This window comes from Salminus brasiliensis, chromosome 7, assembly GCF_030463535.1.
Source record: "Salminus brasiliensis chromosome 7, fSalBra1.hap2, whole genome shotgun sequence".
NCBI lineage: Eukaryota > Metazoa > Chordata > Actinopteri > Characiformes > Bryconidae > Salminus > Salminus brasiliensis.
In genome coordinates this window covers 34,211,021-34,281,552 of record NC_132884.1, presented here as the reverse complement: position 1 = coordinate 34,281,552, position 70,532 = coordinate 34,211,021, and the positions used below count along the sequence as shown (strand labels likewise).

General features: G+C 39.2%; 5 protein-coding genes across 7 annotated transcripts; 1 reads left to right on the top strand and 4 right to left on the bottom strand.

Annotated features, from left to right (window-relative positions):
* The first annotated feature begins 4,469 nt into the window (after positions 1-4,469).
* Positions 4,470-19,665, top strand: tespa1 (thymocyte expressed, positive selection associated 1). Of its 2 annotated transcripts, none has more exons than XM_072684708.1 (12): positions 4,470-4,657; positions 5,006-5,181; positions 9,048-9,090; positions 9,883-9,923; positions 11,107-11,163; positions 13,657-13,696; positions 13,808-13,861; positions 13,982-14,077; positions 15,154-15,362; positions 16,029-17,185; positions 18,300-18,387; positions 18,847-19,665. In XM_072684708.1, exons 2-12 carry the CDS (start codon positions 5,028-5,030, stop codon positions 18,948-18,950), a joined length of 2,043 nt encoding a protein of 680 aa, XP_072540809.1. In that variant the 5' UTR covers positions 4,470-4,657; positions 5,006-5,027; the 3' UTR covers positions 18,951-19,665. The 2 variants fall into 2 exon arrangements, with proteins under 2 accessions (XP_072540809.1, XP_072540808.1); XM_072684707.1 differs by having other exon boundaries at positions 13,979-14,077.
* Positions 19,666-20,315: 650 nt separating this feature from the next.
* Positions 20,316-25,355, bottom strand: tarbp2 (TAR (HIV) RNA binding protein 2). Of its 2 annotated transcripts, none has more exons than XM_072684709.1 (7): positions 25,133-25,355; positions 23,372-23,689; positions 23,127-23,196; positions 22,900-23,017; positions 22,157-22,284; positions 21,809-22,001; positions 20,316-21,236 (listed from the first exon to the last, which is right to left on the bottom strand). In XM_072684709.1, the coding sequence occupies exons 1-7, from the start codon at positions 25,183-25,185 to the stop codon at positions 21,079-21,081; spliced, it is 1,038 nt and encodes a 345-aa protein (XP_072540810.1). In that variant the 5' UTR covers positions 25,186-25,355; the 3' UTR covers positions 20,316-21,078. The 2 variants fall into 2 exon arrangements, with proteins under 2 accessions (XP_072540810.1, XP_072540811.1); XM_072684710.1 differs by having other exon boundaries at positions 22,160-22,284.
* Positions 25,356-28,596: 3,241 nt separating this feature from the next.
* On the bottom strand, positions 28,597-33,327 carry LOC140559600 (uncharacterized). Its single transcript, XM_072683145.1, has 4 exons — positions 33,034-33,327; positions 30,100-30,578; positions 29,846-29,993; positions 28,597-29,729 (listed from the first exon to the last, which is right to left on the bottom strand). The coding sequence occupies exons 1-4, from the start codon at positions 33,295-33,297 to the stop codon at positions 28,812-28,814; spliced, it is 1,809 nt and encodes a 602-aa protein (XP_072539246.1). The 5' UTR covers positions 33,298-33,327; the 3' UTR covers positions 28,597-28,811.
* A 2,396-nt stretch (positions 33,328-35,723) lies between these two features.
* Positions 35,724-48,811, bottom strand: LOC140559747 (immunoglobulin-like and fibronectin type III domain-containing protein 1). The gene is made up of 22 exons (XM_072683352.1): positions 48,679-48,811; positions 47,994-48,133; positions 46,371-46,470; positions 46,264-46,287; positions 45,855-45,906; positions 45,564-45,753; positions 45,288-45,401; positions 44,150-44,318; positions 43,784-44,056; positions 43,031-43,678; positions 42,797-42,921; positions 42,488-42,629; positions 42,000-42,293; positions 41,124-41,420; positions 40,644-40,823; positions 40,376-40,504; positions 38,761-39,069; positions 38,571-38,656; positions 38,028-38,220; positions 36,673-36,969; positions 36,078-36,404; positions 35,724-35,737 (listed from the first exon to the last, which is right to left on the bottom strand). Exons 1-22 carry the CDS (start codon positions 48,809-48,811, stop codon positions 35,724-35,726), a joined length of 4,236 nt encoding a protein of 1,411 aa, XP_072539453.1.
* A 6,395-nt stretch (positions 48,812-55,206) lies between these two features.
* On the bottom strand, positions 55,207-66,362 carry LOC140559746 (immunoglobulin-like and fibronectin type III domain-containing protein 1). The gene is made up of 22 exons (XM_072683351.1): positions 66,326-66,362; positions 65,072-65,194; positions 64,150-64,289; positions 63,954-64,053; positions 63,524-63,544; positions 63,366-63,417; positions 62,816-63,005; positions 62,272-62,385; positions 62,006-62,174; positions 60,929-61,201; positions 60,685-60,834; positions 60,071-60,192; positions 59,807-59,948; positions 59,401-59,694; positions 58,997-59,296; positions 58,702-58,881; positions 58,273-58,401; positions 56,881-56,960; positions 56,461-56,653; positions 56,051-56,344; positions 55,603-55,923; positions 55,207-55,211 (listed from the first exon to the last, which is right to left on the bottom strand). Exons 1-22 carry the CDS (start codon positions 66,360-66,362, stop codon positions 55,207-55,209), a joined length of 3,429 nt encoding a protein of 1,142 aa, XP_072539452.1.
* Between the last annotated feature and the right edge of the window lie 4,170 nt (positions 66,363-70,532).

Below are 70,532 nucleotides of genomic sequence, written 5' to 3'. Positions count from 1 at the left end.
ACAAAGGATTTTAAGAGTGCAGCTGATTTGGATATCAGTACTGGATTCCATTTTAAATATTTATAAATATTTATACTAGCACTAGAAGGAGGAGGAGTGATGTGTCAATGTTCAGTTGCTCAGGTTTCACTCCATAATATGACAAAGTTCTTTCTTCTTTTACTAAGAGAAAGATCTGAGCTGCTGCTGATGACTATCAGCTATTAAGAATCTAACCCGGCCTGTAACTTTCAAATGGTTTTGTGCTGACATCTAGTGTTGGGTTAGAACATCACATATATGTATAAATGAGTCATAACTAGATAGAGACCACAGCTTGATTACTCTAACTGTATAAAACTCACGCTAGCCCATATCTGATCTCAGGTCTGAATATGGGTCATTACTACAAGGAACCCAAAATCACTTGAAACCACTTCTTGAAGGCAAGAACATTTGTGTACGTCAGTGTAACAGGATTTTGTTCCAAGTCATTTTGAAGTATTTCTATTGGTCACTTAATTGTAAAATATAAAGGGCAGCTTTAGTGATCAAAGGATAGTAAAAATGTATATCTGGTTCATAATGCAGCTTATGTATGGTAACCTTTATCAAACGGATGCTCTATTATTTAAAACTCTATAAATTCTCAATTCAGAATGTATGACTTAATTATGAATATATATTCCATGATTACAATATAATATAATTATTTATACATATCCAAAACAAGGCCAAACTGTGATGGCCATCATTAGCCATCTCCAGAACAGCAGTTAGTTTTTTCTGATCTGCGGTGGTCAGTACCTACTAGGGGTGTAACAGTATAGTACAGTGTAATGCATATATTAGCATATTTGGTGCATTTCCACACACACACACACACACACACACACACACACACACACACACACCTTAAAAACACCAACACACCATCCTCTAAAAATAAATTTCCATATATATATACATATCAGGAACATGAGGACTGTCCTTCTCCCCGGAGAAGGCAAGAAAATGAATGTAAGTTAATATAACAGGATTTAATTCCAAGTAATTCTGAAGCATTTCTACTGGTCAATTCATTGTAAAATGGACACACTGTAAAAGGCAGCTTTAGTGATTAAAGGATGCAGTAAAATGTAGTAAAATGTGTGGTTTTGAACTATATGACTTTATACCACTGATGTAATGCTGTGTTCTGTTGTGTAGGCTTGCATTGCGTGTGAGGCACTGGTAAGGTTGGCTGGATGGTCTCTCGTGTTGGCTGTGCATCAGAAGTTATATCACAGATCCCCTATTTAGTAAGTTGAAGTACCTCAGCCACGAACTGACAGACAGACAAAACAAGGTTCAGACAAAACAATGAAATAATCTCTAGGGAATAGATGAATAAAGTGAGGTAATGAGAAGCTGGGTTGCTTTTTGTCCTTAGAGAGGAGTTAGGTTTCCTTTTGTTTTGAGAGCAGCTGCAATCCCTTCTGGAATGCAGGCAAGTAAGGCCTGAATGTCATGTTGCACAGTTGGGAGCGAGCAATGTGTGTTGGCTTTCTCAAAAAACAAAAACAAACAAAAAAAAAAAAAAAAAAAAATCACATTTGGTTGTTTCTTAGACGTACCTGAAATTTTGACACACCACGTTTCTCCCTTCATCACAGATCTGACTATCCAGACTAAAGTGAATGGTAGTTTTGCTCCTGTAATATATCATGGAGGCAGTATTTGGACCCATACACTGACATCAGCCATAACATTAAAACCACGGACAGGTTGATTGCATTGATTATCTGGTTCCATTAAAATCTGTCCAGGGGTGAGGTAAGTATAAGTATTAGGCAGATATGATGTGTTGGACAAGTGCACTGTCCAAGTACACTGGACAAGTGTAATAGGGATCTAAGCGAAGGCCAAACTGTGATGGCCATCATCAGCCATCTCTAAAACAGCAGACAGGTCTTGTGGGTTTTTCTGTAGTCTGCAGTGGACAGTACCTGCGGCAGTACTGAAAGTTACTTATATATTAACCTCGCACATATATTAACCTCAGCATCTTCATGGACCCAAGCTTCAAATCCAACCACCATCCACAGTCGTGTCATTACTTCTACCATTTACGAACCGTGGAGTCAAACGTCACCATGTTCTGACTATGGAGCTTATGCGTCTAGCCTAGTGGTCACTTTACATAATCTGTCACCACACACAGAGGGTATCTGCATATTATACCTCTGGAGCACAGAAAAAAGGATTTACATCGTTATCAGGGATGTAAATGTCAACAGATCAGAGCTGCAAACGCAGTACTGTTCAAACACAGCACGCCTTTCCTTTCCCACACAGCAGCCGGCGAGAGTGCATTATCAGCTAGGTTTTCAAATGCATGCTGGTAAAATCTCTTCATCGCATGTACCTGTTAAATGATGCATACAACACACACCACACACTGCACCATCTGCTGCATTTCTGTGTATTTGGTTGTCAAGGTAATATTGATTAAACTGTCATCTCTCTCTGACTCACATCATTACGCTTCTCACTGTGACTGGAATAATTTGATGAGACAACAGATTGGCAGAGATACTTACAGGTAGCACCGGGCTATCGATAACAGGGTTGTGGGTTCGATTCCCGGGCTTGGCAAGTTGCCACTGTTGGGCCCTTGAGCAACTTTATCCTAGGTGGCTCTGCGGTTAGAGCACCGGGATATCGATAACAGGGTTGTTGGTTCGATTCCCGGGCTCGGCAAGCTGTCAAGCTGCCACTGTTGGGCCCTTGAGCAAGGCCCTTTACCCTCTCCCAACTCCCCGGGTGCTGGAGTTGGCTGGGTGTGTGTGTGTGTACTCATTGCCCCTAGTTCACTAGTGTGTGTGTGTTCACTACCACAGATGGGTCTATCTTAACAACAATGGTCAAGTTCAAAGTGGTACCCTCTGTAGGGGAAGCTTTGCTGGGCTCAGCTGCGTTGAGGGGTTGATTGTATTTGGGATTTTCAGCACAACAGTCTCTAGACTTTCCTAATATGGTCAGGGAATGGACAACACGGCAAACTGAAGACCACCCCGGGTTCCGCTTCTTTCAGCCAAGAACAGAAGGCTGGGGCTGCAGTGGACACACTCAGAACTATGTAGAACAAGAAACTACATATCAGTTACCAGTTAAAATAGCAATCATTGCCCGAATCTCAAAGCCTATTTGAGTTTCGTAGCTGACCATGTTCATGGCCACAATTTCCTCTTCGTCCAGCTACTTCCAGTATGACAATGCATCATGTCACGAAGCAAAAGTCAGCGTTCAGGAGCAGCTCCTGGACAATCTGCAGGATTTGTGTGACAGCTGACACCCAGAGTGACTTATAAGGTTACTCCTATTACAGAGGCGGGCCATTGTAGTGTAAGGGCTCTTATTGGTCATTGGTCACCCAGACAGGAATCAAAGTTTGGTGTAAGAGCCATTGCACCACACCAACAATGCAATCATGCAAACATGGACCAAAATCTCAAAGGAACATTTTTAAACATCTAGTGGAATCCTTTAAGCCTCAGAAGGGCATGACTTCACCAACCACAGGGTTAGACTAGCCTAAACTGTGTGAAACAACCCTTACGTTTATCTGTTAAATCATTTCCAATGATAGATACATTACATGGACAAAAGTATTGGGACACCTACTCATTCATAGTTTTTTTTTTTTTTTCTGAAATAAAGAATAAAGATTATTAAATAAAAGTTTGTCCTGTTTTGGTTGAAGTACCTGCCTCTACTGTCCAGGGAAGAAGGCTTTCTACTAGATTCTGGAGCATTGCTGTAAGGATCTGATTGCATTCATCGACAAGAACGTCAGTAAAGTCAGGAAGTTGGACAATCACCACTCCACCTCCCCAGTCCCCAACTCCCCAGCTCCTCACAAAAGTATTGGACGGAGAAGCAACATCACTCCAGAGAACACAGTTCTTCCACTGCTCCACAGCTCAATGTTGGGGGGCTTTATACCCCTCTAGCCCATGCCTGACATTAGGCATGGTCAATGGTCAAAGGCATCTGCTCCAGAGTGATCTACTGGTAATACGTCTTTACAGGGACGAGACAAGCTGTGTGTGTGTGCATTTCAGAAGAGGGGGTCCACAAACATTTCCAGAAAGGAAATGAATTAGGCCTAGTTCTAGACCGAATTTTATTTTCAATGGAGAATCACCACTCAGAATGCTCTGTAGCCCAAGACTAGGGTTAATCCCCGTGTGGGAAACTGGCCCATGGTGTATATAGATAGGCTTAGATCCAATACAGCTGCTAAACATCAGTGCACCTGAGCAGCTCTGGCTGAACTGACCTCACCCACACTGAAACTGCCGGGGTTCCCTTTAGTTTCAAGAGAAGCTGCTCTTACTCTCTCTCTCTCTCTCTCTCTCTCTCTCTCACACACACACACACACACCGCAGCACTTCTTCCTCTGGCAGCTTCCGTCGTTTATCGCGTCACGAGGCTAAACTGTCAGCAAGAGCAGCGCGAAAGTTTGCGCAGGCGGAGCGGCGATGCTTCAGGATGGCTGTGTTTGAGTTCCCCTCGTCGGTGGCGCTGGCAGGGGGCTGGACCGAGCCGCCGCGTTCTGAGTGTGCGACCCCCGGAGCGATGGAGTGCGATGTCGCTGAGTAACTCGCGTTAGGAGCTCGCTGCTAGGGAAAGGTGAGTCCACCTGGCATGAGGAAATCTCCACAGCTGGCGCACTAAAGCTCGCGCTCCGTAACTGCAAGCGGAGTTGCGGGAAGGGAAGTTGAGGAGGAGGCGGAGGGGGGAGGGGGGGTTGCAGGTGGTCGCTCTAATGCAGCGGATGGCACACCTTGATAGTCGTCGTTGACGAATTCTCGAATTCTGCCGTTTACTTCACTTCTACTTAGACAAGGGGGCAAACTTGTCCCTATGATCCCTCACCTCTCAGAGGGGAGGACACAGTGTTCCTCTGTGCCAGACTGAGGGGCAAACATGGGCCGGTGCGTTTAAACCAAGCTGTATTTGACCTCGTCTTCTCTTTAGGCGTCTTTTTCGGATCACGGCAATGGAGAGCCCGTCTTCTGTTGGCAGGCGGCAGGCGTGGGTGCACAGCAGCCGTCGCTGGCTCCCCCTGGCGGACACAGAGCCACAGAGCACCAAGTCCTCATGTACCCCTCAGCCCCAGCATCTCTCCCTGCAAGACGAGGTCTTCATTGAGGGTAGGTAGAGGGCAAGCTGTTAGGACTGATAAAGATGGGCCTGTCCCAAATGCAGTCTTTCTTTAAGTATACACTTGATGATGTCAATGATGTCACCTTAAGGGCGCTACCTTTACAGTGCGCTTTTGGGATGTACTTGGGTGAGGTGCGCACAATACATGGTGGAGCAATGTTACTGAATGCACTCCTTGCTTGTTTGAAATGAGCTAATTTGCATATCGACAGTGGCTCAGTGTGCGCTTCTCTGGTTCTCTGGTTGGTCAGTCAGCTGTAAACAATAAGTAAACTCATCCACCACTACGCTGTCTCTTAGCCTGAAATGCTTTTTAAGTTACACCCATTGCTGACACAGATGTGCAAAATGCACACACACAGCTTGTCTAGTCCTGGTAGAGAAGTACTGCCAATAGAATGAGACTCTCTGGAGCAGATGAGATAAGATAAGTCAGACGTGGGCCACAGGGGTGTAACTGTAACTAATTGAGCCGTAGAGTAGTGGAACTGTGCTCTCTGGTGCTCAATCCAATACTTTTGGGATGAGTTGGTTAGTTGGGGATAAAATGGTGTGCTGATCATCCAGCAGCCTGAACTTACTAATGCTCTTGTCACTAAATGCAATAAAATCACATCACAGCAGTGCTCCAGAATCTAGTGGAAAGCCTTCCCTGGGCAGTAGAGACAGTTAAACTGATAAACCCTTTTGAATACCATTGATTCTGGAAGAAATTAATAAGTATAATTAATAAGTGTCCCAATACTTTTGCCCAAGTAGTGTATATGGACTGTTCCTGAGAAAATACTAGGAAAGTGCCATTATTGCCATGAAACATATACTCTTGTACAGTACAATGGAGATCCCAGCCTGAAAAGGTGTAGTCAAAGCGCAGGGTCAGACTGCCAACAGTGCAGCTTAGCGAACCCAGGTCTCAAACCCACAGTGCTGTTCTCTTAAGAACCCAACAGCCTTCAAATTAACCAGAAAATGAACCTTTATGGTTAAAACACTGTTTTTCATGCTTGCTGGAGAACCCCTTTAAACACCCTACATCCTATGAGGAACATGCAGCTGAGGCCCAGAACATCACAAATGCACCAGTTGTGAAAAGGTTGATGTAAAAAAAAAACAGCTGATCCAACTAATTAAGCTAATTAACAAGCCCTTCATATTGTTATAAGGTATTGTATGCACTGTATGTGTTAATGTCGTTATACACAACAGAGATTCCTTAAGTCCAAGTATTAGGAAAAATACCTGCACACAGCACAAACAGACGGAAACACACCGTACATTACTCGTCAACATCACAATATCCAGCAGTTTTATTGCACATCACATTCTTGTAGGTCTAGCAGAGCAGGGAACACTTGAGATGGCACAATACCAGCTATTCTTTTCAGTCTCCATTACCAATGTTAAAACTTGGGAGTATCGGCTGATACCAATCCAAAAGGTACTAAGCTTTAAAGCATTATGTGAGAATTGGTATGTCTTGCTCCTGGGCTCCCCCTAGTCTGAAAGTGTAATTCGAGCTTTGAGCCACCACCACATGCTTTTCACATGCATTTCTGGACAAGCTGAGAGATACAGAATTATCACTGAAAGTGAAGGAAGCAAGTGGGCTGAGGTGGTAGAGTAATATTACAGGGTTTTACACAAATATGACTCGGACTACACATCGGTATGCAGTTTTCGTGAGCACTGTCCCACCCAAAGTAGATATGATAAATCTAAAAGTGCATCTAAAAGAGGGCTGTCAAAATAAAAATACTGTATTATGATATTTTATGAGATTAAGACTTATACACAATATACACAATATTTATCATGATACAAATAATCACAGACTAAAAACATCAGTAGCAACAGATTCTTAAAAACTACTATTTAGATCCTTTCCCGTACTGAGTACAGTGATTTATACTCAACGTCTGCTGCTCTTCATCTAATTAAACCAGACTAATTACACTGTTAGTAATGAAACATGCAGCTGGTTTTAAGCACTAACAGTATCCTCTATATGCTTATAAAAGCAGATTGTTATCACAATAACAAAATACACGATACAATAAAATATCGTTATCATATTGCCCAGTTCTAGCTGTCATACTCAAACCAATCGAATGCTCCACTACCTTAACGGAAATAACAAACAAAAAAACACACTGCCAACCTCTGCCAACCTCACCACATCACTCACAGTGTGAGTGTGTGCTGTTTCAACCTAGACTTCCTACAGGATCAGCTAAAATGTATTACTCCCTGCTAATACTGATAATAATCTCCTGGGCAAATGCAAAAATGTGCAGGTCAGGGGTATTAAACAGGAAAGTAAACAAACATGGTATTTGTGCCGTCCAAAAAAAAGCTCCTTAAGGCAGTCATTGAGATGCACTGAGAGCGTGTTGAGTTTGTTGTATGTCTCCCAGCATTTATTGTAGGCAGCAGAATTAGCTGGAGTCGCTTTACCTGACATTAGCTGTCCTCTTGTGGAGTGTGAGGATTTTTCAAATGCAGGTCAGACTGCTTTCCTTGGACACCTGAATGCAAATAGGGCGGCCTACCTGTGGATGCAAATGATGAAAAACATTACATGCAATATTCATCTCCTAATAGTGAAGTTCACTTTGCCTCTCTGATTCTGAAATGTACGTCACATGCCGCTGACTGGAGTGTCTGAGATAAGCTACGGAATGGTGCTAAGCTAGATGTGTGGTGTTGATGTTGTCAATCCACATTGTTTACTGCATAACCTTACTGCATAAGTGGTACTCAGATTTCCAAATAGCAGAATTTAAGCTGAGTTGAATGAGGCTACATGCCATCCTGCATACTGAAGCTATCGAAATACACCATATGTATCACCATTTTGGAGATACATGTGTTTCATTTGATAGTTATTATATCTTATTTGGGATAAGATATAAAAAAGTAAGATCTATAAGTGAAACGCTATAAATATATTATAGCCATCTATTGAGTAAGTCAGAATGAGTATCTGTATCGGTACTCAGTATCGGCAGATACTTGGAAATCTGGCATCGGTATCGGAAAGGAAAGGAAAATGTGGTATCGGTGCATTCCTATTAACTTCCATTCAGAGTACATTTTTGGTCACTTGTAAAGTCACCATTTTGGAGATACATGTATTTCATTGGACAGCGACCTTATGCTCTTTGTAATTAATCGTGCAGTTGCTCACGTTTCTTAGTGCAATAACAATATTTATGATATTTTATGATATACTCAGATTTAGCATACTGTGTATTACTATATATACTATATACTATACAACTGATCGTAAGACAATAAAATATTGCCATATTGCATCTCTAGAATGTCCAGGACTTAACACCAGCTAATAATTGCTTGTTCTTGTTGGATGCGCTGTGTGTTTTTCAAAGTGATGTGTTAACTCATTTGGAGCTCTGTTTATATCAGTAAATGCTTATTATCATTTATTTTCGACCTATATTCCTATTCATATGTTTTTTTGTTCAAAATGATGTCTGGTGGATGACTGATGCTGTTTCTTGGAAAACTTTGGTATTTAAACTATGCAGCTGCATAATGTTCCACAGTTAATAGACTGTATATTCTTCACGATCTCCACTGTTAGATGTCTACAGTGCACATTGTCACATTTCTGCATCGTGATTCCATAATGTTTCAGTGCATTGTTACAACCCTAGTTTTTAAGTAATACAGAGTAACTGAGCTGAAATCTATTTTATTTATTTTACTATGTTTATAACTCTGTAGAAATCATGAACATCTCTCTGGTGTTTTGCACATAAACACACACATATACATACTTGCACAAGCACACATTTACAGAGTTGCTAACACTTGAATATATTTTCCACAGGATGCACTACAGGAAAGATTGAAACCTGGCTCCAAGGCTGTGGGTAAGTGTGTGTTTGTGTTTGTGTGTGTGTGTATGTGTGTGTGTGTGAGAAAGCTTGTAAGGGAGAGCAGATAGTTATCTACGTCACTAGCAGAGCAAGTAGCACACTGTGGTTGAACATTGTGTTTGTCAGTTGCAAGGCAATAAAAACAAATGGATGGAAACTGCCACCGGTTAAAGGTTACGGTCAAAACTATAAACACAGCACTTCTGAAAGGGATGAGGAGCAGATTCTGTGATGGTATCACAATGATTAGAGTATAAACTTTAATATGAAGGCAAATAGTTTAGTTCTATATTTAGAAAAGTTCTATTTCCAGACTTCCTTCTGTTTTTGTTGTGCAGGACTCAGGGTGAAGGAAGAGGCAGAAAAAGTGTAGCTGGCTTTAGTGGAGCTGTTTGATCTGGCTGTTTTGTCTTGGCCGGTTCCTGTGGGTGTTATGACGGGTCGGAATGGTGGCAGGGTTCTCAGCTGCTTTTTATGATTGTGAGAAAGCGAGTTTCTTCGAGATGCTCACGCCCTCCATCATCTCGCTCTGTCAGTCGAACACATGCAATGAAACACCCTGACAGTTGTTTTTTAGGTGTTACCACTTCCATGAAATCTGTATCGTGATTCATCTGCAGTCCAGAGGGGTTTGAGCGTGAGTGTGTATGTTTTTCATGCGAGCACCGCGCTGCATGCCTGCGATTCGCCCACAGAGCACGCTGATTCAGATGAGATAGAAAGCGACTGCTGTGTTTTTCACTCTGGCTGTGTTCTTCTCTCTCGTATGTTTTTGTGCATTTGCAGAAACGAAGGCAGCCCTGAGAGCAACAGTCAGCTCACTGTGGGTAAGTGAAGGGAAGCGCTTATCGGGTTACGGTATTGTCTAGTCCAGGGCTGTGTGATATGCATTAAATAGTTCTGGTGATTATATTGCTACATACACTGAAATGCTACATGTCCAAATGTTTGTGGACATGTTTGTGGACATGTGGGGGGTGGGGGAGAGATAGGGGGGTTATCATCTACTATCCTGATATCACTAATGCTCTTGTTGCTGAATGCAATCAAATCCTCACAATGCTCGCAGTGCTCCAAAATCTAGTAAAAAGCCTTCCCTGGACAGTAGCAACAGTTACTCCAACAAAAGCCTGATAAACTCTTTTTAATACCCTTAATGTCAGAAGAAACAATAATTGAGCAGATGTCCCAATACTTTTGTCCACATAGTGTAAAGGTGAAGGTGAATGTATTTGTCACTGTACTATATACAGGGAAATGTGTCATTTGACCCATCTGTGGTAGTGAACACATACACACTAGTGAACTAGGGGCAGTGAGCGCACACACACAGAGTGGTGGGCAGCCAACTCCAGCGCCCAGGGAGCAGAGAGGGCGAAGGGCCTTGCTCAAGGGCCCAACAGTGGCAACTGGCCGAGCCCGGGTATCAAACCCACAAACCTGTCATTAATAGCCCGGAGCCACCACTGCCCTAGTGTATGTACTGCAATGGCAGAAGACCTTGCCTAAATAGTGGCTAGACGCTGACCACATCTAAGTTGGGGGACAAATGAGGCAAAATATTATTAAATATTTCATGAATTCATTATATTTTGCCAGATTTTTTCCCAACTTAGGTGTGGTCAGCTTTTACCCACTACTTAGGTAATTTACTGGCTATTCTGTTGAATCAGCTAACAAACGCTGTGCTAGCAGTTATCACTCTGAGCAGTAGGAGAAGAGGGTGGCCAGAAGAGAGCAAGGCTAAGTCATATGTCCGTCAAATGTCCTAACTCAAATGTCCTGGGGTCGCAAGTTCGAATTTCGAGCCTTGTCGCTTTGCTATCAGCAGCCGGAGTCTGAGAGAGCACAATTGGCTGCTCAATTGGAATACACATAGTGTTACACTCCTAGTGAGCCAATTTGTGGAAACTTGATATTCATAATCAGGTCATTGTAATAAAATCTCTGCATAATAATAAATCATCAAGGAAGTGCACTTCTCCTATTCAGTTTATCTCTTCTTTTCAGAATCCTTTCTGAAGACTGCCAGCAGTTTTGAGGATGACTTGACCCTTGGGGCTGAAGGTAGGTAAAAATAGTTCAGTACTATAGCATCTGTTGAGGATTTGCATTAGCCGGTTAGATGGACGCCGACCCATTCGGTATCTTCACAAACAGGAAGACAGTGTCTCAGGCGATACAGTTAATGTATGTAAATGTTACATGCCAGACCAGGCCAGACCTTTTCTTCCTCCTAGCCAGTCCCTCAAATTCCATAGGATAACACCTGCGCTGCAGCCCTTTTCTCAACAAGTCCCAACTCGTTGGCTGCTCGCTGTGGCAGATCAGGTTGTTTTGTCAGCGATGCGTCACGGAATGCGTTTGAAACAATAGCCTCATTGTGACCTCAAAAGCAAAACCTCTTCCTTGAGTGACATCCGTGTACTTGTCGTTGAGTCTTCATGCATGAAAGCAAATGAAAGCAGATTATACACAAAGACCTGTGACTGGACAGGGGTCATCTCTCATTCAGGACTTGGCAACACACCCAGCCTGGACATGAACTAGACAATCAAATTAGATATCCAAATAAGCACACTGCCTTCAGAAGTTTGAGGACACGTTCCGTCCATGTTTGAACCGTATAGCACAAAACTCATGGCTATTTCTATTATAATAGATGCATTAATTATGACATCTGATGAATATGCATTGTTTGAATATGAAAGTTTACAAAAAGCCAGCACCAGTCAGCCCACTCCAGCTTAGTGATGTCATACACCATACCTGATGCCAATGGTCAAAACCAGATCTGCACCAAGAGCCCTTCAAGCTTAAAGTACACGTTGGCTTGATCCACCAACCCTCAAGGTGTACAGAAGACAAGCATCTAGACTGGTTTTGTCTTGCCACCAAGGTGGTGGAAGAAATTCTCTGGGGTGTCATTTGGGTGTCACTTGCTGTCTTTAAAAGCAGACTGAAGACCATCTCTTTTAAGAGCACTAAAATCAGCACTAATCTTAGATTTATTAAAGGCTGTGATTGCACTGCATGTCGTACAGTGTAATGTAGGTATGTGGCCGTTGAGTATTGGGCCTCTTTGGGTTTCTAGGTATCCATGCTGACTTTTGTATTTGGCAGTTGAGTTTTCTTTGGACTAATAAATCATGGGCTGAGAATTATGTCCGCCATCTACTACGGTCGTCATGATACTGGAAGTTCCACTTTCAATACAGTATTTAAAAATGTAAAAATGTCATCATTGGGTATGAGGTGATTATTGTGATACTTTGACATACAGACAATATGCACCAATACCAGAGTCTAAGCTACTTTCCTACTAACAGTGTTCAATATTCACTAAAAAGGAAAGCATACTATAAATCACAATAATAAAATTGACCACAATACAACACAATATCTTGCTATTGCCCACCCACCTTGTATTGGGTACCATTTGTGATACCCAAGGGAAGGGAGCATTTGCAGTAATTGCTCATTGGAGTATCTGTCTCTACTATCCAGGGAAGAAGGCTTTCTACTAGATTTTGGAGAATTGCTGTGAGGATTTGATTTCATTCAGTGCCAAGAGTGTTAGTGAGGTCAGGATGTTGGGTGATCTCCACTCCACCTCATCATCCCCAACTCCCCAACTCATCCCAAAAACATTGGAAGGAGAACTATCATTCCAGAGAACACAGCGCTAGCCCAAATCTGGCATTAGGCATGGTGCCAATAAGGTCTTGTTTATATGCTCCAGAGAGTCCTATTTTTTGGCAGTGCTTCTCTACAAGGACTAGACAAGCTGTGTGTGTGTGTGCATTTGCACATCTGTGTCAGCAATGGGCGCAACTTAAAGTGGCTGAATGCATTCATTAGAAGGGGTGTCCACAAATATTTGGACATATAGTGTATGTGAAACAACAGCCAACAGTAGATGTAAAAATAACAGGGCTTCAGAGCTCAGTGTTATATATGTCATATATGTTATATAGCAATGAGTAACACAGATACGTCTGATATGGATGGTGTAGATGGTGCAGTGGTCAGTGGTGGCTCAGCGGTTAGAGCGCCGGGATATCGATAACAGGGTTGTGGGTTTGATTCCCAGGCTCGGCAAGCTGCCACTGTTGGGCCCTTGAGCAAGGCCCTTTATAACATTATAACCTTTACCCTCTCTGCTCCCCGGGCGCTGGAGTTGGCTGCCCACCGCTCTGGGTGTGTGTGTGTACTCACTGCCCCTAACACATGTGTGTGTGTGAGTGTGTGTTCACTACCAGATGGGTTAAATGCGGAGGACACATTTCGCTGTACAGTGACAAATACGTGCACCTTTACCTTTAGATGCTGCCTAATTTCAAAAGATCAGTTAAGAAATATTGAAATATTTCTGACAACACTAACACTTACGACTTACAAACTACTACCCAAATATTCAAATGATGCTCAAAATATAGGAAATGTAGGTGTCTACAAACTTTTTAACAAGCCATATACATTATATGCAGACACAATCTTAGTGTCTATTGTCAGAATAAAAGTTGCCAAATTCTAATACACCCTGTCACTGTTTTACAGCCACTGCACTAGATGTTGAATCACATACAGAAGAATTTGGGTAAGAAGTTTGCTTTCTGACATATAGCTTATTATGTTGAAATCCTTTCCTTCAGGGCCAAACGACCCGTTTACAGAGATATCCATAACGTTTTTCCTCATGTCCCTGCAGGCACTGCCCATTGCTCCTGCCTCCTCCTAAATCACGGAAAGACTTCCACACAAGGTTTACAAGCCACTTCCCCATACCTTCTGCTCAGTTCTCCGCTCGATTTGTTACACTTGTTGCTTTTAGTTCTATTCCCTTATTTCACTCTTTTTATGCCATGTGTTTGTTTATTAGCAGCACTCCTCAGCAGAGGCTTAGCTTGCCACTGTGTAACATGGGACACAGTATGGCGTCCAGTGCCTTCTCTTCTGGCACTAGTAAGACGGCTTCCAGGTAGGATGTCTCTACAAAAATAAATATTGCTTTTACAATGTCAAAAGAATAAGATTCTAGAGGAACTGTTGGAGGTTCTTCAGTTTGAAACTGTAGAGGAACCTTTTAAAGTGCTTTAAGGGAACCTTCAAGAACCTCCTTATACAATTAACAGTGTATAAAACATCTTAAATCTTTAAGTTAAATATTTAGGAGGTAAGTTTTCATTAGCTAAGAAATGCACTTATTTAGTTATAGTGTAAGAGTTCTTATATTGCTTGTTTTTGCATTTATTAAGGGTTCTTTAGAAGGATTGTGGTGCTAACACTTAAGTATTTAAGTATTTCATTGCAGGATCCAAAATTTTTCAGACTTTTTTGATGTTGTTTGCAAAACGTTTTTAAATATTACAATAAATTATGTGCAGTTCAGCCAAGCCTAGTTATAATATATATATATATATATATATATATATATATATATATATATATATATATATATTGCAGTCAATACATCAGGAATAAAGGCACAGTATCGCAAATGACATAAATTTTAAGGTGAAAAGAGAAAAATTGAATTGTAAAAATGGTACACACACCTACATCTAAAGATCAATTTTAAAGCAGCATTATGGAGATTTGGTATTTCTATTGACCCCTAACACATTACACACGCATTTCTGGACATGCCAAGAATCATGTGGACTGAAGCGGTAAAGTTAGATTATAGGATTTCACACAAATATGACCGTGATATGAGTGTTCCAGCTGTCCTGCCTGCTTCTCCAAGTGCAGAAACCAGCATTCCACACTCAAAGTAGCAGCGATAGAGATGCAATAGTAATGCTACATAACGTTGCTTTAAATTACTTTATGCATCTTACTTAAGGTAAAATGATTCATATAAAAATATAAAATTAGCCAAAAGGCCAAACTAATTTTTAGCAAGCTGCTACTGAGCCTAATTACGCTTCATACAAACAAGAGGCATCGTTGCTTGTTCTTCATCCTGTATCTATTTTGTTCTTAGTTACAAAGCTATTTCAGGCTCTCTCACACATTCTCTATCCACCTCCCTTTCCGTCACGCACACACCAGTGTGTCTGACGTGCTGCAGATGTGTGCAGAGGATGCTGAGGAGACTCTGTATCAGTTGGGGTTTGGTTGTGAGGAGCCGCAGGTCACCGCTCGCATCCCAGCCAGATTCTTCACTTTCCCCTCCCAGCTCAGAGGCATAAACTTCCGCCTGTTCCTCGAATCCCAACTCCGCCGCATCCGTGAGGAGGACCCCAGCCTTTCGCTTGCTAGTAAGGAACAACACTGATGCGACAGTAGGACTTGCATGTAAACTTGCATGTAAAACAGAAACACTAAAACCATTTCCTCATATTTGGCAGAAAACGGGCTTTCATTTGAGAAATGCAGTTTATATTACTCTGCTCGTTGCTGTGATGCAAGGTTTTTGCATGACAGCAGCGTTATGATTCTTCATCCGTTTTCATTTTCACAGAAGTTCTTGGAAATTAACGCACATAGCTGGCCACCCTATGGATCCCTATTTATGTTTTAGGGCAAATTGTAAAGTGGAATTTGAGCATGATTTTAAGGACACTACAATCTCCCATGATGCACTCTCAATTTCTTTGTTAATAAGCAACAGACACTGGGCCAAAATAGAGCTGATGACATTTGCTCATATAAGCAAGTTATATTTATAAGCTGCTGGATGCCATGAATTTCAGATATCTTCTCATGTCCTTCATTAACAGTAGGCTTAGCTTAGGCTAAGCTCTAAGCAGTCAAACAACAGCTTAATTTGCCCCTCAAGCATATTAGGAATGTTATTTGTGCATGTGGGAAAATACATTTGCATTTAAGTTGAAAAATAATGTACAATCTATTAAATACTGTAATTGTGTAAAACCCCAGATATGTCCTGTATTTTTCCTTTAAATCCTTCCCTCTGTGTACAGGTCGTTTCCGACAGGTGGAGGTGTTGACAGCTATGGCCAATGCTTTCTACTCTCTCTACTCCCACGTGTCACGGACACCACTTCAGAAGTTGGCCCCACCTGAATTCAGCTTCTCCTCGCCCACTGTGGAGCGCAACATTGGCCAGCGCTTCTTCGGCAGCGTTCGCAGTGAGCCGCGATCTCCTGTGGAGCGCCTTAAAGACACAGTCTCGAAGATGTGCTTATACACAGGCTCTCGTGGTTCAGACTCCGCCTCTCCAAACAGTTCTCCTCGCAAAAGGAACAGCCTGCCGGATGTGGTTGGAATGGTCCTGGAGACTGCAAAAAATGATGGAGGCCTTGACCAGGGCAGAGGAGCATGGCTCCAGGAAGTGGCCAGAAACATGGCAGAGAAGACGGAGGGCAGAAAGGCAGTACAGATTGCAGAAGTGAATACTGTCGAGAAAGTGACCAATCCACACAAGGAAAGAATCCAGCGGTGGTCACAGTCAGGGCAGCGGGACAGTCCTAGGGCAAAGGCCTGCTTGTTTAAACCTGAGCATGAATCTACACATACTCAAGACTCAAGAAATGCTACAGTGGTGGATAAAGGTTCCACATGTTCCACTTCACGTTCTGCCACTTTGAACAAACCTGTCGCAACCAAGCCAACAGTTGCCATTATTACCTATGATGCCATTTGCCCTCAAGTAGTGGAGTGTGTGCATCAAGCACCATATCGTAGTCCACAAATAGACAATACAGCAGCCGTGGGCGCATCACCTGTTGTTCAGATTTACAGTGAATCTTCATCTTCTGGAATACTTGAACCAAAAGACAAGCCAACCATCACGGATACACAACCGCAGGTTTGCTCGTCAGCAGAGGAGAGCGATGGGCATCTAATGGAAGCATCTTCAGTTGCTTCTCAAGAAGACCCTGCATCCCCTCACTCTAGGATCTCACAAAATTCACCGTGCAGGATCATGGTCACTGGATTGGATGGTGACACCACGTCTATCCCCAAAAGAGACTCATGTGAGGACCTTACATCTTCCAGGTGCTCTGGGAGCACCCCCCAGTCGTATTTATTCTCAATACACAACCGGAGGTACCTGAGCCCCATCAAGCCTCCAGCCAGCCAGATCAAGCAGGCCAACTCTTTTGAGCTTGAGGAGGTTTGTACACACTTAAAAAGGGGTTCTTTAGCAGTAGTGTTAGTAAAGTTATATGCTAAAGTTCTAGGATCATGACAACTCAAAGAACCATTTGAATACATGAATTGTTCAGATCATTGTATCTTGTAAACTTTGTATCTCCAAACCGGCAACTTTACAGGCTGAGAACTTTACAGAACCTCTGAACTTTCAATGAAATTCAGTGTTATAAGATTTCTTCATTTCATTTTGAAGCATTTCTGTTGGTTCATTTGTCATTACGTTTTATTGCAATGTGAAGAACAACTGCCAAATTCAGATTATGTCAAAAAGTGAAAAAAGACAACAGTGGAGATACAAAGTTTTGCATGACAGCAACAATATGCTGCTATATGTTGTTAAATATACATCCAGGATTTTACATATATGTACTGGTATGTGAGATATTTCCATACTAGAGTATCTCAATGTCATAAATCAAGATAAAATATTAGATAATTGCCATAGTAATTTTATCACCACTTTGGCAACAACTACAATTCAACAAAAGTAAACAATATTTTGTTTGCCTGCATTTGTCAGAATGCAGGCCAATCTTTATCGTTTGTGTCATATTGTTAACACACCGCAATACAAGTATTATGTAAGCACTATGTAAGAAAACTGTCAAAATATAAAAATATGCATAATAACCATATGCATAGAAATACTTTTTATCCAATCAAAAGAGTCTCAAGGGATCTCGAGACAAAGTACAACACTGCTATCTAGTGGTCGGGGTTTAAACACAACACAAAATGCCTGCAGATTCACTGTCTGCCACCAGTCTTTCCATGTACACTAATTATCAAAATGGAAAATTGATGTCTTTGAGAATCGATACAGAATTATAAAAAATAATATCACAATACTTTTGATTATAGCAGTATTTTCATACACTTCTATCTAGTTAGATATAGAGATGCAGAATCAGTGTAGTTTTTTGATGCAGCTACAGCCAGTATTAGTCAAACTGCAGCTGTTCTGATGTGCATTGTGTCAGGTGTTCATGTGACAGTGCTTCTGATATGCCAGCTGGTTTGCTGGTTGGGTCTGAGCGTTGAATAACCATTAGTAACATGTTGCTTCCATATAGGTGCAGAGTGCGGGGGAGGAAGAGAACATATCAGCAGAGCAATGTGGTGCGCACACACTATCTGTTGTGGCAGCAACTCCACAGAAATGTGAGTCATATCGGTTACTTTTTCGAGCGCCCACACGCTAGAGACTTTGCAAAGTTCCGAATCAAGATTGTTCTTGAAATGCAAATGTAATGAACCCAGATAAGCAAAACAGAACACTCTGCATATTCAGTAAAGAAGTACCCCCCTTCACAGGATTTACAGTAATCAGCTAAGCAGAAATAAACTGTTAAGTGGCCAAAAACAGAGGTGTTAGTCAGAACTGTTAGAGGTTAACTCCTTAACAAGAGCACACCCTCTACTGTGAGCGTTCACACTCTGCCATTCACTCTCAAAGAACTTCATATTACAGGAAATGTTGAGGAAAACCCTAAAGCTACCATGACCCCTTCTCAGAAAACCTCACAGCCTAACAGGAGAACAGAATGAGCATGCAGTGAACCAAATAATGCAGCGAGACTAAACTCCACTCGTTTCCGTGTATTAATTTCCATGTTTCAGGTTCACCCTTGAGAGGGGACAGTTTCCAGTCAGACAGCAGTGGCTATGCTGAAGAGGACATGCAGCAGCATTCTCTCGCTATCCAAAACAGAGAGATCAGCTGAGAAACACACACGCTGTCACACCTCTGTGAGCATCCCTGCCTATCTGCTCATCTGAGGTTTAGCTTCTCTGAAGAGAGCCAGCTTTCTCACATGTGACAGAAAGGAAGGTCATCACAGCAGCTGTGCCCTTGAAAGTTACTTTGACTCAAGGTCTTTCGTGTTTCGCAAGGCCCTAATCAACATAATCAGGGACTGAAAGTTGGTCAGGGCAATGCACTGCGTAACCTGATTCCTATAACTGTTGTTGGAGTATGTGTGTGATCGAGCATCATTAGCCTAGCTCCTGGTTCTGAGCTACTATTCGAATGTATTGTAAAAACTCAGTACTGAATGACTGCCTTTAGCCTTATGCTAAGTGCTCTGCCTTCGTTTTTTTTTTTTTTTTGCATGTTCGCTCTCCTGCAGATGTTTCAAATATTTATTATTGGTTCATTCAATTATTTATTTGTATATCAGCTCTAAAATCAGCTTCTAGCACTTCGTGTTTTGGATGCCAGCATAGCAGAACATCGATAATGTCATTGTCAACCCTGAACAGCATTGTTGTTGGTGTTCTATATTAAAACACATGAGCAAAAATGTTGCTGTACACAAAATTAAACGTGCCAAAGAAAGCATTTTGAGTATTTTAAGCTGCCTAATGTGTAAATCGTATGTGACTTTGGTTGTGGTGAAATCAAATGCTCAAACGTGGTTTTACAACCCTGTTTACAACCCTGTTATTTTGTCTCTCAATAAAACACATGCTGTTTTTCTCTTTATGGTGGGCTAGCATTCGTTTTTAGTCTCTTTTTTCCCCCGAACCGCTGGCTTTCACAAGCAGGGCACTGAAATGCTTCGCCGGCTTCCCTGTACGAATACCTTAGTTAAGCTTCCCCTCCAGTTAGCCATTCTTCGCTCTTCAGACTACCTACTGTTAGCTTTAGCCCTTCATCTTCCATGTTCGCCTGAAGTCTATTTTTTCACAAGTTCCCAACTCTGTTATTCTGCCTAAAAATGAAACATACCATTTTCCTTTTATACGGACTAGTGTTCGTTTTCAGCCCCAGAGGCGCTTCCTTTGGTCGACGGTTTTATTCTCCAGACTGCCTGCTGTTAGCTTAGCATCTTAGCTTCTGTATTCTCAAGTAGCCACTGGGTTTAGCCTCGAAAGGCTTTCACTAGGGTGTACATTAGGTACATGTATGTACATTTTAATAGTGTAAATTAAGTTTTCCAAGACAACGGGGATCTTAAATTCGCCTGTTTTTAGATAAGCAACTGTTTTTGTCATGCTGAGACAGCAGTGTTAAAGTCAACTGTACGAGATTCTTTAGAAAAGAATCACAATCTGCGGAAACATATTTAATCACGAGTAGACAAAACTGTATTCACAACGTACCAACTTTATTTTACTGAATCCAACTCAAAATAAAAACGTTGGCATTTTAATAACATTTCACATGATATGAAAACACTTTAAGTAGTTTAGACCTGCATGGCACAATTAGTGTTACACGTTTGAATAAGAGGGCAAGAGGGCAATTTCCCCACGGTACTGCACTGGACCCAATAAACAGGAATAAATATCAGAAAAAATTCTCTTTTAAAAAAGATTAAAGTTGAGGACTCGACCGTGAATAGGGATATATCTGTGAATCTAAATTGATGTTCAACTGGATGTTGGGAAGAGCATTTTTAATTAATTCAGTTAAAAATATAAAACATGAACACAGAACCATGTAGGTCACTTTGAAATTAAGTCAAGGGGGGGGTAGAAAATTGTAAGGATAACATTAAAAATTAAGCAAAGAAAAAAATTAGTTAAAAGGTAAAGAGAATAATCTCAACATTTCAGGATAATTCAACAATGCAATAAAATTCCTCACATGGAACTAACTAGCAAAAAGCAACAGACCCAGATTAAAATCACCTTCATTCTCAGCCATTTTCGAAGTACAGGTGGGGGGAATTTGGGTCCTTTTCAGGGAGACAAATGCTTTGTCAGTTCATCTTTAGAGGTCACTAGGAAAGTCCAATATCTTTGGGCATCTTATGAAAAGGGACAGGGGCAGGGCGACAAGGTGGTGCCCCCAGGAGATAAAACTGCAGGCTAAAGAGGTAAGTTTCCTAATTCCATTCCACAGCCTTACTTTCCCCCGGCCATAATTTTGAGGTACTGGAGAGCGTTGTGTGCGGCACTGGCTCTTGCTGCATCCTGGCTGGGGGCAAAACCATGACACACAGTGATGGGCTGGGTGGACAACTCCACTAGACACTGGTACAGGCCGCTGAGACTGCGCTCCTCTGGGAAAGACATGCAAAACACACATTTTATTTTGAACAGTACAGTATTTCAGACATTTCTGTACCAACACTGCCTACTCTATTAATACACCTGTGCCCTTCTCCCAGATCAAGGGTGTCTCAGGCTGCCTTCATTGAACTTACAGCACAGAAGCAGCCCTCGGATACCCAGTGCCACAACAACTCAGCAGGGCGCAATGCAGCCTTTGCCAGCCAAGGCTGTCTATCACTTTATTCCTTAGTGCAACCTCACCTTTTTACAATATAGCAGAATAATGCACCAATATGAACACAGGGAAAACTAATTAGACGAATTAGACACTGGTGATAAAAAGCCAGCTTAGAGGATGCACTGAGGAAGCAGTGATAACATGTATAAAACTATATTTAGCATATAGCTCAAACCTGTACAGTAGATACTACCATTAGGTACTATATGGTACAATCTGTATATTTGAGTGTAGTACTCAAAGGAAAATTCATTGGTACCACTGTATGGATCCAGTATGTCTGTGTATGAACATGGGAAGCAACACAGGTCTGAAGTCATCCATCTGTAGTTACAAAGTTACCTATGTCAAGGTAGCTGACATCAAAGCGCTGCTCTTCAGAGAGGTCGTGGAGCAAAGAGCAGAAGTTGGAGTTGGGAAGGCCTAACGGATGACTCCGTAGCTGCAGAATCTTCTCTCCGGCTGAATTCCGCAAAGAATCCCACGTACATCCAAAACCCTTGCACTTCCCTCCCTCTAACCTGCCACCCATGTGCTGAGAGAGAAAGAGAGAAAGAGAGAAAGAGAGAAAGAGAGAGAGAGAGAGAGAGAGAGAGAGAGAGAGAGAGAGAGAGAGAGAGAGAGAGATGAGGTGGGTTATAATGTGCCATCACATGGTGATACTGAAAGTAGCGTATGTGCTTCTCTCACTACATTGAAGGTGTCATCTTCTGCCTCAACTTCATGAGTGCTGCGCATGTCTACGGGGACATCATGGATCCGGGAGAGCATCTTGGCTGCTGCGTTCCGCTTTGCAAGCTTCTTCGATGTACCGCTGCCTGTAAAATTCAGAAATGCAAAGAATTTAGAAAGCAGATAGTTTCAGTTATAGTGTTCACATTAGTTCTGAACAGAGCTGCACAAAGTGTTTTTTTTTGTTTGTTTTTTTTAACAAAAATTTGTCTATAAAAATAATAAGTACAATATTTTAAGATCACAAACAATTAAGATCCCAGTAACCGTTTGAATTTTGCCCGTATACTGCTTAATAATTGATTTTATATTGACAACTCTAGATCTAAAATGCTCAATATACAAACATATGACCCTGTGCAGCATGGATTGGATTCTTACTATCATGTTGTTGGTGGACTAATCTCTGTTTATTATGTTGCTTGGCAGCCACTGTACATTATAATCAAACAGTATTGCCAATTACAAGTATAAATAAAATAATCACTAATTATTTAGCAATATTATTCCATGTCCTACATACAGATTATTAACTGGACATTATTAAATCGCACATTTAGGGTGAATATCAGCAGATACAGATACATAGCTGAACAATATTTCTCTCATTCATCATTGGTGTTATAGGTTCTGATGACTTGTAATCCTTTAAAACATTTCAAATGTGTATGTCCTATTAAATTGAAGACTATATGATATACCAATTTCGACAAATCTCTCCACTCTGCAGGTCATGGTGAACTCTTTGCGATGTGCAGGGCCAGACTCCTGTGTGACTGTGTACTCAGGTAAACGCCAGCCTTTCTGCACCACCAGCTCCTATAAGAGGTAGTGAAGCTTCATGAATACCCACATTTAGTATTAAAGCACCTACACCTCATCTACACAAAGAATTTTGCCACTCTCCAAAAAGCCATCATTCTCTCACCTGCAGAGCTCCAACTGGATTACACTCAGCTTGCTGGCTGGAACTGGAAGACTTTATCTCTGACTGGGAACTGTGGAAACCAGTCAATACAGTAAATAAAGAGCACGAGACATGAATTAAGACCCTCTTAAATCTTAAAGCTGCCTTAAAGCTCATCTAAATTTTCTCTGCCAAAAACGACAATAAGCAGGCTGAAGCTGAATATGATGAAGCTGTGTATCAAGTAGCTTAGCCAAAGTTCTTACCCGTCTCCCTCCAAGCCAATGTCTATGCCAACAAACCCGTCTCCCTCCAAGCCATTTTCCCCTAATCCTCCCAGCATCCCTCCTTTCAGCATCTTCAGAGCGGCTTCTGCAGCCTTGTGTTTGGCGGCCTTCTTGCTGGGGCCCTGGCCCGTGCAGCTGATGTCTCCCACAGACACGCGGAAGGTGAAGTTGGGCTGGTGGGCTTGGCCCTCGGCCTTCAGCAGGTCGTACACTGGGGTCTTGCCTATCCGCGTTCCATATTCCTGCAGCAGACTGATGGGTGTCTTTCCGGGGTTCACAGCCAGCATTTGCTCAATACTGAGAGCAGAGAGAGAGGAAAGAGGCGGTATAATCATGCTCCTTTCAGTCTATTCTCATTGTAGAAAGTAAAGTATCTCTAAAGCATCAACAAAGAACAATTATATTTAGAGAGTTTAGTTTCCCTAAAATTTTAATTCAGTTATAAATTGATTTAATAAGTCAATAAATTCAGAAATTCATTCCTGTAACTCCCGCAAAATTTCCCCCTCAATTTAATAACACACTCCATTAATGTAATCTTTTCTCTTTATTTAATAAATCGTTCCCTCAACTTACCAATCGATTCCCTTAATTTAATAAATCGTTCCTTCAACTTAGCAATAATTCCCTCAATTTAATAAATCTATTCGACTAATAAATCGTTCCCTCAACTTAACATTTATCCTCCTTAATTAAATACATAAACCTTTCGATCTAATAAATAAGTCCATCAAGTCAAACCATCTGTCCCTCAATTTAATAAATCATTCCCTCAACTTAGCAATTCGTTCCCCCAACTTAATTTTCCCTCTATTAATTTAATACATTGTTCCCTCAACTTAGCAATTCATGTCCTCAATTTAATAATTTATTCCCTCAACTTAAATTTTTCCCCTTTAATTTAATAAATCGTTCCCTCAACCTTTTTCCCCTCCTTGATTAAATAACTGTCCTCTCGATTTAATAAATAAGTACATCCATTCAAACCATCTGTCCCTCAATTTAATAAATCACTTAATTTTCCCCCTTAATTTAATAGATTGTTCCCTCAACTTAGCAATTAATTTCCTCAATTTAATTTTCCCTCTATTAATTTAATATATTGTTCCCTCAACTTGGCAATTCATTCCCTCATTTTAATAAATCGTTCCCTCAACCTTTTTCCCTTCAATGATTAAATAAATTATTCTCTCAATTTAATAAATAAGTCCATCAATTCATTATTAAATCCAGGGACAGGTTCACGTCTAGTATTTTTCAACCTTGATCATTTATAAGGGCTCTGAATGGACACGACACATGCAAACCTTTCCAGGATGGATCAGCCCAGCCCAGCCCAGCCCAGCCCATTTAAAACAGACCCAGAGATGCAGGTCTCCAGACTACCCTGACTGTGATGCCATTTTACCCCCCAGACTAAACCCAGTCTGCTAGATAACTGATCCAGGCTTGTTCACCCTGAATGTATTACTGCAGGCCTTTAACTTCTACTGCTGACTGGACTGTGGTGCCACACGACTGTGATGGTGACTCTAGCCACTACTTTCGTCTGAAAATCAGTCTCATATCTCAGATCTGCAGATCAGCTACACTACAACCCTGAGCTGAACATCTGCTAAACGCTGCTGAACACCCAGCTAGTTAGATGTAGTGGGGGTCCTCCTGCAGCAGAGAGCTCGGGAGGTTAGGTTAGCTCAGTTAGCGTGTGCTAACCAGCCAAGCATCCACACACAGCCTCACCTGGTACACCCAGAGTTTCTCTTACAGCTAGCCGGGGTTGTCTCGTCGTTCATTCCCCAACAACAGATAGAAGGCCCACTCGTTTAAGACTGCAGATACCCCCCAACGTAATTGAACCCCCCTTGATATCATTAGCTAACAGTTTTCCTGGCGGGGAAGCCTGTGACACGAGAGGGCAGCCCCTACTCCAGCAGTCCCACATGATCACACGGTGCGACAAGAAGCGCCACGAAGTTACAGCGAGTGAACGCTGCATTCACTGCTGTTAGCTAGCTACTACACGATAGCTGACTAGCATTAGCTAGCTGAGTTCGTGTCGTAGTTAAACATCTAAACAAAATAAAACCGTCACAAAATAAAGGTTAGCACCATTTAATATCACATAACCCTATAATGAGTTGAGTTTAATATTTAATGGCAGATTAACCCTCACCCCAAAGCGCCTATATTCGAAAACACTCCGCACCTTTCTGTGAATGTTTATGGAAGGCAGCATGTGAAAGATGGCCACCAACATGAACATTTTTCAAAATAAAGGTTCAAACAGCAGCGGAAATAAAAACTGCTACTGCTTAATGATAGACCTGCAAGCATGCAAAACACAGAGGACACGTCCCACTAATAAATTATTTAGAAATTATCTAATCTAATAATAAATATAAAAAAATAGAAAGATAATATATAGTCTGTCTGGGTGGAAAAAGGACAGAGAGAACAGACACTTTTTTTTTTTTACAGAATTTAAAAAAATTATTGTAAAACACAAATGCATTCAAGCAGTAGTTACTTTTCTCTGGTTCTGCTGGTTATTTATTTTTTTCTGTAGTGATTTAAAAGGAAAAGTAGCATAATTCTTGTGTGTTGTGCAATTTGCTCCTAAAGTGATATTATTCTACTATATACTTTATGTCTTTTGAAAAAGTTTAAGTCCAAAAATCTAACTAAACAGATTAAATTAAACATTCATTAAAGGAGTTAAGAAAATAGTGTGTATTATTGTTTGTAAATACATTCATGTAACTATGCAAGTTATACTTTTAAATAACTATTCAACCACTACATAGTTACTTTTGCTTTTGCTTGGTAATACATTCATTAGTAGAGTCTAGAAACTGTAGTACTTAAGTTCAAGTTCAACCTAACTTAATATTAAGCTTAAATGTGTGTGTTGAATTAGGAGGAAGGGTTTATTGCTGCTGACTAGAGCTAAATTTAGCAATGAGTATCATCATGTCTCATGTTGTTTTCAGTTGGGCTCCGTCTGTATGGCCTAAGAAGCTTAGTGTTTTGTTGAAGGGAAAAAAAACACTGAGGTAGTAGTGAGACAGAAATGCAAAGACGCCAATAGAGGTGAAAAGTGTATGCCTTCTGTCTACCAAACGTCTGAAGCATTAGACTCGTCTATGTGAATGTAGTGGTGCCTTTGTTTTGAATAGTGTAGTCCCAGGAATGCCCCTGCATTGCAGCCATACTCCAAGAACATCCAGCAGGGCATCTAGTCAACTAAATGGATGGCAACAGCAGATGGGTTGGATTATTTTGTGGCCAAGATCTCCACGCTATTCTCAATAATGAAGATGACCTGGAACATCAGCACATCTCCCTTTTCCTCTAGATCTCACTGTTCCTGAACAGGCCTTGGAGGATGATGGCGGTATTATGTAAAGCGCCCAGGTACTCTGCAAGGTATTAGAGAGCTTTAATCCAAGAACCACATGAAACAGGAGAAAAGCCCAGTGATTGCAAGTAGGCCCTCAACTCAATGATGCTGAGATGCCTTGCAGAACACCCTTTTTACAAGGCTGTGTGCCACATTGACATCCTCAAAGGTGTCTAGGGAGGTCTCCAGCACCTATGTTAAGGAGTTGTGTTATATTTGGGGTCCTGTAGACTCCAGCCCCAAGACCCCCAAAAGTTAAACATTGTATCAGCGTGATATTTAATTACTTAATTTCCTAATGTGACCGAGGACTGCTAGTCCTAATCACATTGAATTGTTGAGGTATTAGAAGTTGCTGTCCAGAAGTTTCTGTTTGGGGTCTCAAAACCTGCACAAAGTTAAATGGATCAGGTTTCCACATGCTTTGAGTCTCTGATTGGTAATCTATTCAAAAATAGCTGGAAATAGCCTAAATCTCAAAATTCCATTAATCTACACACACTATTTGACTATAATTAGCTGTGGGGTGTGTGATGAGATTCATAGATTGAGAAGAGGTGATACAGTACAGCTAATCTATGGTTCGTTATGTGGAAAATGGGTCACAAAGCAGATGTTAGCAATTGCATTTGGGCGTGCCAAAGGTCATATTGTGAAGGAAGTAGCCACATCTGCAGGTGTCTCAAAGCTCACGGTCATACAGGTCTACCAGCAGTGGCAAAAATTCTGCACTGCAATGCCATCTGCAGGAGCCTGAAAGTAACTACCACACTGAACACACAAGGGCACTTGTTTTCTTTGTGCAGGGAGCTCATGATTTTGTGAAAACAAAACCAAAAAAAAAAACAAAAAAAAACGCATTTATGTAATATTGTACTCAAGGATATACATCATACTAGACATAAACAAACCGTGAAATATATTACTAATGACACTGTTTTATGGTTTCCTGCTGACATTCCTACTTTGTCTTCAAAAGGAGGGTTATGTCCAGTAATTCTCTAAATAACAGTTAAAACAATATTTGTATTATTATTCACAGTAAAACATTAGAGTTAAGCATGTGTTCTAATATGATTTCCATTCTGCTAGGCAGAAATGTGTGGGTACTAGTACATGCCCCTGACTACCATTTAGTACTACCGTGTAGATGCTTTTTGATGGAACTATAGCACCATCTACAGGCAAGAAGAAAGCACTGTATAAACATATCATAAAAAAAACAGTGCTATCCTTAAAGCACACCTTGCTAAACAGTAATAGAGCTGCTTGTTCAAAACACTGTGCCTTTACACTTGTAGTAGCAGTAGTATGTTTAACCTGTCATTTAAACACCAGAGCTTTTCTCATACCTACCTATTGAGAGGATGTGGCTTCCTATTTCTAACATACATGAGCTTGTGGTCGGTTGGTGAGAACATTCAGGCCCAGTATCAAATTTCATTCATTAGAACCGCTCTAATAAGTACTGTGGTCCCACACGAAACTCATGTGTGCCCAAAGCTCTGGCATAGTGCAGCAGGCACGAACCCATGACCTTACTGCTGTAAATAGTGGGACGCATGTGGTGTCCCATTTCAAATGACAACTGCACACAACAAAGATGGGCAGGGATGAAGTATGAGATATAAAATGTAGAAACCAGTTTATTTAAAAAGGCTAGAGTCGATCAGAAAAGATCATCCCAGATGAGTGTTCTGACATCTACCGTGGCGTGAGACAAACAGCATTCTTTCTTATGTTGGAGATATAACTCGTGTCCATAGTAAGTCATGGGAAGCTATTGCGTCCATAGCTTCATATAGTTTTGTTTTTTTTTTTATCGTAAAAAGAAAAAGACTAAAAAACAAATGCACAATAAAACTCAAGTAGTCACTTTTTATCTGAAGCCTTTCAGTGAAAACCATGTATAGTTCATGCAAAAAGTCTCGCAAAAATCATCACAACCCTTCATATTAAACAGTGCTTCCATGACCTTCTTCACAAGTTCCTGCATTACCCTTTATAACACTTAAGAAATTATTCCTTGGCAGACTCTTCTGGAAGATCCTCCACTGGATCATGCTCAATCTCAGCCTGGGCACTGTCTCCCTCCTGCTCTTCTGAGGTTTCTACGTCGGTTCCTTCTGTGTCGTTTGTGCCACCGTCCGCCTGAATCTTCTCTGCAACAGCCTCGGATTCTTCTTCGCCAGCACCATTCTCCTCTGCCTCAGTTTTCTCTCTGTGTACATCATTTGAAAGTGACGAGCTTTCCTCTACTTGTTCCTCAGCAAAAACCTCCTCGATTTCATTGGCATTCACATCTGTCTCCTCTGGGAGACTCGGAGACTCGTCCAATGTGTCCATCTCAGTTTCATCTGCAACCGTCTCCTCTGTTTGCTCATCTTGCTCAGTTTCCGTCAGGTCAGTCTCTTCTGTTTGATTTGTGGGAAGATCGGAGACCGCAGAAGAAGTTTCAATTTCCTCTGCTACAGGTTTCTTTTTATGTTCCTCATTTCCTTCACTAGCTTGGTGTTCCTCTTCTCCTGCTGTTACTTTATGTTTCTCAGTTAATCCGTCCTCTTCTTCTGCTTCTGCTTCCTTACGTACATTCTCCTCTGCCTCTGCTCCTTGTTTCTCAGTTACTTTTTCCTGCTCTTCTACTTTTCGTTCCTCAGAAACATCATCTTCCTCTTTTGCTCGCTGTTCTTCAGAAACTTCTTCCTTCTCTCTTGCACCTCGTTCCTTAATGATCTCTCTTGCCTCTCGTACTTTGTCCTTTTTTGCTCCCGATAAAGTTTTATCTTTAACTTTATCTGTATGCTTTTCTTCAGCATGTTCTGCTTCTTTTTTGGATGCTTTCTTTTTGTGGTCAGTGATGTCTGCCTGCTCCTCCTCGTGTGCTGTGTTAGCTTGCTCCCCAACCTGAACCTCTTCTCTCGGAGCTCCAGGCAAAAACTGAAAATGAAAATCATGGACCATTATTTACAAGCTGGACCTAACAGAACATGCTATAGTAACTAAACTGGGCATGCTCACAAGTACCATCCCTATCTGCCTTGTAGGTGCTATACCTGGGTCTGGACAGCCTTGAGCTGGGCAGTGAGTTGGGAGTGAAGACTGTTGGTGCTGGTCTGATGATCCTCCAGTTTTTTGTGCAGAGTCTTGAGCTGCTCCTTAAAAGCTTGGGTCCTCTTAACTTGCTCCAACTGCATCCGCTCTCTGACAGAGAGAAACATGACATAAATACAAAATCTTACATTCCATTAAAGTTTCCTCTAAAACTCTAAAAATACTGACTGATAAAACTATCTTGTTCAGAACGTACCTGATCTCAATCAACTCCTGCACATTCGAAGCAATTTCTTCCTGGCTGCTTGTGAAGGATTCCTTCATTTCGGAAATTTCCCTCTTTTGGCCCTCCAGCTGGGACTTCAGGCCATCGACGACTGAGACATGCTCACCCAGACGTGACTCTGTGACTGAAAGTGTACTGGTGAGCCCAGAAAGGCTTACAGCTAGCTCTGAATTAGCACCCAGGATGGTATTGACACTCTGCTTCACAGCCTCAAACTCATCACTCTTGTTCTTGATGATGGCATTCAGAGATGCAATGGAGATGCTGTTCTGCTGAAGCTCGGCTAATTTGGAGTTCATTTCAGTTTGCAGGGCCCAGACTTTGTTCTGAAGGTCTTTGGACTTAATTTGTTCTGATGCGGCCAGTGCTACCTCGGCCTGCCTCTGGGCTTTGGCATAGGCTTCTTCCAGAGCTAGCAGACGCTCCTCAAAACCTCCTACACTGGCAAGCTGGAAACAAGAGGCAAGAACATTAATACAGTGTACAAACAATGGCCCACGGTTATCAAACTTTAAATAGTACACATGCTGATCTGGAATCAGCTTTTGCTCTTTTGAATACCAGTGGACAGAACTACAGGTTCTAATGAAAACTGATCAGTGGTAAAGGTCAAGGTCATTGCCCCCACTCTAAAACATGGCCCACTGTCACTTTTCCAGCTCGGGATGTCCCGACCCAAACCAGTGACTCAGGATCAGGGGACAGTCCAGGCATTTTTAATGGATCGCGAATCAGCTTTTAAGGTTCCTTAGGCTTGATGTAGCAGAGTGAAAACTGGTGTCTTTTAGGCGATATTAATATGACATGATCATCAGCTGCTGCAGAAGAACTTCCAATTCTTTTAAAAACAACCCTAGACAGAGGTAATCTGTGGTGCTATTTCGGTGAGCAAAGCAAAACAGAGCTTTATTTGAACTGATAATTGTGGTGTTAACATTACCAGAATGTAACTGCTGCATTATTAATAGAAAGATTGAGGAAGAGAAAAGCGAATGGCTGATAGTTAGCTTAGAGCCTCGCTGATAACATGACACAGCAAACAACCAACAGATTACAGAGCAGCAGTTAGAGTGTTTGTTAGTTAATCTGTCAGAGGAGAGAAACTCTTCACTCTCCCAAAACATGTGTCCGTTTTCTGCCGTTTTTGTCCACGCTGCCGAAACCATCCAATGTGCAAAGTCAAAGACATTTTATTCCATTGTATCCTTTTGAGAGGAAATAGCACCACTCCTATCCTGTCTTTACTTATGAATTATGCCTGGTTAGAAACCAAACTACGGTGGAAATGCTCTGTTCTACCAGCAAGAGAACCACAGTCTTTTCTGTTGTTCTAAACCAGCTCTGAACGGCGCATTCAGAACCGAGGAGGAGGCTAATGCACACACGCACTGTGATTAGGCTGTAAAGTTGTAAATAAGCTGGGAGCGGAACGGTCAGGTAGGTCAGTCAGACTGGGCTGTAAGATATTGAACACTAAGACTGCGCCCTGCGCACCCTGATGCTCAATGCCATCTTACACCCTGCCTTCCCCCTGTTTCATTTAAATAGCAAAAGTGCTTGTAAATATATCCACGCTGATGGGCGTGGTGGTCTAGAAATCAGGTGTGTTCAGGTAAGTTTCTGGCATATTGCTATCTTGGCAACAGAAAACACAGATGTGCCACTGACTGAACAACCTAGGCAGACATCAGCAGTCAAATGTTCATTGCTATCTTGGCAGTGAATTGTCACAATATCCTAGACCGCGCACAATGCACAATTGAAATAGCAACCCGCCAAAGTCAGGCCGTACCTGGCTCTTACATAACCTGGCTCTTATGTGTGTGTGTGTGTGTGTGTGTGTGTGTGTGTGTGTGTGTGTGTGTGTGTGTGTGTGTATATATATATATATATATATATATATATATATATATATATATATATATATATATATATATATATTTACACACACATATACACACAAAACACAAATACAGAATACAAACACACTTACACTTACACTACATAGATTACTGCACTGCTTAAAATGTGCAGGTTTAATATAGAATGTTAAATGTTTACATTACTATTTACATATAGACCTCAGATTAGCACATCTTATCCAAATTAAGGGGCTGTGTTATTTCTAGTAAAAACAAAGAGCCAGCATTAAGACACTCGGATGGAGGGGGTAAAAAAAAAAAAAATCTTGATCAGGATATCTAATGCCAGCCACAAATACAGTGTAGTGAAAAATGAATGAAGGGTTAGGGGCAAGAATACGATGCAGCTGTTGTTTTTTCCATAATCAAAGTCCCAGCTATTATATTACACCTCTTTTCTAGGGCATATCCCCAAGGTTACACTCACTGGGACCTGCTTGTTTAATTTTATTTTGCTTTATAAAACAAAATAAAGTGAAATGAAATAAAACTAAGGCCACGGTAGCATTGTGCATACTTGGAAAGAGGTTAAGACACTGCATGTTTCTTTTAATTCAGTTCTATACAGGATCTCCAGCTTGCTTCTAAATAAATGTTGTCAAAGGTAATATGATAGTGCTCTCCACAGACAGTGCAACTATTAATGGCCCTGGGGCTGGCTGGCTGGTTGGCTGCATTGCATAGCTCAGCAGCACAGTGAAAGCCATGGACAACGTGGTCAGCCTCTCAGTCAGACAGGCATGACATTTCAAACAGAGCTTTATTATCCTGCTTGGGCCAAAAAAGCACTTATTCCAGCAGTCTGGACACAGCAGATACACCTGCTTTGCTGACCTAGCTGGCTCTTTAATGACTTAGAACTTCACAAGAGCTTCAGAAACATAGCCTACCTCCTTTAGAACAATATGAAGGTCAGCAAATTGCAGAGCCTTTCCTCCATATTTATACATATTTTAAACCTAAGGTCAGCTGTGGTCTCTACCTGTGCGTTTCCAGACCCCAACTGCTGCTGCAGCTTCGTGACTCTGGTCTGCATGGTCGTGAGCGCTTCAGACAGGTCCTCGATGGCCTGCTGTTGCTGACTGCAGAACCAGCCTAGCATGGACCCCCCGAGGAGGATGATGAAGAACAAAGCGCACGGGAGGACATACTCTTTGATTCCACGCGACTGTCCCACCTGTGGCTCCAGCATTAACAGGGGGTCGTCCTGCTTACTGCTGCTGCTCTTTGCCCTGCGCCTCGCCATGCTTCTCCACTCAGCTGCGGGTGAATAGCGGTTGGTTAAGTTTAGAAGATGGTCTGGGGGGAGGGGGTGGGTGGAGGGTATGGGGGGGGGATCCACATTTGGGGCATCAAATGACGCTCACCGAACAGCTCGGACGCGTGCAGAAGAAGGGGGCGCGGCTTACCGGTATTCCGAGGCATGGTAGGGGGTCGCGGAAGGGAATGTGACCAATCGATACCGGGGGAAGAGGTCAGTCGTTACGCACAGTCGTTACAAACATACACACACAGGTCACTGGGCATGATTTGAGAGGGGATGAAAAGGGATTCTAACCACTCTTTATAAAATATATATATTATTATTATTATTATTATTATTATTATTATTATTATTATTATTATTAATAATAATAATAATAATAATAATAATACAAAATACACACCCTGGTAAAACAATGTGCTTTGGTTTAATGTTAGGATGTGTGATATAACCTAAGATGGGCATTACAGGCCCACATATTTTAATTCCATCCATGTTTGAGATTAATACATGAAGCATTGAATGTATTAGGAGTATTTTCAGTACCATCCATATAGGCAAAAGTAGTGCATACCAACATCAATCAGTCATAATATTAGCACCACTGACAGGTGAAGTAAAAAAAAAACATTGATTGTCTTCATCTGCAGAGTCAAGTCATCTGCTGGGTGGATATATTAGGTGGTAAGTGAACAGTACAAGGATCTGAGTCACTTTGACAAGAACCAAACAGTGATGGCTAGTTAAATGGATTAGAGCATCATCGAAACATCAGGCAGGTCTTGTGGGTTGTTTCTGGTATGCAGTGGTCAGTACTTACCAGAAGTGGTCCAAGAAAAGGTCAACTGGTGAGCCAGTGACAGGGTCATGGGCAACCAAGGCTCGTTGATGCGATCCATGGAGGCCCCAGCTCACAACTTAAAGGATCTGCTGCCAATGTCTTGGTGCCAGATATCAGAGAATGCTTTTATAGGTATTTAGAGGAGTCCATGCCTCGAATGATTAGATCTACTCAGTGTTAGGGCCGTGGTGCTGTGGTTATGTTATGGCTGATCGTATAATGCATTCGGAAAGTCTTTAGCACCTTTCATTTTTTTCACACTTTGTTTTGTTGAGTGCTAAAAAACCCTAAACATAACTTTCCCCCATTATAGTTTAGATATTAATTATACTTAAAGCATTTCCCTACTAGTTGTACCCTGTATGACTATGTATGTGACAGACAAACTTTGAGTTTGATTGGTGCAAACTGTTCCCTGCTTAAAACCAGTAGACGTCTTCAACGTTCCTAAATTCAGCCATGTCTTTCCACTAGCACCACATCAGATTCAAAACCTTGACACTGGTCTACAAAGCCAAGAACGGACCAGCCCCTCCATACCTGATGGCAATGGTCAAAAGCCGATCCACACCAAGAGCCCTTCGAGTTTAAAGTACGGCTCAGCTCGACCCGCCATCCCTCAAAATCCATGAAAGACAAACATCCAGGCTTTTTTCTGTCCTGCACCAAAGTGGTGGAACGAGCTTCCCCTGGGTGTCCGAACTGCAGAGTCGCCCGCTGTCTTCAAACACAGACTGAAGACCCACCTCTTCAGAGAATAGCAGAGTGGTCTCCTTACTGACTTGTGTTTAGTACAGTCTAAACTTACAGATATCTTTAGTCTATTTAAACTAGCTGAGGTTTTTCTTGGGTAAACAGTAAAGCACTTTTGAAAGTCGCTCTGGATAAGAGCGTCTGCTAAATGCCCTAAATGTAATGTATATGTAGACCAGCATGACAGACGTGCTAGCCTTATGCTTGTCTACACTGGTTTGTGATAGTCCGGTGTCTGTGTTTACGGCACAACAAATGCTGCTTTTTGCTGGTGATCACTCTATCAGCGTTTAAACGGTGACCAACATACCAGCATTCAAAGCACAATATAAGGCCATTCTGTTTTTTCAGGTTTTTTGTGATCATAATCTAGAGATTTTAAGTGTGTAAAGGGATGCATATGGTCATAGTTTTATTCCTACATAAGAAAGAAGCTTGGAACTATGCTTTATACAGTATGTCAGTTTTCTAAGGTATTGAAGTTATAACCCAGGTTAGGAAAGGGGATAATCTTGTATCACCCTCAGGAAGCACGCCATCAGAAGAACAAGACAACTGCCAGTGAAACAGGACCCATGTCTGAATTCCCTAAAATATTACTGACAGACCCCAGACAAAAGACCAACAGAGACGGTCACATTTTGAAATCACCATTCATTGGCTACTTTATTTCAAGTAATGTCACTCTGGCAGTGCTTGTCTTATTGTTGAATCTACTGCTAAGATGACTTGGGATTGGTTCCACCGCTGAGACAAACTGGGCATCTGTTCACACACGCTAAAAAGCCATTCAGATAACTGTGCAGATTTCTGTTCATCGTGCATGAGCTAGGAAGAAAGAAGGAGTCTAGGTAAGCAAATGTAGAACACAGGCTGCTGATCTGGCTCTGACCCAATTTTTCTTCTTAAGCTGCTGCATGGTTGCACCAGCATCTTTGTTCAGCCTCCTCTATTCTGTAATTTATTAAGACAAAGAAAGTAGTTATCAGATAGGTCTACACTTATGTACACACTATAAATTAATAACTTGGTACATTGGATTTCTTATTAGGAGATTGTTGCAAGAATTAATTAAGATTTAATGTTTTTAGCAGGACATGACCTCAGTTTCAGTTAAAAGAAAGCTGCTCTAAATTACTCTGTGTTTTACTGCAATGCAGAAACACACCTCTGACTGTAAGCTTGGTGGAGCACTCAGCTTTGCCCAGAGAATTCTCTGCCACAACCTTGTATTCTCCTGTGTTGTTGGGCCCCACCACCAGGATGAGCATAGAGCAGACACCACAGGTGTTGGAGATGTAGTAGTTGGTGTCTGTGTTGATGCTGACGTTGTTGCGGTACCAGGTGACATGGGGTCTGGGGTTGCCTCTCACAGCACAGCTCATGTAGCACTCATAGCCCGTTGGAGCTGTGTGTAGTTTCAGAGGGACGGTAAATTTTGGGGCTGACTGGAAGTTGAGGATCTTGGGTTCTGGCAGCTTCACTACAAATTTCTCTGGAGAGAAACAATATGGGCTTCATTTAGAGGCTTAATGACAGGCTATCAGAACAAACACAAAAGGTGTACCCATTGTCTATGTATTGCTCATCTGGTGTTAATGGTAAGAATCAAGGAAGTTCAGGAAATTGTGGTTGACTATTGAGCATCAAGGTTATTTACAGTAGAGTGGCACGTTTAGCTCTGTGCAAATTATTTATTACCATGGTTAGATGTTTGTCTAGAACAAAGACTGGTTGTAAGGAACAAAAGGATTAGCCCAAACCTTTCTTTTTAATGCTTCCCCATGCTGGAGACTCCGATGGTTCAGAGAGCCCCATGTCATTCTTAGCAAATACACGGAAGTAATACTCTCTTCCTTGCATGATATTAACAATGGTAAATTTGTGGTTGAAGAGGTGGTCTCCTACTGTCCGCCAAATACGCTTGACGGAGTCCCGCTTCATCACCATGTAGTGGAGCCGGTCGTCTCGTTTCTCATCAGGAGATGGAGTCCATGTAACAGTTACTGTGCCCTCAACATTCTGCTCAAGTTGGACTGTGCCTGGAGGCTTAGGTTCATCTGGAAAATTGTAAGCCATGCAATTACTCACAACATTGAGGGTAATTTTAAAAGTTTTTAAAAATGGAAAATCAACAATTTTTTTTCTGAAGCGTCTGCATAATTCAAAGTGGTTTGATGTGAAATGCTCTAATTTTGGAGCAGCATTACTGGATTGTTCACAGTGGAGGTGATAGAGACCAAACATCTGAGGAACCTAATGCCTGTAAAAGCTAACTTACAGGAAGTAGTTACATAAAACAGTTACAAGCAAGCTTGAGACCTAAGACATGTTTACATACACTACATAGACAAAAGTATTGGGACACCTGATCATTTATTGTTTCTTCCAAAATCAAGGGCATTAAAAAAAGGGTTTATCCTACTTTTATTGCAGCTACCGACCACAGAAAGCTTTTTACTAGATTTTTGAGCATTGCTGTGAGGATTTGATTGCATTCAACGAAACAAGTCATCACATCCCTAGCTCGTCACAAATAAAGTACTAAATGGAGCACCAACCAGCATTTCAGAGAGCACAGTTCCACTGCTCCCCAGCTCAATGCTAGGGGGCTCAATGCCTCTAGCCCATGTCTGACATTAGGGACTAGACAAGCTATGTGTGTGCATTTGCACATCTGTGTCAGCAATGGATGCAACTCAAAGCAGCTGAATGTATTCATTAGAAGGGGTGTCCACAGATATTTGGGCATATAGTGTAGTTTGCCTTTTCCCATTACAGCTCTAATCTTTGGAACTCTCTTCCAGATGACCCAAAGTCTCTCAAAAACCTTTCTCTGTATGTATCTATTGATGACAGAGAGGAACACACAGGGGGCTGCACAAACAAACCTTCTCTTTTTACGATGTATTACTTTTTTTATTTACCTTTTGATATATTGTTTTTTTTACCTTTATCAACATTTCATATGAACCTCAGAAGGCATCAAAATATTGATGAATATTTTGAGAGCACTAAATTTTGTAAAATGAACATATGGTTCAAAAACCAAATGATCCTATCTGAGAAGTCTTAGTATAGAGGCAATATGCTTGAAATGCATGCTTGTTTATATTACCTGTGATTCTAATTTCAACATTGAAGCTTTCCTGACCCACCAGATTCTTTACAATGATGGTGTAGATGCCAGTATCAGACCGTTCAGATGAAGGAATTAGTAACTGGGAACCTTTCTCAGAATTAGTAATTGTCACATGTTTGGCCACAGGCACACCATCCTTCAGCCAAGTGACGTCTGGTAAAGGTGAAGCCTGTGGGTAAAAGTAATGATCAGCAATCAAAATCTAGCTGTACTGCATCAGAAACAGATAGCCTCAAACTACAACACTGTTCAAAAGTTCAAAAATTTGGAAATAAAGTTTTAGTAATTCACAGCAAAACTGTTTGGTTGACGATAATATGTCTATAAAAAGTTGAAGTTGGGAGTGCTAACATAGTCCTAACAAAGCAAGTCCTAACATAGCAAAAGGTAGAGATATCTACTGTATTCTGTATACCTTGCTGTATTAGTATTATTATAATAAAACAATTGATGTTAATGTATGTGTACACATTAATCAGCTTGAAGTAATTAAAGTTTATTGTATATGAAGGGCAGTACCTCAAATCGTATATTGACACGCACTGTGTTTCCAGATTTAACAACTAGGAAACCTTTTGTCCTCTTGTCGGTAAACTTAGGTTTCACTGTAAAGACAAATAGCAAGAGAACGTTCCGTTTTTATATTGTTTATATCATAAAAGATAGAAAACAACAACAACTAATAAAGATGCACTAAGTTTATCCTTACCAGGTGGAGGCATGGCAGTGATGTAGTTGTCAAACCCTTGTGGGAGACCCTCTCCTCCTTCATTGGTGGCGATCACTCTTACCCAGTATGTGGCTAAAGCCTTCAGACCTACTACAGTAAAAGATGTCTGGACAACAGCACTCACATTACATCTGCTCCACTCCAGTTGGTCTGTGGGTCTGATTTCCACAAAGTACCCTTTTGTGTCATCTTCCACCCCATATAGCACTTTCGGTTTGGTCCAAGCCAGACACAGTGTAGTGTAACTAGAGTCAGCTACTTTGAGATCCTTAACTTTCCCAGGAGGCTCTGCAGTAACAATAACAATCTGTGAGATATCTGAAACGTTCAGGAACAGAATATTTCAGGGAAATATAAAACGTCCAGTGTCGGAAATGTCCTTCTTTAGTTTTGCGCTCTGTGAGGCCACTGTTGCTAGTAATAGAAACTTACCTCACCAATTAAAACTAGCAACTAGCATGCCTAGATCATTACACACTTGCCACAAACCACATCTAGAATCAAGATGAGCTTATGTGTTCCTGGCACTTTATGATGTATTGCTTCTATATAAAAGGACAAAAGTATGTTGCAGCTAAAAACAGCAGCAGCAGTCATCTTAAAGCCTGAGCTTTGTCTGTAAGTGTGTTCATTCCTATAGATAACAATGTGCTATACAGCACCAGAATCCACAGTATCTGAGAGTACTTTAGAAGACAGTGCATTCTGAAGCATGTTTACAATGATTTAGGCATGTAGTTCACTCAGTGTATTTGAGCTATAAAAAAAGAGTAGTTCCTTAAAGAACCTAGGTTAGTCCATAAATCTAAGGGCTCCTCCAAGATCTTAAACATCTCAATGCTTTTAGAGGTGCCTAAAAGAACCTTTGGGATTGCTCAGTTTTAAATGTGGTTCCTTAAAGAACTCATTTGAATTAAGATTCCTAGAAGAATGTTAGGCTATATCCAAATCACTTTTAAAAGGACAGGATACTTAAGGAACATCTGGACGTTCTTTCATTTGAAACTGTGGAGGAACTACTTAAAGGAACCTTAAAGAAAATGTTTTTAGAAGAAGGTTTTATAAAGGTTCCTTAAAGCACCTTAAGAGGTTCCTCTACAATAAAAAAAACATCCAAAAGTTCATCAAGGCTCGTTATTTTAACCCCTTAAACCCTTTTAAAATGGTATTAAAACTTCTGTTAAAATGAATAGCCCCACCCATTTGTACAGACACCCCTTTTAGCTGCTGAATAACACACTAGTGTGTAATAAGCCTTGGAGTGTAAAAGAGGTTCAATAACTTTCTGAATTTATGTCACTATAAAAAACCTTTCACCTTTTATACCTTTTACACCTTTTACAGTTTCAGATAGAAAAAAACTCTAAAAAGTTTCTTAAAGATCTTGTTCTTCTAACAATGTGCTGTCATTAGCCTACTTGTTAGCCAGCCCAAGAACTTAGGAAGCAAAAACGCTAAACACCACACAAGTCTTGGCTAATTGACAGCATTTAACAACAGGGACAGATAGTGTAAATTTCATAGTTTACTTACTTATTCTTTTCATTTCAACTCAACAAAATTCAATTCAAGTGTAATGTTTGATCTTACTTACTTTGAGGATCTCTTGCAAATACACAGTCAGAGGGGGCACTTGGTTCTCCAGGACCACAAGTATTGATCGCAACCACTCTGAATTCATACTCAGCTCCCTCCATTACATCTTTTACTGCATACCTTTTCTCTAAGGACAATAATGAACTGTCAGTATCTGTGATGCTTTGAGCTGAGAAACAGAGAGCATCAGAGACTGGCTGTAAATGCAGCTATACACAAGAGTAAGCAAATGAAATTTAGGCAGGGTTGATGTGATGCACAAGGACCTCTGATGGGTTCATCTGGAGGATTCACTTGACTCCACAGGTTGCTGCCCTTCTTGCGTTTCTCAATGTTGTAGCCGACAATACTGCCCCCTCCGGTATTTGTGGGTGGAAGCCATGTCAGATTAATGCAGTCCTTGAAAGCACTGACCACCTTTGGAGAGGCAGGCTGACCAGGGAAGGCTGAAAGGAAAGCAAAGCCAAGAGTTCCAAGGAAATTGCTGCTACTCAGCTTGGAACAGTGTACCTTTTAAATGGAGTTTCATTCTAGGTCAGGGTGAGGGACCGAGTCAAGCACAGTTTGGTCATTTCTCTTCTTTAAGAACAAGCAAACCTGGTTTTTAGTTGCTTAGTTGAACCAAATTGTGTAGGAATCAGGTCAGCCAGGACTGGAGTTCCCCACCTGTGGTCTTGGCCATGCTTGAACCTCAACAGATAATTCAAATGGAGCTTAAAGAGCAAAGTGTGTATCAGAAAAATTACCTAATGTGCCAGCTGCAATGTCATCAGTCTCCATCATCTCACTGATTCCTTCAGAGTTCTTTGCCCTGATCCTGTAGCAGTACTTCCTACCACGGTCTATATCCATGTCCCTGTAGGTGGGCTGCCCAGGGATGTCTCCAATTTTCTTCCAGGTGTTGCGTCCCAGCTGCTGGCGCTCCAGGTTGTAATTTGTCACAGGACACCCACCGTCATCTTTTGGTGGCCGCCATTTAAACTCAATAGCAGACAATGAACTCTCTGCCACTTCTACAGGCCCTTGTGGTGGAGCTGGTTTGTCTTAAAAAATCACAGATGTACTGTTAGTACAGAAGACAACTTTAACAACATTTTTATCATTTTTTTATGTCTTAATGGGGAACTCCACCTATTTTCTAATCATTTATAGAGTGTTTTGAAGGGCAGCATTTTAGAGAAGCTTATTGACTTGTTGTTTTAACTGTGGTGGTGATAGGAACCAGGGGTTGCGATGTGTACAATGTAAATGAAGTCATCTTGTGTAACTCCCAAAACCAAAAAAGATCCTACCCTACACTGTCTTCTGAGTTGATGATGGTAAAATATGGGGACTATTTGACTTAAAATACCATACATGTGTTTCAAAAATACATTTTAGATCAAATTTGTATTTCAGAACCACCATGTCTCAGGCATCATATTGTGTATTCATAACTATTTCATGCTATGGCATTAACAGCCTTGGGCATCTGATTCCTATCATCACTGCTGCAAACAAGTCTCAACTTTCTCAAGACCGAATCACATTAAAAATCCACTTTAATTTTGTATACATTTTACCAAAGTCAAACCAAGGAGGAATTACCCATTAACTGTGTTCTAAAAATCTAGTTCACATACCGAGAACGATGAGCTTTGATGTTGCCTCTATGGTGGCAAATTGATTCTTGATTTTGATTTTGATTTCACCAGTAGTTTTGCGTTGACACTTAGTGAGAAATAGCCGACTGTGCGTTGAAGAGCTCTCAATTTTGATGTTGGGGCCTTGCAAAAGCTCCTCGTCGTCTTTGAACCACTGCACCTTGATTGGTTCTTTACCTAAGAATGGAAGCTTGAAAACTGCATTTTCACCAGCTTTCACAATGACAGGTTCTGAGAACTTACCCAAGGCACCAGCATTGATTTTTGGTGGATCTAAACAAGAACAGAATGAAACAAATCACAGTTCTCAGAAAGGTGTCAGTAAAGAAAGTTACACTTCAAAAACAGTACAAAAACAGAGTTGAAGAAGCATACTAGGGTTCATGCCAATATACACTAGATCCACTGTATATGATCATCTGGATAAATAAATAAATGCAATGATTACAGTTTGCAATGTATTTTACCTTCAACATCTAATGTTGCCTCAGATTTACGTCCATCTGCTTCAAATTTATATGTCCCCGAATGTTTCTCTTCACACTTCTTGATGATTAGTTTATGAGTGGCTTCATCTTTTACAATGTTAATCTCATTTGTAGATTCCAACTAGGATCCCGACCCAGAACACATAGAACAAACAAGCAATTTTCAGAGGAATGTTTTGGCTATAATGCTACTGTAGAACTTGCAGTACCGTTTGTTGTGCTACATAGACATGCCATTCAGACCAAAGGACATATGGTCATTAAAACTTGTCTGTTTTTATGCTTTACCTTTTTACCATCTTTGGACCAAATTCCAACACAGTCCTTACTGCTGAGTTTACAGGACAATTCTGCAGGCTCCCCAACATTTGCAGTGATGTCTGACAACCCATTGAGAAAATAGACTCCAGCCTCTGGGCCAAAAATAAGAGAAGGTAATAGTTTTGGAGACATATTGTCATACATAAAGGCTTGATTCTTTGTTGTGCAGAGCTTTGTCATGCAGAGCTGGGGAATACACACCTTTGACAGTGTCAGGGACTAGTGGACCGTCTCTGATGCGCTTCTTATGCATGTCTCCACCTGTCCCTTCTCCGCCTGACCCCTCTCGACCTGTCCCATCTCCATCTCTTCCATCTCCTCCTAAGCCATCTTTTCCAGACCCATCCCCCCCTAATCCAGCTCCTGCTAATCCATCTTGTCCTGAACCATACATCAATCCATCTTTTCCTGAACCATCTTTCCCTGAGCCATCTATTCCTGAACCATCTCTCCCTGATCCATCTATTCCTGAACCATCTTTCCCTGAGCCATCTATTCCTGAACCATATCTCCCTGATCCATCTATTCCTGAACCTTCTCTCCCTGAGCCATCTTTTCCTGAATCATCTCTCCTTGAGCCATCTTTTCCTGAGCCATCTCTTCCCATTTCATCCCTTCGAGTCCCATCCTGTCCACTTCCATCTCCACTGATTCCACCTCGTCCCAACCCCTCTCTCACACTGGATCCACCACTACCACCCCTTCCATCTGCTCTGCCTGCAGCTTCCTTGTTACCCTGGGCTCTCCTGGCTGCCTCATCTCTCTCCTTCTGCAGCCTGGCCTGCTCTCCAGCCAGGCCATCAGCAGCACCTGCACCACTGCGGCCTTTCCCACGGGCATTTGGGTCATCTAGAAACACAAAAGGACTGAGAATATACAGGAAGAATACTGGCATATAGGTATTTGACCTTTTATAGTGTGTATAAAGGAGTGCTGAGAGTTATTAAAAACTACCTTTAACAGAGAGGGAAGCTTTGCTCAACTTGACACCAGCAATAGCTGCGTAGATACCCTTGTCCTCTGGTTTACAGTTCTTCACCACTAATCTGTGAGTAAGCATGTCCTCTGACACGATGATGTCATATTTATCTCCATGCTCAACAGAGACATCATTAGCACACCAGGTGATTTTTGGCACGGGACTAGATAGAACACACTCAAACGAAGCATCCTGGCCTTCAACAACCTTAGCATCTTTCAGCATGCCATCAAATCCAGTGTCAGGAACTGAAGCAAAGAATATGACATATATAATGTCTGTGTGTGTTTGTATTTGAGTGTGTATATGTAGACAGAGAGAGAGACAGAGAGGTTTCTTACTTTCCAAGCCAGTTGAGAACATGTTAACTTCATCAACATCCACCTGATATAAGCCAGCATCATCTAGGCCAACATTATTGATGCTGAATTTGTATTTATCACCAACTTTCTTCATATTATGTTTGGAAGAGCTCTCCCTGCCATCACCATAGTCAAGCATTTCACCATCCTGCAGAGAGTCAAAAAATGAGATATTAGGTTGTGCTTACCAAACATGCTTGTCTTGCCATTGATTTCAAAGAATGATGAACAATGATCCTCATTCAGCAATGCATTCTCAATAATTGAAATGTCTTAAATGTACATTACAACTATAATGTGTCATTAAACCACTTATTTGCAGCTATGTTCTTATAAAGATGGAGCTCATTGTCATTATTAATTGAACATATCGCAAATAAGAAAACACTGGTAAATGTCAGAATCTTGAAATGTTTACTTAATAAATGGGTTTTTAGTAGAAATGTCTCCTTAAGAATGGTTGATGAAGGCTCATTGTTTTGTGAGTTGAAGTTTTAATATATAACATATTTTGTTCATTTGCTATTCTAGTAATTCATGTGTACTTCATTTATATGGGTATAGTGCAGATGCTCAGATTTAAGTAAAGGTATTTCTGTACATTTTTGATTTACCACTAAGAAATTATATCACTTCTTAATTATAAACCTTCGGTTTTAAGGCTCCACATATGTGGGGCATACGGGTTCACAGTGTTTGTGAAAACTCGGGTGTGCTTAATTGTCTATATTAGTGCTGGTAGGAGAGAACTTTCCACATCATCATGTCATAATTCTAGGCTTCTGTTTGCCTTCAAAGCCTCGAGGCCAATGAAAGTCAAGACACTGAAGTCAGTTACTTAATTTGTGAACAGAATGAATAGCTACTGTCAGCTCACATCCTGAGTCCTAAAATATAATCTGACAGCAAATGATTTGGTTAAATTCAGACAGCATATTTTCCATATCTTATGAATAAACATAATTGTTTTTCTTATGTTTGAACATATAAGTTTACTTCTTAATCACAAAAATGTGAACATGACCTTAAACATCTAATCAGACAGAGTTTTAACAGCTTCTGTATCATTGTTGATATTTTATGCACTGAAGATACTGAAGATACTGCTTAACCTCACCTTGTAAAGAAATATTTTGCTGTTTGGATCCTTAAGTTTCATGTCAAGCTCAAATTCAGCATTTCCACTGGTTTTTACCTCAATTTGCTTCAGGTTTTCAACTTTTTCAACAACCTAGAATGAAATAAAGAATGAAAAAAAGATAACAATGTAAGACACAATATGTCAACTCCAGGATCTAAAAAGGTTTGGCCTGTGTTAAAATGATTAAAAACATGTCTCTTTCAAAAACTCTGAAATGCAATTCTGACAGCAAGAAACAAACACTGCTGATACCTTTGCCTGTTCTTCCTCTGACTCCTTTTTCATCTGGCTAAGTTTCTTTAGCATCCAGCGATAATTAGTCACCCCAAAGTCACGGCAGATTTGCTCATAGTCTTTCTTCTGGGCACTCAACATCACCTCCCAGAACTTTGGGTCAATCTCTCCTTCTTTCTTGGGCTTTTCTTTTCTCTTCTTCACAATTCTGCATAAAATGTAATTTATTTGAATGAGACAAAATGAAGTGGATTCATCTGCATGGCACAAAATATTGATCTTCTAAAAGTAAAAGATAAAATACTGTACACAGTTTTCTTCAGCATCTTTCTGAAATCTTCAGGATCTTGTGGTTGTGCAGCTGAAAAAGGCGAAAGTTAATAAACAAACAAATAAAGAAAAGTTGACTGACCAGAAACCACAAATATACTTAAGTTTCTAACATTTCAATTAACGTTTATCATTTTTGTAAATAATTTTGTGTATTGTTTTGCAAAATTCAGTACTGTGCATTTTGTTGGCCTCAGAGCAGAGCAAAGCGGCTAATGTTTTACACACAGGTTACTTGTGGTTTATCTATGGATGCTACCACACAATATTACACTATGTGTTTTTATAGTACATTATCTTCAAATGTGATAATTTCTGTAGGTTCACACTCAATGTCTAAACAATGCCAGACTTGGATCAAAATGTTTGGCCAATAACATGCATATACCTGGTTTATTTTTCTTGAATCCAACTGAAAAAAGAGAGTAACAACAATAAGTTTGGGACACAAGCTAAGGTACATTATTATTGCTGCGAACGTAACTTAGTTCTTACCCTCAATAACATTCAGTGTAGCTGTAGAAACAGCTTTTCCGAAGGGGTTCGTGGCAAAACATTTGTATGTGTCTGCTTGGTATACAGTTACATTTGGTATCTGACAGTAAAAAAAAGAAGGGAAGAAAGAAAGCAGTTGACCTGCGAGTGGATCAATTTTATTTGCTAACCAGTCACACAGAGCACACAGAGAGTCTTAATGCATTGCAAGTGTTGAATTTGAATGACATGCCTTTTTTTCTTACCTATTTAGCCACTAACAGTTCCTTAGTTTCCTCAGTTCTGTGTGTTTGTGAAGGACATAGATTAAGGGCTAGTGTAGAGACTACTGTAGTATAGTGTATTGTATAGTACTATTATTGTATAGGTAATCATAAATCTACTATGATCTATGATGGCTTGTTAACTGTGTTTATACTTCAGTGCTGCCATATTTGAATGATTACTGTTTGTTATATAATACCAATTTCAGTATTATTAAAAATTATACAGTCCTTGGTTCCACCCTATACAGTCTTTAGTTTCTTTTTTTTATTCATAGATCTTCAGCACTTTCCACACAAACTCAAACCCGCACACATCCCTTAAAATATCCAAGCTAGTTGGATATTTAATACTACATTTACACATACTACAGTTTGAATAACACATCACTGTGAATGAAATAATGAATCTATTTTAAATTGGTGGTAAATCGGAACTTGTTATTGGCTCTTTATCATCAAACACAATTTATTTTAATGATTTCTAATTGTATGTTTTAAAATTTAAAAACATTTAAATTGAGTTAAATATTATTGTATATTTCATTTTAACATCACTTATGCTGCTGGAGTCAATGTATTATGCTCTAATATGTCATATATTAGATTTTATATATATATTTTATAATATATTACATATATTAGATTTTTATATTGCAGATTTTGGTGAGCTTAATAGGAACGCTTAATCTGCCCCTGTGTGTTTAATTTGTTTTTACACAGCACAGTCTCAGCAGAAATCCCTTGCTTGGGCAATGGTAGGACTCAAAATTACTTCTTCTTACTTGTTTAATTAATCGCATTACATTGGCCTAATGGATAATGAATACACTAATTTAAATGTAGGGTTTAGAGTACCAAATTCACTGGGTTTAATAGGTTTTAGAACGTATCTATTCCTCAGTTAGCCTTTCTGCCTGATGGCCTGGTGTCTTGTGTTAATAGCAAAGAACTATTGGAAGTGCTTTTTGTTGTCGGTTTAGACTTAATCTGGTCTTGGAAACAGGCCCAGTAAAGAGCAGGAGGATACATTTACTGTTTATTACATAGGGTATGTTGCTGAGTATTGGGGAATGTGGGATGTAAGTTGTGGGATGTAAGGTAATATGTGACTGCCTGTGGTTTTGTGTGGCTGTTTATTTACTGCAGCTGCTGCGACACAATTCATACAAGTTTTTAGAAATATCTGAAAAATATTTTTTTCATATTATTAAATGTCCTAATGGGAATCTGACATTCATTTAAAATGAGGTAGTCACTGACAGGCAGTGAGATATTGCTGTGGTGCTTTTACGTTTGATTATCTTGATAACGGACAGAATACAGATACATGTGTTTAAAATTAGAATGAATATTTTACCTCTAAAATATATTCTCCAGACTTTTCATCATATCTAGTCTTATATTTCTCTGGATCAGAGGTGTCCCCTTTGTTGCGTGTCCAGGTTATGGTGGGTGTCGGCTCTCCTGTTGCTACTGCTTTGAAGAAGGCCCTTTTACCTGCAATCAGATTGGACAGATTTATTTTCCTTCAAAGTGGAGTAACCTTGTTGTCCGATGTCTATATAGATATTTGTTTTTATATGTTGGTAGAATGATGTTTTGTTTACTAGATAGCAGTTAGTAGAACTAAATGATCAGACTTATCTAGATAGTAATTCAAATATGTAAAACCGAAGTAAAGAAGGGACTATTGTTCTTCCACTAATCACTTAGTTTTAGATACCAAGTTTTAAAGTTGAATTAAGATGGATATTGGGATGCTGGTAATCACCAATATATTTAAGCAAACAGTGATTAATTTATTTACTCAGTCCTGAAGCAATAACAAGAATTATATGCATTGTATTAGTGAGAGCGCTATTAATAGTAACAATTATTTGTTTTGATTGTTGCAGTAGAGAGAATATTTGTGTCTTAGATAACAAACAGTTATTTGCATTGCTGTAAAACTGCACAATATAAAAACTATGAGGTCAATACAGTAGCTTTTGGGGTAAGTATTATGCTGCAGGTTCATACCAACAGAAAAAGCTGTTAAATACCTTCCTGGATAGTCATGGCCATGGGTTTTCTGGTGAAATCTGGGGTAGTTTTTCCAGGTGGTAGGTTCTCCACATACTGTGTGATCATAACACCAGGCACTCTGGATCTTTTCTTGATTGCCACTGATAACATCAGGATAAGATTGGTAAGGGATGCATTATACTATACTATATGTATACTATTGCAGCATTTACATGTCATCCATGACTGTCAAGATGCAGATATTTAGATAAGTCTAAAATGTTTTATAATGCAAGTACTACATAATGTATTGTTTTGACTGTAACTCCTCTAAGCCACAAGAAAGCGGTACCTCACCAGAAGATAGTGCCCCCTACGGCCTTCAGTATTCTAAATGCAGATGTTTTATCATATATAGACCATAGTTTCAGTTTTGCAGCTACTAAGAAACCTATCAACTTATTCACATTAAACGTAACAGTGTTTGTAGATGCCACATTTTATGGTTAATGCATATTCTCTGTAGAAGATGCATGTGATCTGCATAACAAACCTAAGATTTGTTCTTAAGTTCGTTCTAATTAGAATGTCATTAGCATGTCATTTGATAAAGTGTGCACAAATATAAGCATATAACTATAAAAAAGAAAAAAAAAGAAAACAAAACTAGAGAAATCAGGGTTTCTCCTACCCGAACCTGATGGCAAGTCATCGTCACCTAAAAGTGTGGCATGGTGCACATGAATAGAGACAAGAAAGACAGAACTCAAACACATTCCTTTGGAGATACTGCACACTGAACAAAGACAGTTAAAGGACAGATGAAAACAGCCACACACAGCGTTGCTTTCATACAAGTAGTGTAATAAATGTGTTTTAATAAATGTGTGACTGAATAAAAAGGCATTAGAACAGGAAGACAAATAAGATCCAAGACAGAAGTACAACAAAAATGCACTAACAATAATATTTATTAATAATAATAATAATAATAATATGTATAAATAATGAGACTACCTCTCTCTCTCTCTCTCACACACACACACACACACACACACACACACACAGAATAAAAAAAAGGTTTCTACGAAATAAAACAGCCTAATGCAGAACAGTAACGACAGCAACACCACCACCAATGCCATCACATAGTAAACAGAGTTTCCAAAAGTTGTTGGAATTTAAAGCATAAAACCATAAACATTAAAACCATAAAAAATAACTTAATAAATAATAATAACACAACAACACAAAAAAGATAATAATAATAATAATAATAATAATAATAATAATAATAATAAATAATAATAAAATAATAAAATAAATAGAAATAAATAAGTGTTCAAATGACTCTGCTATTATAGACCATATGAACTGCTAATGTCAAAAAGCAAAGTTCCTCATTAGGTTCCTGTGAAGTTTTGGGTTTTTATGACTCCTTCAAAATGTTTTTGGGATTATTCCCCATCACAAATCATATCCCCACCCTTCCAAACTGTCAGCAAGTTATATGTAAATGTAACCAGATTTCCAACAGACTGTCATTTTCACTGATGAGTCACTGCCCACTTTCATATTTATGTTCATATAATCAATAGATCATTCAATAGATCTTGACTGAAAGCAAAGCCAATAAGACAGACTTACCTTCCTCCATGGGAGCACCTCCTGTGAGCATCTTGTAAATTCCTTCTTTTGTTTCACAGTTTTGGATCTGGAAACATAGAAATTAATTTTGAGAACGGTATAATCAGGCAATAGTGAACAGTCTCTGGACATACACTAGATTATTAGTTATATTTAATTTAATAAACTAAAGACTCTCAACTGCATCCAGTTCTTTTTTATGGTGGCGCAGAGTTGTTGGTGTGGTTTACGGTGCAATAGGACTTACCATGAATTATAACCAAAAGCCAAACCTCCCACTGTAGCCGAACTCTGGGAAGAGCCATCGTAGACAGTTTTGTTCATTTTTCATTTAACATTAAGCCGCCGTGTGTCCAAAACCACATCAACTGTGCCACTTTAAAGAAAAGCTGGCTGTGGTCTGAGTGGGTTGGGAGAGGCTTGTGTATCAAGGCATGAAATGTGAAACATCTGATGGCCATATTTCTTCCGTGGCCACGTGAACACTATGGTCTGCTACTTCTCATGCAGATAATACATTGAAAGCAATCTGTCTTCTGCAGGAATCTAATGTTGACATGCTAGATTTATTAGCCATTATCAAAGCACTGCATATTTTAAAGCGATGCAATTCTTTCAGTTCTTTCTAAGTGTTTCTGTCAGTGTCTGAAATGTGTGCCATTGCCATTGCCCTGTTGTTATAATCACTATGTAACGAGCCTCAGAAAATAGCTCCTTTTTTAGCTGTGGCCTCCAAAAAATGAACCAGTAAAGATATTTTAAGATTTTGATTTGATATGTGTTGCATGTGGAGTAATACAAGACTGATAATAAAGCTTTTAATGGCATTCTGAGGTTCACAGGATCCATTGCAATGTTTTGCAAGCTGTAGGGGGCAGCTACTTATCCTCTGCTTTTGATAGGTCACATACCTCATAAAACTATTAGAGATATGCTTGGAGAGGAATCACAAGTCACCTACTGAATTGATATTATTATAAAATAATAAATCTAAAATATACATGAACGGAAATGAGAGAATGAAAATCAGATGGATCTACACAATAAACTGTTACTGATGGTGGTGCACTTTTTTGTTTGTTTTTCATGTTAATATGTAACTTCATGGACATGGAAATAAAATATGTCACATTAGATTGATTCAACAGTAACTGGTGGTGTCTAAAAATCTAATGCTTATATTCTGAACTGGAAATAGTTATTTCTTACTAGGGCATTCCAAAGATGTTTACATAGAATTATAAAGACAAATACATGCAGATGTAAACAGAAATGATTATATTTTATTATTATATATTGACTCTGTTGGAAACTCTTTTAACACTAAAGGCACATCAATACTTTAATGCTAAATATTTTTATAGTTGAATGGGAGGAATTGTTCCCAGTGTAAGTTAAGTATTATGTGAAATCCTTGTGGAAATAAGGTGTTGTACCATTCATCCTCAGATTGACCTTACATTATTCCAGATGTTTCACGGTCACTTTGAGTATCATGCACTTTTAACAACAGGCCTTACACCACATTCCTAAATATACAGCAAGGAAATTCCTATAATCTTGAAAATATTGGACGTAGTGAGAAACAAAGTTACTTTGATTGATTCATCTGGCTGGTACAGGATGCTGCATGTAAGAGAAAAGTAAAATACTCACCTTAAAATCCTGTTGCCTTTGTCTACAATTCTGGACTCCAGAATTTAGTCCGACTGACCCTTGTACAGGAATAAAATATTGTCGGGCTGCATGGAAACCCTGTAGGCGGTGAGGTCGATCAGCTGCAACATTTAAGGTTTTTATTTGGGTGAGGCTTATGTTAGGGAGGAGGTCCTGCACATGGCTATATTCCATGATAACAGTTGCAAGCAAATATGAGCTGCTATGAATAATTGTACAGATAAAATTATCAAAGATAAGAACACTCATTAGATCTTCAGGATTACATCATTTCTTTTGAACAGATCCTTTTTGAAGTCCAGCAGAGACGAATAACCTTAATTATGCACAGTATGGTCACATGTTCCTTTTCTGATGGTAGTATTAAATTCCACTGGTCTTTGGTAAGCTGTGCCATTTGCAATGAAATGATGACCTTGAGTAATATGATCAATGGTGTTCAAAGTTTATTGGACAGTTAAAAGATAGCTGAAATGGTCATCAAAGAATTTTAATCACAATCTGACAGCACAGGATTTAAACCTAATCCTGTTATGTGTGAGGCCTTTCCCACCCACACAATAAGTATTGAGGTAAAACACAAGCAAAAATGATTTAAATTGCCCTGATATGTATTCTGACTCATTCTGATCCCAGACCTACATTGTAAAACCAAAACATGCTGATCTGCTTGTGGGTAAATCCCCCTGCAATAGGGTTACATTTCACATTGACAGTGGTTGCCCAGGCTTGACAAGCCCAGACAGCTTGCTTTTATAATGTCAATATGGGCAAGGTATGAACAGGGAGAGACCCTCTGAGTGTAAGTTAATTATAAACATAAATATTACCCTGTGACCTGAGACATTTCTTGATGGTTGACACCATAGACTTATTAATAAAAGGCACATGTTGACTCAAGCATTACAATACAGGCAATAAGAGCTTTGTGAGGCCAGTGGGGTGAACTAGTAAGCTAAGTGTTTATTTGACCACTGACCTACAGTACATAACCTCTTCCTGTAGCATTAACAACAAAACAACTTTTCAAACCTTGCTAAATAGTTAACAGCTCTTTCAGTAATCAGTATACAGATATTCTACACCAGAGGTCTTCAGATCTGGATATTGAATCCAGTTTCCAGTCCTGGATTTTGTTCTTACTGGAAATTAAGTGAACAGGTTATGTAATTGATTGGCCATGTAGTGTTATACCTACCAAAGATTGTAAAATGAAGGACTAGAAACTGTAGTCAAGGTCCAGATTTAGAAACTATAACTATAGAAAATTATTTTATTCAATTTTTTAAAAGAATACATTTATTCACATGCAAGTTTGTGTTTGATGTCTATCCATATACCAGAGTCATTATAGCAACTTGCAACACATAAAGACAAGGACTGTTCATCAAAAACATGCACAAACAAACAAGTGCAACAATTCCTGTGAAGAAGTACAATTATCACTGTAAAAGTGCAATCTTATTTTTTCTATATGTTATTTATTGATTCTATTCTGTGTAGATTTTTATGTCTGTCAGTGCTGTCTGATATGTCTATTTGTCTAGAGTAATCTTTTTTGTGTTATTTGCACATTGGAGCCTCTTATTTAGCCATGCATTCCTGCTGTGTGGTCTAAATGACAATAAAGTTTACTTTATTGTCATTATACTTAAGTCAAAATAAGGTAATTTGGGAGAGTAGATTCAGTATCTTAAATGTTATTACACCATTTTATGGTTTAATATTTAAATAATTATATACTTTTATTCAGTACTCATTATGAGGGCAAAAGTATGGATATAGTGAGGCAGTCACTCTAAGGTACATTAACACCCAGCAGAGGGCGGGTATCACTAGAGGTTTAGGATTAAACCTAAATACTAAGCCTTTTCTAGAGTTATCTAGTGGCATGCTACCCCAGGAACAATTAAACCCAAACAAGTATTATTCCTTACTGGATAGTGTTGCTGTGCTCTTTGTGTGGTAAGAGATGAAGAGATATTAAACCCAGACTAGGCTTAGCTTTTGCCCCGTATCCAGGACCTTTTTCCTGTTTTTCCTGTACTGTACTGTCACTAATTGTAAATTCTGACTCTTGCCACGACTGTATCAAATGACACTGATTTGATGTGCAGTGCAAATTTGTATCATGTGGTTAAAATTAATTTGCTCAATTTAATTTCAGAAAGTTTACCATTGTCATTGCTAGCCTAATGTCATTTTACATGTTTTTGAAAATTTTAGAAAATGACCTGTTTTTCTTAAAGGAAAACAATTTAAACAAAAAATGCATACCATTACTAAACACCAAAGGCATCCCTTGCCATATCCAGTAATAGGAAAGTACTGTCATAGAACTGTAGTGATCTGATCTTATTAGGTGGTAGACCATTCCGACCAACATAGCACTGAGATGTGTGTGTAGCACTTCCCTGTCCTTATAAGCACTTCTGGTACCACATGTCGTATTTGCAAAATGATGGATATATCAAGACATTTATTGAAAGTTAAGTTGATATTCTGGGCTATGCAGTAAAAATGTACACTTGACATCTAACAGTTGATCATTTCACTGAGATGCCCATAATGAGGTGAGTTGGGATGCTTGCTGACACTGGAGTCGTGTGTAGTAGGAACCACGCTGAGACCAGGGCTATTCATGAAATGCTGAAATATGAAACAATGTGGCTCCATTTTTTATGCTGGCAGTAGCTCACATGTCAAGGGCAGAGTACAGCATGTCTCACTGAGATAAAAAAGGAATTATTATTGCATTCACAGATTTTCAAACACTGACTTTTAATTTGCATACTGTAACATAAATCATTCTGAATTGTGTAGGAAGCATAAACTGCACACAGTGCTTCAGTTTATTTTCTCATGTTTATTGTTGCTGCAACCCAGAGTCAAGGGTTCATTTTTACAACTAATTAATATTGTCGCTGCCCAATTAAAAACATGTATTTCAAAAATGATGACTTACAGGAGAAAAATGTCCTTAACTTTGAGTGGAAGTCAATGTAAAATAAGAGCTTTTTCCAAGCAATGTAGAGCTTTTCTATTCATCCAGAATTGTTCACACAGGGTACAGAGCAGCTACAGGGTTCAAACCATGGAGAAAACTAAAAATTGACAAAAATGGAGATGCAATGAGTTTTTATTGGACAGCAGCGAGTTAGAAGTTTGCCTCTTTATTTAATGAAAATGAAATCATTTAAATGAAAGGGAAACATAGAACCAAATCTCCATCAACCGGACGCTCAGTCTGAAATAGAAAAGAAAGAACGCAATCAGCAAAAATGCAGAAAAGAATGTAAATTAATACAATATAATAAATCACATTAACAGCATGTCTGAGAAGTTGTTCTAACAAATAACTTCCTTGTGTTTGTAAAATGCACCTTGACTGATTTTTAAATCTTCAATAATAGCATGAACACACAACCAGTCACCTTACTGACAACTCATTTATGTTATTAAAATAAAACTGCCAAACCTTTAGCAAAGTTAGGAGATGACAAAGTTTGTACACTGGAAATACACTCTGACACTATTAAAACACAGTATAGTAAGTAACTAAGGGATCTGGATAGGGTTAACTATTACTTGTTAACTAATCATGCTTAGCTATATCATGGTAAAAGGAGTCATAATACCTTGTACTTCAAGTTTGGCAGAGCACTCCGCTTTGCCCAATGAGTTGACTGCCACCACTTTATACTCGCCACTGTCATCAGGCCCCACTCTGAAGATGTACATGGAGCAAACCCCGTGGACATTAGTAATAAAGTAATGATTATTAGAGTTGATACAGATGCCATTTAGGTACCATGAGACATTAGGTGCAGGGCATCCTCGAACAGCACAGGTCATGTAGCACTGGTAGCCCTTTGGTGGAGTGTGAACTTTCAAAGGAACCAGAACAGAGGGGGGTCTCTCAAAGGTGATCATAGTTGAAACACCTGTGGGTAATGAAACTGGCAAGGAAATTGGACATGGGTTTACATTGTCTTTATCAATATAATTATTACTCATATTGATAAGTTAACACTGTCCCCACTCAGTATCCCATGAGCACACACTACCTTTTTGGTTTCTGCTCACCTTTATTGCTGTTGACGCCCCATGTTGGTGATTCGGAGGGCTCAGATAGTCCCATGTCATTCTTGGCGTAGACTCTGAAATGGTACTCTTGTCCTGGGTGGACATTGGTGGTGTAGGTTGTGCAGAAAAGGTGATCAGCTATTGTGCGCCAAATGCGCATGTTGGAGTTGTGTTCTGCTACCATGTAGTGCAGCCGGTCATCCAACTCTTGATCTGGTGAAGGAATCCATGTGATGATAACCTTACCATGAACCCACTGCTCCAGTGACACTGGGCCTGGTCGCTTAGGCTCATCTGGTGAAATTATACAGTACAAAACTGTAATATCCTCGCTTGATATGTACAGATAATTAAAAGATTTTAATGGAACAGATGGAAGTTATTGAATTCCCATATTAGCTTATTATTACCTGATACTCTGACTTCAATGTTAAAGCTAGCTTGACCACTGGAGTTTTGGGCTTTGATGGTGTAGATACCAGAGTTTGAATGCTTTGAGTTGGGAATGACGAGCATGGACGTGCTCTCAGTGTTGATGATATTAATCCATGGAGACACTGGTGCACCATCCTTTAACCATGTGATTTCTGGTAGTGGAGATGCCTGTGTGTAAAATTAAAGCAAAATAAAATGTGGTGATGGTTTAAATGGTGAATGTAGGTATGGAATTTGAATGACATTTTATATAGAATCATGCAACAAGCTTCTGGAGACATACAGTGAGTGAAGTACTGTGTATTGGTGCTACTGTTACATGCTAATGGAAACATCATGACAGATCATGTAATATAAAAGTTGGGACTAGGAGACTGTTTTCGTTTGACATGTACCTCATAATTAACGATGATCCGGACAGAATTTCCTGCTCTCACAACCATGAAGTCCTCAGGATCTTTAAAATGAGGTTTCACTAAAAAGCACAAAACAGTTTTTAATGAATTTTTAAGCATAATTCCACAGTGTTTCAGCTCAAAGCTCCATCGTATAAAGTATATCACAGAAGTGATTAGAGGTTCCTTCTTAGTTTTTGATGTTAATGAGGAGTCAGTCAAAGTTTAAAGAGAATGAAATTGATACAAACATTAAAATGTATCCACAAACTATTGTTTAGTTTTGTAAGATATTCTTTTCTAAAATGAAAATGACAAAATGTGTTAATGATTTACTATAGAATTGTTTTATGCACAAAAACAAAGCGTTATATTTACTTAAAACTGTAATGTCAAGTGGTTGCATGCAACAGTGAATTCACAAAGATTATTTTAGTCATTTCTACATGTTACTGTCATGCCTGGCCCTGTTGTCATGTCTGTCTTTTTTTTGAGTTGCCATGTGCTCCCAAGCGGTGTTGCCATGTGCTCTGTTTGTGTCTTGTCTGCCCTAGCCACACCTGTCTATTAGTGCTTCCACCTGTGTCTCTTCTTTAGCCATGCCCCCTTGTTAGTCCCAGGTGTTCCTCGTGGTTCCCTTGTTAGCGTCTGTATAAGTACCTCTTTGTTTCAGTCGTCCCTTGTCTGGTCTTGTGCATGTATGTGTGCAAATGTGCCTGGTCCTGCATTTGTGTTCATGCCAGTTCACGGTTGATTTGTTGATTTGGCCTGTTCATGTGAGTCTTGTGTTCTTTATTTTGTTAGTGTGCTAAACTTTGTGCTTGTTTGGTTTCTGTTTGTTGTGTTTTGTTTTCTTGGATTAAAACATTGTCCTGCAAGTACGTCCGCCTCTGTCTTGTGACAAACCGTGACAGTTACGGTATTATCTGACTGGAAAAGATGTACATTTTCCCAATTGCAATAGATTTAGCATAATTGTAATGAGTTGATTCAGTTCATGGGTCAAAAGGATTTGAAGTTAAGATAATTTCAGTTAAAACCAAATAAGGGGCTACTGTGCTGCAACAAGGGTACATGGCAAAACATGGCTTGGTGGTAAAGCAGTGAGTATATAAAGATACAGACAATGGGAATTAGGTTGGAAAACAGAAAGTGTGAATAGGGTGAGTAAAACAAGTAAAACAATGGTTTCACTTTCTGACAGCTGAAAGTACTTATGAACTGCAGAAAGGGGGCAAGTGTAATCTTGGAAAAAGGGTGGGACCCTTCCCAAACTGAGCTTTATTTTACAAATGTATTTGTGCATTATGAAATACATGACCATACATATAATGACCATACATACATATATATGCAAAACACAATGTAGCAGTACTGTTGATCGCAACCTACTGTTAGGATTTTTAGCGCAGACCATCGTCGAGGGGCCACTGGGTTCTCCAGCTCCAGAGACGTTAATGGCAGATACTCTAAACTCATACTCTGATCCTTCCGATACCTCCTTCACAGCATATTTCAGAGCTGAGATAGAGCAGAGAACATTTCAGTACAAATATTTCCTTTCATGCAAGTACGTAAGTAGGCATCTTGAAATTCTTAAGCATAAATCTGATTGCTGAGTGAGATGACTGCTTTACTATTGGTTATTTTTGTGGTGGTGCAGTGTGTGCACTGCACAAATTAGTAATGACAAATGCAAGACAGAAAAAGAGCCAGCTAGTAAGATGTTTTTAGAATGAAAAATATCTTTTAATGATCTGCTCCTTTGTTTCATGTGAAACATTGAAAAACAGCTGACAATTCTATATTTTAGTAAAATACCTTTAATGGGCTCATTAACAGGATTCAAAGCTATCCATTGGTTCGTCTCTTTCTTGCGTTTCTCCAGCTGATAACCCAGAATTTTTGTTCCTCCATCTTTCTCGGGAGCGGCCCACTCCAGATTAATACAGTTCCTGAATGCACTAACCACCTTAGGAGGAGCTGGTGGTCCAGGGAACACTGCAGCACATTGACAGTTATAAGCGGTGTAGACATAGATGTGGACAAGCCATGGTTTTGTAAGAGTGTTATAATATTTTGTAGAAAAAGGAGAGATGTTTTTTTTTTCTCGTACACAAACTACCAGCCATGATGCTTCCAATTTCCAGTGGCTCACTGATGCCCTCTGAGTTCTCAGCATAAATGCGGTAGACGTACCTCTGACCCTGAGATATATTTTTATCTCTGAAGGTTGTGTGATCGGCCGAAACATCACTCAGCTTCTTCCATATGCTCTGCCCTACCTGCTGGCGCTCAATTATGTAATTTGTCACTTTTGAGCCACCTTCATCCTTTGGTGGATTCCATTTAAATTCAATGACGGAGAACATGCTGTCAATCAGCTCTACCGGTTCTTTTGGGGGACTGGGCTTACCTGTTGAGGGACACAGATATGTACTGCTTAGAATACGGTTGGTTGGTTAATTGAAAATTTTGATGTTAACTTTCAAAGTGGATTTCAAGAAAAGTGTAGCTTACTGAGCACAGTAAGTCTGGATAAGGCAGTAACTGTCCCAAACACGTTTGTAAGTTGGATCTTAATTTCTCCAGAATCAGATTGCAAGCAGTCTTTTATCACAAGACGGCTGTGATTCGGTTCCTTTACCACTTTGACCCCTCCACCATCTGTAAGCTCAGAAGCACCCTTAAACCACCTGATATCCAAAGAGGGCTGGGGGGGAAATGACATCTTAAAGGATGCTGTTTGGCCTATTTTTACAACCACAGGATTGGAGAATTTGTGCAAGCTATCATCATCAAATTGTGGAGTCTCTGAAATATAGAAATGTGCCACAGTTATTCAAAAGCATTAACTCTACTCGTTATTTTCAGTGATTCCTGATCCATGCTTTGTTCAAAAAGGAAAATGCAGTAGATGTATTACCTCCAACTGCCAACATGGCATCAGTCTTGCAGTCATTAACCTCAAATTGGTACTGCCCAGCATCTGAATCTTTGCAGCTTTGAATATTCAGTTTATGAGTATCCCCGTCTCTTGATATAGTCATTCCGTGTTTTGAAGAGAGCTAGTTAAAAAAAGGTACATGAGGAACAATTATTTATGAGAAGAGAACAAAGGACAGAGCAAGCAAATGAAACTGGGGTAAATGATTTACCTAAAAGCAGAATAATAGTTCTGAAAACGCACCTTTTCCCCATCTTTAGACCAGATGCCATCATATTTATCAGAGTTCAGCTTACACATGAGTTCTGCAGGCTGGCCTCGAATTGCGTATATGTCTGACATCTTAAGAAAAAACAGCTGATCATCTAGAGGACAATCATCACACATCATAGTGATTATGCATTGTTTTTATAGAGGCGTACACATGACATCACTGTCAGTAGAGGTTAGAGGTGTGTGCAGCAGATGGAGCAATTGTTAAATATTAATTTTGCTCAGATCGCTTTGTTAATTCACTCAGAAGTTACCCTAAATCCTAGAATTTAAAAAAAAAAAAAAAAACATACTTTGAAATCTAATTTGAAGAGAACCATCTCTATCGCATCCATCACTTCCTAATCCATCTGCTGATAATCCATTTTTTCCGGACTCATCTCTTCCTAATCCACCTTGTCCAGATCCGTTTCGTCCAGATTGATTTCGCCCACATCCATCTCTTCCATTTTCATCTTGTCCAGATCCATCTCTTGCCAATCCTTCTCCTCCAGATCCATCTTTTCTTGCCTCATGCTTCCCACCTTTATCTTCTTTAAATCCATCTCCTCCAGTCCAATCTCCAAAGCCAGACCCGCAACTACCATCCATGCCAGCTACTTTGGCTGCAGTGCTACTCTCAGCGTGGCTTTTCCTGCCTTTCTCAACCCTGGTCTGTTCTTCATCCAGTGCTCTGGGCAGACTATTGGTATCATCTACACCACTCTGGCCTCTCCAAAGGGCATTTTGATCATCTACATGTAGAATGTATATGGTTTGGGATATGCAGTGTATATTTATATTTATAGCATGTCCAACTGATGAAGAAAAGGAAGTTAGAGAACCTACCCTCCACAGAGAGGGAAGCTTTGCTCAACTTGACACCAGCAATAGCTGCGTAGATACCCTTGTCCTCTGGTTTACAGTTCTTCACCACTAATCTGTGAGTAAGCATGTCCTCTGACGTGATGATGTCATATTTATCCCCATGCTCAACAGAGACGTCATTGGCACACCAGGTGATTTTTGGCACAGGACTAGATAAGACACACTCAAACGAAGCATCCTGGCCTTCAACAACCTTAGCATTTTCCAGCATGCCATCAAATTCCACATCAGGAACTGAGGAATAAAATTTTACATCAGATACATATTAATAATGACATGAGTGATTCAGTACAACAATTAAAGATGTGATCATCCATATACAACGGATCTGGCATAGTAAAGGAAACATGCAGCAACAAAGTAATAGAAATTTCTTAATTAGGAACACAGCCAACCACTGCTTTTTGAGTGCATATTTTTCTTGGTTAATAGTTGTGGCACATAGAAACTTGTGCATTTCTGAAGATGGTTTCAAGGTTTTCACAAATCAGTTACATAGTACTTTAGAAACAGTAGCTCTGCATTTCAGGCATCAACCTTTTAGTGCACTGTTAAGTAACTTATATTGCATTGGAAACTCATATATCACAGTGCTAAAGTGTTGTTTAATTTGGTCATTCTGCCTAACAGGACTCTAAATTTGCTAAATTAAAATAGTTTAATTCAATTCTATTGTTTTGTTATGTATGTATTTCAAATATCCACATGTTTTGGTATTGCTGTAGATAATATACATTAAATGGAGTATAGCTCACAAGTGTATTAGTGAGCAGATATGGTGACTAGGCTTCACACAAACTAATCTAGGGCCTGGAAGGACACTTTGATTCAGTGCACATACACTTAACGCTAATTCAATTCACCAGTTCAAACATCTTTAATAAATATACTTATTTTATGCAATATATTTAAAGGATTGCTTAAACATATTATTCATAACTGACAGAAATGGTTTAATCCCAGCTTTGTAGATAACATGCTCATTATTTAGCTGTGCATTGCTCAGTAGTTTGTATACGTGTTCATGGAGTTACTTACTTTTCAGGTCAGTTGAGAAAATGTTTGTATCCTCAACATCAACCTGATATAGCCCAGAATCATGTAGGCTAGTGTTATTGATGCAGAATGTGTATTTATCACCAACTTTGTTCATATTGTATTTAGAAGAGTCATCGGCACCTTTGCTGTATTCAAGCTCTTCACCATCCTGTAAAGAGAAAAGTAAAAATAAGAACCTTTTGTGTAAAAAAAACAATTCACTGTTTGTGCTTCTTATGTTAAGTAAATACACAAGATGATCTCACCTTATATAAGTAAATGTTGCTATTTGGATCTTTGAGCTTCATATTAAATTCAAATTCAGCTTTTCCACTGGTTTTTACCTCGATCTGTTTTGTATTTTCAACTTTTTCAGCAACCTGTAAAAAAAACAACAAAAGAAAGTAAGTAGCAGACAACTAAATTTAACCAACTTTTTAAATCAATTTGAATCATGAATCATTTTATGAGTAAAATTTTAAGATTTAGTCAAAAACAAATACTATTTTTTTACAGATACTCTGTTCTCCTGTGGTTATCCTAAAGAAATCAGAGCTCAAATACGTCAAATGCGCCAAAAGTTTTAAAATATGATCAGATAATCCAATAATCATATAAAATGATTAGATTTTTCTTGCAGGCCTATTACAGAAAATGTAACTGCTTTGAAGATAAATCATCTGGGCATATGATGAGCCAGCTAATCAAATTCAGAGGACATGGTTTTGTTTTTATTTTATTTTTGTTTCTTGATTAGCCTTAGCCTTACACTCTACAGTGCCATCTTTGTATGGAAAAAAAATTATATACCTTTGCCTGTTCTTCTTCTCTCTCTTTCTTCATCTGGTTAAGTTTTTTCAGCATCCAGCGATAATCAGTGATTCCAAACTCATGACAAATACGCTCATAGTCTTTCTTCTGGGCACTCAGCAGCATCTCCCAGAACTTGGGGTCAATGTCTCCTTCCTTTTTTGGTTTCTCTTTTCTTTTCTTTACAATTCTGCTTAGAAAAAACTGATTTTCTTAGATTTAAAGCATTTCAAAATGCACAAGCAGTATCATTTTTAAATCCGCAGTCAGAAAAATGTAATGATTTTAACAATCTTTATGCTTCTGGCATCATTAGTTTAAAAAAAAATACTTTAAGACTTTGCAGCTTGATTTATATGACAAATAAACAATACGACCAATAAATATTTTACATTTTTTCCTAAACCAACAAAAACATGTGAAGAAGTTTAGTATTGCATGGACTATTAGTATTTAGTGGTTCAACAGATGATTTGCATCCGAGGTGGAAAAGGACAAGAATAAGACTTTGGAGGGAACCAAGGTTCTGAATAAAAAAGTAATACATTACGTTGTTTTCTTGAGCATTTTTCTGAAATCCTCAGGATCATTTTGTGAGTTATCTAAACAACAAATGACTTATGAAGGCATAACAAAACCATATAAAATATTTCTCATTTTAAATGTTTGTGGTTCATAAACCCAACACTTTGTTACTAATGTACATACCTTTCTTTTTCTTGAATCCAGCTGTTGAAAAAAATAATTTATTGTAAGTTATTTATATTAGTTACAGTTATAAGGGTATAACTGAATATGAAATAGAAAATGTTTCTAATTGTTATGTTAAGAGTTTCTAAGATTAAGAGTTTCTAAGATTAAGTGCTCTCTACTATTAAGTGCTTGGCTAGGGCTCAAATCATGCTCCCACACATGTGTAGGTCTTTAAAGACTGCACAAATTTCCAATCCACAATTAATGAAGCAGATTGATTTAAAAAAGAGTGTACTTAATACCTAATTAAAATTACACTATTATGATTCAGTATTTCTGATAGTGTCTTATTGTCTCTTTGGCAATATCAGCATTTATCAAACATTAAATTTTCAGATCTTTTTTTCTTCTATTTTTTACCAGTTAATTTGCCAAGATTCCTCACCTTCAATAACCATCAGTGAGGCAGTGCAAGTGGCTTTTCCAAACGAGTTAGTGGCAAAGCACTTATATGTGTCTGCTTGTTCTGCAGATACATTTGTTATCTGTTAAAAAGAAAGTGTCTTATCATTATAAAAAATCAGTATTTAAGCATATACTTGCAGTTTACATGATATCAACAACATTCATCTTTTTTTAACCTCTAAAATATATTCCCTGGACTTTTCATCATATCTTGTCTTATATTTCTCTGGAGCTGAGATGTCTCCTTTGTTGCGTATCCATCTGACTGTGGGTGCAGGCTCTCCTGTCACTACAGCTCTGAAAATGGCATTTCTACCTGTGAGTTAAAAGAACACAGAGATGTTCAAGCACTGGTATTTGTCAAAATTGCCAGACTATATCACTTGGAGAAACAGACATGTGGAATACGGCTGTACAATGTATCGTTTCAGCATTTCTTTTCACAGTGTGTGCACGGGCAATATTCACATTACAGGATGTGCAATGTCAGATTATATCACACGTCATGCTACAACCTTTTCTGCTGCTTATACAAAATGAAATGTCACACTTTTCATTTTCATGACATATCTACAAGAGGCAAGTTAGATCTGCCAAAACTATTTATTTTATCTAGGATAAATGGAGTGCATTATTAATATTATGACATTATGGATCATTCCAGATAAATCTGGTGAAAATTCCTGTATTTTTTACCATTGTAATATATATTGCATATTTTAGTTTTTTAATATTGTGCAGCCCAAATGTGGAATCAGTGTAGTTAAAGAAATGTTGATCAAACATTCCACAGAGAAACTGTCCCAAAGACAAATAAAATTGCAATGCCAATTTTATCTGAGCCTTGTGAACATAACATTAGAAAAGGCATAATGTTGTTCTCTATCAGCAATCTGCATCCTTTCTTCTAAGGCAGTAAATATACAGCATAATAGCTTTCAGATATATACATTGGTCACACTCATGTTTTTAACTTATATTTAACTTAACATTAAAATGGATGAAAAACAATTTGCATATGTAAACAGAAGACTTCACACTTACCCGCTTACTCGTCCAATAGAAGAAAAGAAAAAGAAACAAAGAAAAAAAACCTACCCTTTTGAACAGTTACAGCACTGGGTTTTCTGGTGAAATCGGGGGTAGTTTTTCCATGTGGGAGTTCCTTTACATACTGCGTAATCATAACTCCAGGCACTCTTGATCTTTTCTTGATTTCCACTGGTAACGTTAGGATAGGAGTGGTGAAAAGGTGTTCATTATATGTTGGTTTGCAGTACACACCATGGAAGTATCAGATCATTTGTTTGGTATATGGATGAGACTTAGGCCTAGTAAGAATTATGTTTCAGGTAATATCCACACAGGATTCCACATGATTCAAAGCTCTGAATATCCAAAAGCCCACATCATGTATGCATATAAACATTTTGCACCCTATTTTAGTGATCTTAGGTGGGCCATCAACCATGCACCATGCAGCTTGATGTAGGGCATGTCAGTATGTCTTTGCTATTGTAACGACAGGAAAAGTATGCCTTGCGCAGCTCAAAACACGTAAAAGGCATGTACTAGACTCGCCATTCCCTTTAAGAGCCAGGTGCAGCCTAACATTGGTGGATTGCTATTTCAGTGGCGCAAAGCGGCGTTGGGCATATGCCTGTGTTGACAATTCACTGCCAAGATAGCAATGAACATCTGACTGTTGACGTCTGCCTAAATTGTTTTCAGTGGCGCACCTGTGTTTTCCATTGCCAGGATAGGACTACACCAGAAATTTACCTGAACACACCTCATTTCGAGACCACGGCAAACAGCATAGATGTATTCGCAAGCACCGTTGCTATTTAAATGACGCAGGTGGAAGGCTTGAAAATAGACTTTTGGCGGGGTGTAAGATAGCAATGAACATCGCTAGGGTGTAAGTTAGGGCAGTATGTGTGTCCTTTGTAGCTTTACCTGTGAGGGGCTTTTTTCTTTTTTTAAGCCCCATTGTACACATTGCAACAAGAAAACCATTTTTTAAATGACTTTTCTATGAGTGCTATTCACAATAAACAATATAATGTAAACATTTAGTTAATAATAATAACTGAATATTTAATTAACTAATCTTTAGTGTGTTCAAGAAGAGAAGTGCATCAGTTTGACTAATAGGAAGCCAATTTGACATTTAAATAAGCAAGTGAAATAAACTGTACACAATTAGACAAACATGGTAAATGCTAAATATTAGTTTACTGTATACTGTACTACTTTACATCAACTCTTACCACAAGCTACATAGAGTGTTATTTTTCATATCAGCTCACATTTTTAGTTTGTCAGTTTGAATGAAAACATGTGACTTACCTCCCCCAGCAGGAGCATCTGACACAGACACTGACATGTCTAAAATTATATGTTCTTTTGGTGTCCTAAATAAATTTAGAAAAGTAACATTTAGTATACCAACATGCACATGTATAATCCTGGGGACAACATTTAAAAGGAATAATGTTTAACATGTTCCATTTAAGGTCATTTAGAATTGGTATAATTTGTCATGAAATATTCACGCAGTGGAAACACAAGCCAGCTGGCATTTCTAATTATGTAAACAAAAAAAAAAGTAATGAAAAAGTAGTGGTAAAAAAATTGCAAGGAGTTACGAGGTTGGTGGTGATGATGTGGTAAAAACTGAGCATCTTTACATGGGAACTGGAAAACTGGAATGGAGCACTAAAGACCCTTTTCTGTCCATTGTTCTCTATTATACAGTACATTAGCTTTGGATCTTTACTATGACTGTAGTATGTAAACCCCATGCCTTCTCGCTCACTTCAGATGAACCAGTCTGATGTTATAGCACCAGTATAGCACCTCATCCCAGTTTAGGGATACAACTCTACTCGTTTGCATCTTGGTACGTCCTGTATTTTCTGTGTAGTTATGAAGCTCACTGTCTGTGTGTTCTGTGTATAGGAATAGTACAGTGAATGGAACTGGATGGCAAGTCACTCAACTGTACCAGCAAAGATACTGACCATCAGCAGCCAAGCAACCCTGTGGGTGCAAACATGTAACATGAAACTTTATCTGACAGCCATAATTCTCTAACTGCACCACAGACGCCTCTGGGTGTGTCATGATATTTCAACCTTGTCTTCTCCAGGTAGTAAACGTCATGCAATCTGTCTTGAGCAGGATCATGGTGCTGACATATGGTTTTATAAATCATGTTCCAATTATGCACATTTAGAATACAAAAATGTAATTAAATTGTTCATCTTTGAGCTAATATATTCCTTGTTTAAATTGCCTGCCCCCAAGGGAAACTAAAGTGATCATAATAGTGTTTTCTACATAAAGTGACACTGGAAATAGAATCCATTTTAGATTTTAAATATTAATTTTATAAGGAGTAACACAAGACCAACAGCAACGCTTTTAATTTTAGAGATCTGAAGTTCACAAGATCCTTAACAAAGTTTGCGAGCTGCTGGGGACAGTTATTATTTTGCACTTGATAGGTCACATACCTCATAAAATTTGGTAGCAGGGATGTCCTAGCATGTCCATCACCTCTCCTTCTGGGGCTTTCTAAAACCTCACATTAGGATTGTTTAACAATAACTGATAAATGTTTTGTGTAATTTTACTGTATTGTCTGGTCTTGCAGGCTAAAGATGCCCTAGCAGTCTCTTTTTTTCAATGTATTTAACATGTTTAATAATTATTATTAATATATAGTTTGTCCCCTTAAAACCTCTTAACCTTATCCACAGAAAAGAAAATGTTTATTATGTCCAAGGAAACAAGTATGTACATAGGAAATTCTACTTAATAGAAATTCTACACTACAAGAAGAATGTCCAAGATATCTCATACAGCAGTCCTACTTGTGCAATTTTTGCATTTGAATTGTTTTCAAACGTCAAATACAGATTTTTATCATTAATCTAAGTTATGCCTTTCTTCCAAGTCTTCATAATTCTGTAAAGAATTCACCAATTCTCTACTGAGAATTCTACACTAAATAGTAAAATACTAATCCAGCTTCATCATATTGATTATCAGCCCCTGTGCCAAAATGTATATAGGGTCCCATAAAAATGTTGAACACCTGTGTCATATGAAGGAAACAGACTTTTACATTTAAAAAAAATGCTAAATTTAACATAAATAAACCAACAATAAGTGAAACATTGTGTTATTACTTTCTAGTATGTTAAACAGTAAAACAGTAATTGTGTATTTTAATTTATAAGAGCATAAAAGTGATCTCTGTAGAAGATGTATACTTAGATGTATAAGACTAAATGGGTGACCAGGGGAGCACAGATCTGTATATAACTGTACATCAAAGGCATAATGGTGGGTGGAATGTTGTGTTAATTAATTTGGCTATTATTCTACTCAGTATTATTAAACTAGTCAGTTTCATATAACATATAATTGATATACTACATCATTGATCTTATAGTTTTTTCTTTCTTCTAATCAATTCAATTAATTTCTGTCTGCTTCTGTCAGTTACACTGGTATCTATCTAGACAGTGTTAAAAAGTATGAAAGCTGGACTCACCTTAATGCCTTGTTAATTTCTCTCTGGAACTGCTGTCTTTTCTGATGACTGGACTTTAGGGGCGGCCTCTTCTTTTTATTCTGCAGTAAAATATGGGGTATCCTAATGTAAACCCTGCATATGGTTATCTACATCTCTGACCATGTAAGTGGTTTTATGGTTAGGCTTACACAAGCAGTGAGGAGGAGTTTCTGTACTTGGACCATTTAGATGTTTACAATAACAAGAAGGAATGAATGAATAGTTACCTAAAGAGAATTATTCTTACCCTTTATTTTTTCAGATTTCTCACTGTTGTGATTGGGTTTTCACACAAAAATATATAAAAAAAACTGCATAATGACCACACAAAAGTAAATACACACATGACATAAATCTTAAAATCTCAGTTCCTCAGCTATTCACTATCATTTATCACCCCAGTCACTTTGAAAGTCATTTCAACTTGCCTTGAGTGAGCAGAATAATGGAACTGGATAACCATAAACCAGTGTTATCAGCATTTTTAATTACCAATACACGGGTACATGTTATATCAGGTGCCAGCAGATCAACCAAATAAATCCATTTGAGTTGTAACATTCATTGATACAACAAATATGAATAAAGTTAAGTTATTAGTGTTGTTTCTAATCTTAACATTGAAAAGATGGAAAGAGGTGCCTATGTGCTGGTGCGCTTGCATGTACTACTTCTAGAGAAGGATTTTATTTCATATGCACTGGGTTGAACAGGCTTGACATTCCCAGACAGTTGCTCTTGTAAGTTGGAGCCAGGTGGCCAGATAGGCCATATGATAGAGTAAAACTGTCCCCTGAACACTTATATAAATAATTAGCACTTTGACCTGTTGACATTTGAGGAAAATCCTTTTTTTTTTTTTACAGTGGCATGAAAAAGTTTGGACATATAATACGTCATGCTCGTGTAGATGTACCTTTGAAGACTTCTGATCACTCTTCCATGAAGGCTTCATTTATGAAGGTGTCACTGAACAGTAGAACAGTGCATCACCACAGCAGTCTACTAAAGCTACCTGGAGGTCTTTTTCCATCAGGGTTTTGATTCTGGAAATCCTACTACCTTTTTTTTTTTTGTTTGTTTGTTTTTTCAGACAAGACCAACATCATTGCTTTTAATTTTACAGTTCTGAAGTTCACAAGATCCTTAACAAAGTTTGCGGGGGACAGTTATTATTTTGCACTTGATAGGTCACATACCTCATAGAATTTGGTAGCAGGGATATGCTAGCATGTCCATCACCTCTCCTTCTGGGGCTTTCTAAAATCTTTGATTCTGGAAATCCTACTACCAGTCATCTTGTAAAGTTTTTTTGTTTGTTTGTTTTTCAGACCAAAATTTGACCTCTGCCGTTCCTGTTAACTGACCTTCACAGTTCCTGTTAATTTCTTATTTACATTACAAACTCCAGCTTTGTGAGTTAGGCAGCTGCTTAAAGAAGCCCATGTCTGACGATTGTTAAGACAAGGTTTTAGGAGTATTTTTTAAGCTTTTTTGGTAAAAATGTTAAACACAATGTTTCATCTTCAACTCGGTGGCTCTTGAATATCAGTTTCTTGTCTGCTCATTTAACTATTCACATTGACCGTGGCCTAAAAGGTTTGAGACATTACTACTAGAGCTTGCAAGCTAGTGGGTTATTAGAATATAGATGAAGGCAATTGGCTGTGTGCAACACCAATGGTTAGGTACAGTGTTTTTGTCATCTTATCCTGTATTAATTAATTGAATAGAAAATTTTCAATTAATGTACTACTTTATAAGAGGATGGAAAATAAACATACAATACACTTTTTTTCAAGTCCATATATTTGAAACATGGAGAATGCTTACTTAGAAATTACTAAAAGCTGAGGGTGAGTCATATGACAAAAATATTAAATCACAATATTTAGACATTTTCACAGTACATGTATTATGGTATTTTTTACATGAATAAAATACACTTGTGATGCCAAAAATTTTTAGAAG

Excerpts from the sequence above, each read along its gene's own strand:
- tespa1 (XM_072684707.1), top strand. The coding sequence starts at position 5,028 with ATGGAGAGCCCGTCTTCTGTTGGCAGGCGGCAGGCGTGGGTGCACAGC. Across the intron at positions 9,924-11,106 it reads CAACAGTCAGCTCACTGTGG|AATCCTTTCTGAAGACTGCC; the intron begins GTAAGTGAAGGG and ends TCTTCTTTTCAG. Across the intron at positions 13,862-13,978 it reads CGGAAAGACTTCCACACAAG|CAGCACTCCTCAGCAGAGGC; the intron begins GTTTACAAGCCA and ends TTTGTTTATTAG.
- tarbp2 (XM_072684709.1), bottom strand. The coding sequence starts at position 25,185 with ATGAACGACGAGACAACCCCGGCTAGCTGTAAGAGAAACTCTGGGTGT. Across the intron at positions 23,018-23,126 it reads ATCCAGTTGGAGCTCTGCAG|GAGCTGGTGGTGCAGAAAGG; the intron begins GTGAGAGAATGA and ends TACCTCTTATAG. Across the intron at positions 22,002-22,156 it reads AAGATGACACCTTCAATGTA|CACATGGGTGGCAGGTTAGA; the intron begins GTGAGAGAAGCA and ends TTTCTCTCTCAG.
- LOC140559600 (XM_072683145.1), bottom strand. The coding sequence starts at position 33,297 with ATGGCGAGGCGCAGGGCAAAGAGCAGCAGCAGTAAGCAGGACGACCCC. Across the intron at positions 29,994-30,099 it reads CAGGAGTTGATTGAGATCAG|AGAGCGGATGCAGTTGGAGC; the intron begins GTACGTTCTGAA and ends TCTCTCTGTCAG. Across the intron at positions 29,730-29,845 it reads TCAAGGCTGTCCAGACCCAG|TTTTTGCCTGGAGCTCCGAG; the intron begins GTATAGCACCTA and ends TTTCATTTTCAG.
- LOC140559747 (XM_072683352.1), bottom strand. The coding sequence starts at position 48,811 with ATGTTATCAGTGGCAATCAAGAAAAGATCCAGAGTGCCTGGTGTTATG. Across the intron at positions 45,907-46,263 it reads ATTCAAGAAAAATAAACCAG|CTGCACAACCACAAGATCCT; the intron begins GTATATGCATGT and ends CGCCTTTTTCAG. Across the intron at positions 43,679-43,783 it reads AGCTTCCCTCTCTGTTAAAG|ATGACCCAAATGCCCGTGGG; the intron begins GTAGTTTTTAAT and ends TTGTGTTTCTAG.
- LOC140559746 (XM_072683351.1), bottom strand. The coding sequence starts at position 66,362 with ATGTCAGTGTCTGTGTCAGATGCTCCTGCTGGGGGAG. Across the intron at positions 64,054-64,149 it reads CCAGGGAATATATTTTAGAG|ATAACAAATGTATCTGCAGA; the intron begins GTTAAAAAAAGA and ends TCTTTTTAACAG. Across the intron at positions 56,654-56,880 it reads GGATCATCGTTAATTATGAG|GCATCTCCACTACCAGAAAT; the intron begins GTACATGTCAAA and ends TTTTACACACAG.